Consider the following 72089-nt stretch of genomic DNA (forward strand, 5'->3'; position numbering starts at 1 on the left):
ATGTTTGGGCCAAATATAATAAAAAATTGCACACCAATTGATTCGCCAAGCCTTATTAAGTTTCTTACCCTCAAAAAGTAGGTGTTATTAGTAAAAAGTTGTAAATAAGATTATTTATTTAGTTTATATGTACCAACAACAATTGTTGTTGTTTGCGTATTGAGTCATTCAATTATGGGTCAATGAGAAATTTAAGAGCTTTAGAAGGCCACTTAGCACTAATTTATCTCATGTTTGTGAAGGGATGGTGTTGTTTAGGATTGTTGTTTGCGTATTGAGTCATTCAATTATGGGTCAATGAGAAATTGAAGATATGGGTCAATGAGAAATTGAAGAGCTCTAGGAGGCCACTTAGCACTAATTTATCTCATGTTAGTGAAGGGATGGTGTTGTTTAGGATTGTTGTTTGCGTATTGAGTCATTCAATTATGGGTCAATGAGAAATTGAAGAGCTCTAGAGGGCCACTTAGCACTAATTTATCTCATGTTAGTGAAGGGATGGTGAAGAAGAAGAATTAGTAGAAGAAGAAGAAGAAATTTTACCAATTGTAATACGTTAGGGAATGATTATTATTGAAATTGTGATAATAATGATTGAAATTTTGTATTGTAATATTGATGAAATTTTTAAATGTATAATATTGATGAAATTAAAGAATTTGAATCTTTTTATTGATGTGTTATGACTATTCTATAGTTATGGTAGCCTGTAGTTTATTATTTGTGAACACGGGTTGTTTGTTAGAAGTAGGACTACATTTATTTTGTTAGAATTTGGTACACGTATTTATGTTTTAGGTGTTTAACGATGAACAATAGTTGAATGAACATTAGGTATAAGTTATTGATTGAGTATAGAGATGGATTTTTCAAATTCTTAGACATTGCGAAATATCACGTCAATGAATACGGACGAATAAGGTGTCCATGCAAAAGATGTATGAACTCTAATTAAAACTCATTAGAAGGTGTGGAGAGACATTTATTAACCATTGGAATGTGCCCCTCCTACATAGAATGAGTGTATCATGGAGAGCCAGTGAACTTGTATCGAGGTATTGAAATATTTGATGAAGGAACTAGCACTGAACCTTTCCATGAAGAAACTTGCAGTGACCCCTTCCATAATGAAGGAACCAGTAGTAATTTATTTTCTGATAATAATGAAATGTTGGGAATGTTACACGATTTACAAGGTCTGATCGAACACAAAGAAGAAACAACAGAGGAAACAGGTTTGGAGAATGACATATCGTTCAATAATGTTATAGAAAAGGAGACAACGAATATATTTGAAGAGTTATTAAACCAAGCTCGTCATGAGCTATACCTCGGATGTTTGGAATTTTCATCCCTCAACTTTTTGGTTACGTTGATGCACGTCAAGGTTCTTATTGGTTGGAGTAACAAGTCGTTCGACATGTTATTACAATTGTTAAAATGTGCATTTCCAATGTGTAGTACTACTATCCTAGTTCTTTCCATGAAGTGAAATGAAAGTTACATGAGTTGGGCTTGAGATACAATACTATTCATGCATGTAAGTACGATTGTGTGTTGTATTGAAAGGAGTTTGTTGATTTGGCACATTGTCCAACTTATGGTGGGCTTAGTATAAGGTTAGTCCTATCAGAGGGAAAACAATCCTACAGAAGGTATTGGGGTACTTTCCATTTATACCGAGATACAGAGATTGTTTGTATCGCAAGATGACTCATTAGAAATGAGATGACATCAGGATAAACGAGTCGAAACGGAAAAAATGTTGAGACATCCAACTAATGCGGAGGGATGGAAACATGTTGATTCTGAATTTTTTGAGTTCGCTTCAAATCCACGGAACGTTGGTTTGGGATTAGTTTCTGATGGGTTCAATCCTCTTGGGAATATAAGCATTGTGTACAGTATGTGACTTGTGGTGTTAATTCCTTACAATTTGCCACCTCGGAAATGCATGAAGGAGTATAACTTCTTCATGTCAGTGTTAATACCCGGTCCAAGATCTCCCGGTAAGGAAATTGATGTTTACCTCCAATTATTGATTGAGGAATTGAAACAATTATGGAGTCTTGGTGTTCGTATGTATGCTTCTCTTATCGATCAATTTTTTTAGTTGTACATTGCTTTGTTATTAACTATTAATGACTTTCCGGTGTATAGTGACTTATTCGAATAGAGTACGAAAGGGTATCGGGCGTGTCCCATCTACATGGAAGATAAATCGTCATTTGGGATAGAAGGCAAAATAACTTTCATGGGACAGGGGCGTTATCTTCTTGATAATCATGTTTGGCGTAGAAGTAAGTTACATGATGGAAGTGTAGAGCGTAGGCCTCCTTCGGTTGTTCTAAATAGGCATGATATCTTGGAACAAGTAGATTTTCTTGAGTTTTTCAGTGATGAGTAAACATCCATCACTGAAAGATAAAAAAGAAAGAGACATCTGAACTGGACAAAAAGAAGTATCTTCTTCGATCTGCCTTAATGGCTAAGTCTACTAATATGTCATAAATTGAATGTAATACATATTGAAAATAACATTTGTGACAATTTGGTAAGTACACTGTTGAACATTGAAGGAAAAACAAAGAATACTACGAATGCTCGGTTGAACCTTCAGGATTTGAAAATAAGAAAAGATTTACACTTGATAGAAGTCGGTAACAGATTGGTAAAGCCTCATGCAAGTTACATGTTGACGAGCAGCGAACGAGTTGCATTTTGTAACTTCTTAAAATAAGTTAAGTTTTTCGATAAGTTTGTTTCTAATATTTCACGATGTGTGAATGAGAGAGATAGAAAAATATCAGGTCTTAAGACTTACAACTGTCACGTTTTGCTTCATCAGCTTCTACCTATTGTTATTTGTACACACTTACTGAAAAATTTGTACACCGCTGTTACTGAGCTTTGTAATTTTTTCGCGACATGTGCGTGAGGATGATAAGAGTAAGTGATTTAGACCGATTGCAAGTAGATATCATTATCATATTTTGCAAACTGGAAAATATTTCCACTTACTTTTTTTTTAGCATAATGGTACACCTTGTTCTTCACTTACCGTATGAAGCAAAGGTCACTTGTCTGGTTAATTACAGTTGGATATGTCCCATTGAGAGAAGCTTACGCATGCTGAAGCAATATGTCCGAAACAAAGCACGTCATGAAGGGTCCATCGTTGAAGCATATATCATGAATGAATCAAGTACCTTCTGTTCGAGATATTTAAGTGGGATTGAAACTCGATTTTCTTAGGAGGAACGAAAAGATGATAGCATTCCCAAGGACGAGATAGTTGGTGAGTTTGAAGTGTTTATGCAGAAGGTACGACCATTAGGCGTGGCAAGTTCAAGATCTCTATTACTTAAGTGGATGATGTTGAGGATCAATAACTAAATGTACCTGAAATGGTTGTCGGTCATCGTGTCGCAAATCACGTTAAGGACGACACCCTGTGCAGAGTGGACGTTGATCCTATAGTGGTGGAAAGACTGACTGTGTGTCATGTCGATGATGACTTTATAAACGATGATGATGAACAATTATATGTGCAAAGCGGATCAAGAAATGACGAAAAACAATAATTGACAAATCATGTATTCATAGTTTTTCATTTTTTTTAACATATTCAGTTTCACGTACTCTCATATGTTTAATTAATTTTGGTTTATATATTGGTACTATGTCTCAATCTCCTGTCGGTTTTGATGAGAGCGATGGTTTATTCGATTTTAATGTCGAGGAGTTCAATACCATTCCAGGCACGTCATCAGTTAGAGACACATCTGGTTAGTCATCGTTACATAAGCAATTATTTATGCATAAGTCTTTTTGTTATGTTTATGAAATTATTATGTTTTCTTAGATGCCTCCCAACCGCTGCTCCCACTCCTAAGAGACAATAACACTCTATGAATCTGAAGTTAGAGAGATATGTTGCACATAATGAAAAGATCCCCACATCTATCGCTCTAGGCCAAAACGAGCTTATCTCGTCACACGCCGTTTGCTTTAGCAATACCATCGACGTGTTAACACGAGATACTTTTCCAATTTGCTTTCTTAAGTGGGCTAATATGACACCATAGTACATCGAGCTCGTGAAAGGTGGTTTGTAGGTAAGTTTTAAATCACCCGTACATAAATGTTACCTATACGTATATACATATACTCAATCCTAATCTGTGTGTACTTTTCTTTTACAACAATGGTTCGTGTGAATTTCGTTGATCCAACACTTACTTAGTCTATTGAGCATCAAATGCTCAGCATTTGGAAAGAGTTTAGGGGATAGAACCACCGTTATTTCAAGAAGTTCGATGATCTCGAACAGGCTCGTGCCAACCCACTCCTCAGATTGAGCAATCAGGTGAAGGATTGACACTTTTTATGCGACAACTACCTAACTCAAAGGGGATTTGGTGCTTTTAATGTTCTCGAATGGTACTTTACTTGTTTTTTATGTAACATTTTGATTATTTGCATGTAGGATGAATCATCGATGGACAGGGCTGCTAAAGCGAGGCAACCCTACAACCAAAGCAACTACGTAAAGTCGTTTCTACAATGACAACATGAGCTCGCTAAACAGCGGGGTCATTCGATTGACCATATGGAGTTATTCAAGGAAACACACACTTGGGGTGGTCAGTTCGTTTCGCAGGCGGCTATGAATGCCCATGTAAGTTTATAATATGTTATTTGTCTTGTTTCATACAACAATTGATTTACCCGTTTTACTTAATTAACAAAAATTTTATTTGCAAAATCAAATGCTAGAACCCTAGTCCTAGCCTACTCTATAGGGTTCTCAACCACTCTCTGAGGACGAGATATGCGAGACCGTTTTAGGTAGACGGTCGGACTACTCAAAAGGTCTAGGGTGGGGCCCCAAGCCAAAGTCCTGACACGCTGCTGGTAGTTTTTCATCTCCATCTGTTGAGCGAGAGCTGGCCCACATCAAGGAGATTAATGACAAGCTAAAAACTCATCTTGAGGTAGTAGAAGAAGAGAGTAACAGAAAACACAAAATAAGTACTCGCCTGATAGCAACACAAGCTCACCATATGGAAGAACAAACGCGTTATATGCAAGAACAGGCTCGACAAATGGAAGAAATGAGAAAGATGATTGAAGACCTCTCCCGGGCTTTCAGAGGATCTTGCTTTCATTGAAGTACGAAATTTTTGACTTTTATGTTCTTTAATTTCATATTATTGGTGATATATATTTAAATTTAATTTCATGTTATTGTACGTTTGAAAGCATAGGGAACTTTCATTTCATAGGACACCAGCATAGATTATGTGTTTTGTTTTATGTTTTTAGGGTTTAGGTTTTTCGTTTTCATTATGTATGTAATTTCTAAACTATGAACGTGTATTTTTGAATTATTTTTAATATAAATTTCATTTGACATTTCATTATATTTACATTTATTGTTTTTAGTATTTGAATGAATTTAAATTGAATTTGATTTCAATTTTTTAAAAAAGATATTATAATAAGGATTTCGCACGCACATTATGCGTCGCAAATGGTCATTCTAATGACGCGGCGTCGGTAGATGGACTGTCGATGCCGTGTCGGTGTTTCATGTACACCGACGTACCTATCTGCGACGTTGCCACCAGATGTTGACAGTTCCTTAATGCCAACGTGTTGACCATGTTGGTGAACACTGCGTCAGCAGTAACCCTTTGTCAATGTCGGCCCGTTAGCACGTCGGAGAGCCTCTCACGACACTTTTCTCATTACGTTCTTGCCAACGTACGTTTCTGCATTGTCGTAGTCTCTCCTGATGCATTCCTGGCTTCGATTGATGCACCCCTACGTCGGTAGACCCCTTCTTCTTGTAGTGTATATAAGAGTAGTAAAATCTTCACCTCGAAGTGATGATCTTTTCTTCTTTGATATAGCAAAGATCTATTTTGTGAGAACCTCTATTGAGAGATACGGGGAAAGGAAGAACGAGAATTGTTAGATAACTTTCTTTATAAATTGGGATTTTTTGTAGAAAATCTCTGCATAATGTGTTAGATTTATTTTTAATATAATATTATTATTAGTGTGGTCTATGTACATTATATGTTATTTTATCTCTTTCGGACCTATTATTTTATTAGGTCTATTAGCTAAGAATATAATTCTTTAATTAAACACCATGATGAGTTGTGGATTGTGTCTATAAATAGAACTCTAAGGATTGGTGCTCTCACTATTTCATTCAAGTAGTTCACTCTTCCCATCAATAAACTTAATTAAGTTCTAAAGAAAGATCATCTCTTAGAAGACCATCCATGGATGCTTTAACTAACTTTAATTTGGGAAAATTATTAGTTCAAAAATCTTGACATTTATTGTTTATACAACATTAAAGTTTTATTACATAATCATGAAAATAAAACTAACGTAACGTTTATAGAAATTGTATCGTAGCGTGTGTTTAATTGTTCAAGGAGTCCTTTGTACAGGACTCTACTAGGCTACTCCAGCACTATTAGAGAATTATAATTATTCACTAATTTTAGATTTAGTAGAATTATAATTATGCATTTTAATATCTCATGTTAAAAAGATTTAAATATTTAAAACATATTTCAATATTTATCGATTCTTGGGTTGGTTTCAAATATACCAAATGAATCAAAATATTTATAAATATAGCAAAATGTAACTTTCTATTAATGATAGACTTCAATAAACTACAATATTTTGTTGTTTTTGTAAAGATTTTTAGCAATTTTGTCATTTAAAACAATTTTTTCTTAATTCTTACGTTATTTATTTAATTTGAAGCTCAATCAAATTAAACAATTTATTTATTTCATCCTCATTCAGAAAAAAAAAAGTCTCGTGTTATATAACTTTGAATTGCATTCAAATAAACTTTATAATATAATATATTTTAATTGTATCCAATCAAATTAAATAACTTTACAAAGAGAAACGATCTTGTATAAACTTCATTATACATTTATTACCGACCTTTTAGGTTACTTGAACATGAATCTTAGAGTTAATGCATTCTAAATGTCAAATAAAATAATTATTATTTTAATTAGATAAATAATACTATAAACTATGAGATATTCAAAATTCAGGGCACTAATTCCAACAACATTGATTTCATCGATTAACAAATTTATAAAAAAGGATCAATTATATTTATAGTCCTATCTATACAAACTCTTCATATGAGATACTATCACTTACGCAACTTCACATGAACACTTTAGATCAAACAATTTATAACTATTATAAATTGAGTTGTACCATGGTGTCATTGTGATAAGTCGCTTAACCTTATTCCTATAATTTATATATATATATTTAATGTTATTCCTTGAAAATGATCCAACTATATATCAACTATATAAGGTTATTTTGGATTTTTAATCAATAGTTAATATTTCATATTTAATAGTTAAATTAACCAAAAACTAATTATAAGGCCTTATGGCATAAATCCCAACTTAGGTAAATTAGATCTCCCAAGGTTAACATTAGCGCAATACCATCAACTTCCAAATCCTAAGCTTGGGATGCCACATTATAGAATGTTTCTCTTGAATGGATAACAAGTTGACCAACTCTAAGACTTGTACTATTAATCGATTCAGTTTTCCTACACAAAGTTAAGTTTAAAAATGAAAATCTGAAGTTCAATTTTTATTACTGAAAGTAAAGTTCAATTGTAATCACCACATATAGTGCAAGTGGCTTAATTCAATGTAGGCTAATTCTGAAGACTTTCATGTACACAAAAGTCAACTAAGCTTTAATCCTCGAACTATGTTCGATAATTTTGGAATTGATGGCACAAAGCGTAACATAAAATGATGTATCGAACTCAAGAAATCCAGAGAATCAATTTCTTTTTTATTCTAATTCATACCCAACTTTTCAAACTACTCAATAAGAAGAAACTAACTGGTAGAAACCATATAATTCAATATTGAAAATTGCCCCAGACTTGAGGGATCAATGTTTAATTATTTTCTTCTTTACCATTTTCCAGAATGCATATGAAGTATGAGTAATCTGTGTAGAAAACTTATCTAATCCTCAATTGAAGGGCGAGTTGAATTAGGCAGTCTCCGGCCACCAACAAATGAACTAAACAGATGCAATGCTCTAGATGGCTGCGCATAAGGTACCATATGAGCAGCACCCCTTACTGTCGCAAACGTCAACAGATTTCCATACTCGATCACCCAACCTCCAACCTGCCAAAGTGCACCCATGGCTTAAGATGGAATCAGAATTCAAAAGTTGAAAAGAAAAAGGAAAACGATTAGGATGCAAAAGGTACCTGGCCTTTGTGGAACCAAGTCCCATATGGGACCGTAATCTTGAACTTTAGATCATGTGCGAGTTCACGGACGAGCGTTCGAGATCCCAACAAGGGTACAACGGAATCTTGATCCCCACTACAACGGAAGTTAGGTTTACAAAGTCATGTCACGACTAATACATCAACGAACCAACTACACGATTCTTGCTTCAGTTGTGAAACAAAGATACCTGAATATCCAAACTGGGATTCGAAGTTCGATTATCCTTTTAAGCAACGGAAGTATGTTGATGTTACCATCAGTGTCGCTGTAATTTATAACACTGTCCATCAAGTTCACAAAATGTTAAGTTCCTGAAATGGATTTTGCAATGTATAGTGGTTGAACATAAGCAGCAAAGAATGAGTTCTTTTCCTAATTTGAAAACAATGAGTTTTCTTTTGTAAAAAAAGCTACTATTTTGGAGTATCATAAAGGTTAAAGTAACAAATACATCTACAAGTATCACTTACGGACTGCACATCGACCAACGGTAAGGTAATTTGGTACGGTTAGCATGAAGGGCTTTCTGAACCTCTGGAAGGTTGAAGTAGAATTTTCGTTCCATGGTCATGCAGACATCAACCCCCAAACTGATCTTCGAAGCCTGCAGAAAGTAGATGAAGACTTAGATAACAGCAATTGAAGTACTCAACTTGAACGGATTAGAAAATTAAAGTTTACAAAGATGTAGTCGATACCATTTTCCTCAACCGTAGTTCTTGCTCCACTATAGATGGATAGCACACGTCAAGTATGACATCGTAATTGTTTATGTAATTCCCAACAACTTGGTTTGCCATGGATATGGCTTCATTGCATGAATGTGACTCATTGTGAGGACTTGCAAAAGTATAATCCTCAAAATCACATTCGCTCATGATGGTAATGCCGATTTCATCTGAAATCATTCCATGCGACCAAAAATACTCATATGTTGCTGGAACATCTCTATCGAGTTTCAATAGAGGGTTCCCAATCTAAAAAGGTAAACCCATACGAACAGTAAATAAAAATTTGACTAAAAGAAACTGAATAATAAAATTACTATTCCTTACAGCAACTCCTTTGATGTTGAACTTGAAACCACTGGACTTCGCATTATGATCCAATAGAGCAATAGCCAACTGTGGTATGTAATGCCCTGTGTAATAAAAGCGAAACTATTAATGAAAATTGTCCAAACTACACTAGGAAAGAGATTCTCAATCTGAATTTAATTTTATCAAATTTTTTGAACGAACTATTGATTCCTTTAAATGACACTCAGTGAAGATTCATTTTCCATTACTTTTCTTCGAGTCAAATTAAGTTAATACGATAAGCTATCAGCTACCACACTTGCTTATCACTGAAAAAGATAATTTGATCTAGTTCACGTTTAACAAACCTGCATAACTTTCACCAGTAAGATACAGCGCGCTGCTTTTAAATGATGGAAACTTCTCATACCAATTCATGAAAAAAATATGCATATCCCTCGCTGCCATGAACAGATTATAGAAACTTAGAATTGGGTGACCGGCGTTTGAGTTTATGTTTATGATTTGTAAAAGTTAGTCTACAGTATCAAAAGTAGATTTCATAAGACTAAATAAATGCAATTCCAGCCTCCAGAATTTAACAACTCAAACCATAAAGTAAACAAACTCACAAGATATACACTCAACTTTGTAACTTGAGTGACACAAACACTTATGAACCAAACATCCTAAACTATCTAAACACACTTGAAATTGTGAAACCAACGATTTCCCTTACCAGTTGAGGCATCCCCACAGTTGTAATCTGAACTTGTGTTTGAGTATGACCATCCCACTCCAGCAGGAGATTCAACAAAGAGAAGATTTGAAGCTTCAAATAATTCAAAACAAAACTCAGTTGGTTCAAACTTCAAATTCAATTATACAGTTAAGAATCTATTCAACTGCAACCTCTCTTACCTTTATTCCAAGACATGGGATTCTTCCTGAGGCCCCTTCCATCCCCACTGGGATAAAAAGGACCCAACTCTGTAAAAGCACCTCCACCAATAGAAGAACAACCAGGACCTAACCACAGAATGATTCACTTTTTCAATCTCAAATTCTCTTCCTAATGACAATAATCCATCAAATAATCAACAAAAAATAGCATTACGTGATTTGAATAACTAAATAATCTTAGTTAAAATTCAAAATGTGATGAGATTTAAATATGGAAAGGTACTCATTGTCATAGAAAACCCAAAATTGAACACTCCCAACAAGAGGAAATTGACAGATGGAATGAAAATTTTGAACCATCTAAGCAACATAAACTGATTTGAAACGAACTTCAGATTAGAAATTTAGAGAGACATAGAGAATTGAGAAATTTAGAGACATAGAGAATTGAGAAATTTAGAGACAGAGAATTGAAGTTAAGAAACCTCCATTGAGCCACAGAGTGAGAGGTTTCTTCTCTGGGTGCTCCTCTGCTTCAACGAAATAATAGAACAAACTCCTCCCATTTTTCACATCTATGTCAACATACCCAGCATACTGTTTAAAGCTAACCGGCGGTTGACCTGGCAACCGCAGCACCAGATCTTCACTTGGAAACCCCTTAACTCCGCCGCTGAGTAACCAGAGAAAACCAAAAAGAAACAAAACCCCACTAGAACCCCACCAACCCATCTCAGAAAAACCACCAAAAAGCTTCCCCCAAAGACCAAAACTCAACAACCCCTTTTAATTCAAAAGCAATCAACGAACCCCCAAAGGAATTTATATTATAATCAGGAAAAAACCAAATTCTGTTCGAATGGGCACGTGAATCTGTGTCCACTTTTAAAGAAAAAGGGAGGTTATCAGTCACAAGATCTTCGTTGGGGAGATATGGCTTTGCGTGTAAGCTGAAGTGGGGGTGAGGTGAGGAGGTTCTGCTGCTAAATGCATGCGGGTCTTGAGATGGAAATGATGATTAGAGTGAGAAGAATGCATTGAAAAATGTGGAATGAATGAAGTGAGTGATGAAATTATCCAATACTACGGTACCTTTGTTTTGAACTATATGATGAAATTAGTAAACAAAGTGTAACCAAACCAAAAGGTGTTTCTTTTGGCGGATTTAGGCTCTAACTCTAGAATTGGGATTCGTAGAGCTGGGTGTAGGCTAAGAACAAAAGTAAGTCCGTTCAAGTTGAAATGAAAATGACGTAGAACAAGAAAATTTGACGTCATTGGGCTAAATAGAAAGGAAATAATTGAATATATTTATAGTGCAAATAATGTAGTGGCATAGTATGAACTTTGTGTTCAAATTTCATATTTTTAATCGGAATCTTCGTTTGGTTTAAGGAGGAGTTGGTTGTGACTTGTGAGAAAAGTCAAAAAGTAATTCCAATATTTTCACTCATATTTTGAGATGTTCGATAAAGTAAATTATTCATTAACTTTTTTTTTTTTTTTTACCATATTCTCTACTGGAATGTTTTTAGTTCACCACTATTTTATCATAATATCAATCAAATTCTGTTTGATTCAACAATCATTTAAATTAAAACAAAATTCCTGCAACTTAAATACCAACTATTTCTTTTTAAATCATCTTATAATCAAATATAATAACCAACTTTAATCATATAGTTGTAAGAAATAAAAATACATAATTTCCAATTTAAACTATAAAACTGATAAATAATTAACTGTGAATTTTTTATATTAAATATCAACGTTTAAATAATTTAAATAATATATTCCCTCTAATTTGGTTATTATAGTTCAGTCACATCTATAGTGTTTAAATTCACCAAACTTTTGTTTTCTTTTCTTTTTTTTTTTAATTTGATATTTACCCAACACTAATCAATTTCATATAACAATTAATTTTTGTAAAAACACATTTACTATCGGAGTGAATAAACTAAAGTCGGTTGGGGTCGGTTTTTTAAAGTTTCAAATCGAGATTTTCCAAAAATTATCTTTTAGTGTTAAACCGATTTGACGGTCAACCGACCGACTCGACAAAAACTGACCGACCCTTATTCATCAATGTCGAGATCCATTTGGCACTTTACTAAATCGACTATGGTTTGTTCAGGATCGGTTTTGTCAAAAAATTGACTTCGACCGACCAATAATCACCCTTAGTTACCACTAATTATTTTAAAAGTTATAATAATCTGAAACAGAGTCTAAGAATGTTGGAAGTAGTATATCGAGAGAAGATGTCCAAAAACCAACGTGTCTAATTGTACATGGAAAATGTTGTTTTAATTTTGTTAATAAAAATATTTTTCATTTAATTTTTAAAATTAAGCATGGCAATCACACCTAATTTTAATATATTAATTAATCAAACGGTAATATCATTTAATGTATTGATAAAAGTTAATGAATCTTTTCAAATATAATAAAAAGTCATAAAATATTTATACAAATGATAAAATAAAACCAGCAAAAATAATTTACAAAAAATATTGCTGGTAAATATCTTGCCATTTTTTTCCTTTCATTTTTGACAATTTTGATAACTTCATAGTTTTAAACTAGAGACGATTGCCTCATTTATGTTACACTTGTTTACTTCAATCTCTACCTCTACATTTTAATTTATGATGTTATAGTGGAAAAAAAGATATGAAAATATGAATGTATACTCTAATTTGGGGTTGGATCAATCCTAAGTCTTACGTGATATCACACCTTATTTGATAAACCACTAGAAGAGATTTGTGTGTGTGGATGCTTCCATCTTCACAAACATGTCAAATCCAATTTTCTATTTAAGGTCACATCACACTACCTAAAAATACACTTCAACCAAAGTCTAAGAATCACCTCGATGAAGACAACCACAACTCAACCAACAGAAGTTTGTATTATTTCGTAGGAAGAATTATTACCTCACGTTTGTCAAAATAATGATGATGATAATAAAAACAAGTCTAGTACGTACGAAAGGTTTTTAATCCTTCATTTTTATAAACAAGGGAATGATTAGAGATTTTCTTAATTTCTCTTTTATGAGTTGGTAGGCTCTTGAATTGTACAAGAGCTACCTCGTACATCTCTTCTCGGTTCAATCTAGTTATATCGGGACAACTTTTTCACACCCTTTAATTTCATTTCTCTCCTTAAAAAATCAGCTCCATTCCAATTCTCTAATTCAGCATATATGCTAGACAACAACAAATAAGATGAAGAATTTTGTGGTTTCAATTCCATTAATATGTTAGCTATACGCTTCCCATAACTTCATCTCCATATTTTCTACAAGCTCCTAACAAAGTAGACCATAGCATTGGAGCTGTTTTACATCCAAGCTTGTTAATGAACTCTTTTGCTTCATAGAGGAAACCCCATTTCCCAAGAATGTCCACCATACGACCCAAGTGATCCACTCTTAGCTGTAATTTTAATTAGAGATGTTTATTTAACCTGCAGGACCCGCCCCAAATGGGACGAAAAATTCTTGAATACACGGGGAATGGCGGAGGGAGTGGAGAAATTTTTTCCCCATCGGCAACAAGAGGCCGGGGACGGGGAATACATTCTCCGACCCAGACCTTGATCCGATCTACCGCCCCGCCCCGAACATAAATATACTTAATATAAATAAGCAAATATATATATATATATATATATATATATATAATGAAATATAAATATAGTATTTATTTATTTACATATTTAATAGTATGTAAAAGAGTAAAAAAACTATTTTGATGTTCTTCTTTCCCTTTTTTTTCTCTATTTTTTCCCTTAATTTCATTTCGATGTTGTGAACTTTTCTTAAAAAGTATATGTATATGTTTATGTTGTGCTTTGACTTGTGCTTTGTAAACTTTTATTTAAAAAATATGTTGTTATTTCTTAAAAAATATAATATAATTAGAGGCTTTTTTAGAATACTTATGGATTGATTTTTTATTTTTTTGTATGGAATTTTGAATTTTATGGATTGATTTCTAAATGTATCTTCGAATAGTTGAACTTTTATTTTTATCAACAATGAGAAGTTGACATTTTGAATTGTTTTAAATAAGAAAATTGATAATATTCTATAAAAAATAAAATAACATTGGATATGTATATACATTTCAAGTAAACGTGGATTGGAAAATGTGATTAAAAATAAAAAAAACGGGGAATATTTTTTCGCGGCGAACCCGATCCCCACGAAATCCCCACCTCGTTCCTTGCAGGAAAATTGGTAGGGGTGGGAAATGGGATAGAGGGTAGGGACGGGGATGGGGCATCCCCGGCCCCGCCCCGCCCCGTGGACATCTCTACTTGTAATCGTTAACCATCAAGTCGAATACCTTTCGAGCTTTAGATACTCGCTCGACATGGCTACAAGCAGAAAGAACACCAAGGAATGCCACTTAATCAGGTATGATGGATAGTTGCTCCATTTTCTTGAATGTTTCAAGTGCTTCTTCTGCATAGCCTTTCTAAACTAGCATACAGTTCCAAGATCTGACATTATTTCTATGTTTCATTTCATGAAAATTTTGAACAGAGCCTTTGACATCACCACATTTTACATACATGTCTATAAAAGAACTACAAGTTATTTCATCCATGTTAAAGCCAATATAGAAGATAAAGGAATGAATTTCTTGATCGTTTTGTAGAGAAGACATTCCAGCACATGCTCGAAGAACATTAACAAATGTTGCTTGGTCGGGTAAGATACACTACTACAAAAATTGGATTACTTGACGTTAATACAGTGTCAAGCAAATCTTTACTTGACGTTTTTAAAAGCGTCAAGTAATCGATTGTCACTAAAAAATCGTCAAGTATACCTTTACTTGACATTCAAAACACGTCAAGTATATCTTTACTTAACATTCAAAACACGCAAGTATACCTTTACTTGACACTAATAAATCGTCGAGTATACGTTTACTTGACACTGTATTAATGTCAAGTAATCTACCGTCAAAATCGCATACTTGACATTATTTACACGTCAAGTAAAATTTTATAGTTGACACTAAAAAACTGTCATGTAATTAACATTATGTATATTGTTTATTAATATATTAAATATACAAATTTTCTATTTTCTGTTTCCTGCATTAAGTACATTCCTTTCCAACCAGTAGTTACACAACAAAAAAATGACAAATAAACTAGTAAGCCAACAATAATTTCATTCTTCTTGGCAATGTTATCAACAATTACAGAATTCCAATCCAAATATAACCAACTAAAATTTCTTATATGTGGCCTATTCCAAAATCAACAATAATAATAGCTATCTTTTATAACAAAAAACATGTGTTGTATACCAAAACTAAATCTATCCCCTTGCATCTAGCCTCATGTATATAAGTATAATGACTATGAACAAAACATTTACACAAAAAAGGTTATGGACATTCTCATATTTTAGCCATTTACAAAATTAAGATCATATCTAGATGTCTATCATATGTACCGAGCTAAAAATTCAGCCTGCTCCACTCATATTTCATCCAATTCAAGCTTTGAGTATGAGTTTCTCGTATCAATATGTAGAACATAAAAAGTCAAGTAGACATTTTGTTAAAAAAAAAGTCACATATTAACTAAGAATTATATCCTTCAAATAGAAACAAAATGTAGGATCTCTATGAAGTATTGGAAGCTTACAAACATACTTTAAGAATTAGTAAATGGTTGCTCACATAGCTATCAAAAGAATAAGAGAGAACATATGGCATGTCATAGTAACTTAGATGCCTTCTTTAGGAAAAAAAAAGAGACTTTGTTTTAAACAAAATCAATAGCTTGTTTAAGAGAACATAGGCCAAAGCAAATGAAAAACCTAAAAGAGTGTCTTTATTAACTAATTTTCACATAAAAGTGCTTGTATCTTTGTTGGAACAAGTCCGAACCTACAATTTAGTTGAAATGCAATACAAATTTATAAAACAAGAAAGCTTTTTAATAGCTAAAGTACAGTCAAGGAATTATCATCATAATACAAGTTCAAAATTCAAAATCACGTACAGAGATTCAATTCAAGTAGAAAACTCAGAACTACAATGACATTGCGATTTCAAACAAAGAAACTGAATCTAGCATGATAACTAAGAAGTACAGTCAAGGAATTATCATCATAAGTATACGTTTTGTACGCCAAATGAAATCCACTTATGAATTCCTAATTGCTAAAGTATATCCAAGAATTGTCATGAAAAGGACAAAAAAACAAAAAAAAAAAAAAGATCAAAGATTTGTACAGAGCTTATGGAAGCTACATTAGCCTTAAATATTCAAGTAGTGAACTTAGGATCATAAGGACATTGACAATTACGAATAAAGAAACGAAACTTGATAAAATGTGATCTAGGATATGTAAATATAACTTTTGTTCAAACAAAATGAAATCAACATGCAAATGCTTAATTGATAAAATATAGTCTTAGGAATTATCATCTATATCAAAAAATTTTAAAAAGTATTCAGATCAAGTAGAAAACTTCAAAAATCTACATTAGCGTTTATGAAAATGAAATTCAAATCACAAACTCATAATTACAATGATAATCACAATTAAGAATAGAGAAATGAAACCTAACATAATAAACAAGAAGAACGAAAACCAAAAGATAACATTTCCAATGTAATGTGACTCACATCGTTGAATTGAGATAGACCGGACTGATGATAGTAAGCTATGCAAGACACCCAAAATATTTCAATGTATACACAGCCTTCAACCTTTTTAACTAAAGATGGAATAGGTTTAATTCAAGAAAGAATATTTATATTTTACCTGTTCAAGAACAGAGTTAATGTCCCTGCCTATTTCTACCGTATCACTTCTAATTCTATGAGCAAGCCTCACATCAGGAACTAAAACCAATGTAATACCAAAGATTAGGTGAAGTAGAATTTTAGGAACCCACATTGACTAGATAATTTTGGGGCAAATGAGAAAATAACAGTAGGATGAAATAGTAAACTTATCAAAGACAATAAGTTTAAAAGAAAATAATAGTAGGATGAAATATTATTACTAAGTGCAACTTCCATAAAAGAAATAATTGTAATCAGTGGCGTAGCTTTATTGTACTCTAATCAATTCTTAGGTCATTCCATAAAGGAATATGTGAAGGTCATCCTATAGAAGCTTCACTTAAAATGCCTACAACATCAAAAACATACAAAGAAACAACAAATATTATAAATAGCCTTATTCTAATCGATTCTTAGCTTTACTTTACTCTATTAAGGGAATACACATTAACCACAACTACAACTACACATTAACCACAATGAGAAAGAATTTGGGCTTTTTCTTCATGAAATGAACAAGGAAACAGAAGCAATATATTTCATAGTCTTATTAAGTCTACTCCTTTCATTTGAAAGGACACTAATACCAATCAAAGCTCAAAACCTACAAACAATCCATAATTTTCAAACAAGAAAAATCAATAAGCTCACCAATTGCAACATAGAGATTCTAAAATCTTTTTCAATCTAGAAATAATCAACCAATCTTTAGCTAATGAAAACACTTACCTAAAGCTCATTGAAATTGCAACGTTTACTGGATATATATTGTCTGATCATATAGATTGATAGAACTGCAAAGCCTTCTCATGGTGATTTTTTTTAGCATATCCTGAAATGAAAGCAGTCCATACAACTAAACCTTTTGATACTGAAGCTCAAAGAAGAGTGTTTCTAAGTCTGCAAATCTTTGGAGTTCATATACATGCAGAAAAGAGACACACACACCATTTCACTATTGGATAGAAAACCACACTTGATAACTTGACTGTGAATTTGTCTTCCAAGATTCAGCATAAATGCTCCATCACATCCATCTAAAAGACCTGTAAATGTGACCTTTGTAGGTTTAAATCCAACCATCTAGATCTCTTGAAATAGATGAATAGCTTCCTCTAAGTGGCTCATGGTGTAGCCAGTAATCAAAGCGTTTATGGAGACAACATTTCTAAAGGACATAGAATAAAAGGCATCATGAGCTGCCAAAACAACGACGCACTTCACATACATGTCAATGAGGGAACTTCTAGCACAAGTGCTTATATCTAAACCAACTTTAACTAAGAGACAGTGACATTGTTGGCGTCAGTTAAACTTCTAAACATTTGCACAAGCACTCATTATACTGGCCAAAGACACCTCATCTAGAAGAACCCCATTGGAAATCATTCTTTGAAACATAAAGAAAGCCTCGTCATTATACTCTTCTTTCACATACCCCATAATTATTGCATTCCATGAACTTTGTCATGAACTTTCATAAACTCTAATTGTTTTCTTGCTTCCTTTAAAGCCTCTGATTTAGCATACATGTCTACCAACGCATTTGCAACAAATAGATTAGATGCAAACTTGTTCCTGATCATAACAGTATGAAGTTGACTACCGAAATCGAGTTAGTGCAAGGAGGCACATGCACTAAAAGTACTAGTGAAAGTAAACTCATTAGAGTGAGGTCCATGTTGTTTCATGTATGAGAAAAATTACATCACTTTTTGGAAAAGTCCATTTTGTGCAAAACCTCCAAGCAGATCATTCCACAAGACGATATTTCTCTCAGTTAACGATGAAATGGATTCTCTTGAATCAAATAGAACTTGACACCTAGTTGACATAATTCATGGCTGTAAAGCAATAGGCTGTAAATGAGTTTTGAGGAAGAAACTAAAACCTGATGGACTAGTGTATAAGTATAAGGCAAGACACCAGCAAAAAGTTTTAGACAAAGAAAAAACACCTTTTTTTTTTACACTTTCTCCCTAGTGACTAGAATCACCTCAATTAAAGTGTCGATTTCTATAGCTACCTTGAACAATCTTTTAGTACATCAGATGGATGTTAAGAATGCCTTCCTAAGTGGTGATTTAGAAGAAGAGATCTATGTGGAACAACCTGAAGGTTTCATAGCCCATGGTCAAGAATCTAAAGTCTCTAAGTTAGATAAATCCCTCTATGGCCTAAAACAAGCTTCTAAGCAATGAAACAAAAAGTTTGCTAATCTAATCATTACCAAAAGTTTTCCACTATTCTAGAAGGTTACAACGATGCTGATTAGAACACCCTCGTGGATGACTCAAAGGCTACAAGTGGCTATATTTTTAATTGTTTAGTTTTATTCAAGTTATTAGTGAGAGTGTTGTTGCAAATCGCCCTAGAAGGAGTAGTATGTTGAGAAGCCTTAATACCTAGGCTAAACGTCTAGACAATTCGTGTGCTGATTCACCTAGTATCTTCCTTAGTAAATTGCGATAGTACTGCAACTATTGTAAAAGTTTAGAACACATACCATTAGAGAGTCTCTCACTACTAGTGTAGTAATAGTGGATCACGTATGGATTGATGATAACTTGGCTTGATCCTTTGACGAAAGGACTAGCTAGAGAGAAGGTTTTCCAAACCTAAAAAAGAATGGGAATCAAGCCTATAGAAAATTGAATCACATGTGAGGTAAACCTAACTTGAAAGGTTGGAGATCCTAAAAAACAAGTTGAATGGGTAATAACTGATAACAAGTAATATGAAGAGAATCATCCTAAAATACCTAGGAGTTCAATTCTTATGATACAATGATTAACATGACATGCTAAAGCGAATGAAAAGGCTAAACTTAGTTCTTAATGAATTATATACTTGATGTCAAGTAAGGTACTTAGTTATAGTAGTACTTTTGATAAATTCACCTTTGTGGATGTAGAAGTGAGGGTCGCTTCCTATGGAATTCTAGACAAATTCTCTAGAGCATCCACTAAACTGGGATATGCATGCAAGACCTTAAAGCATGACCATTTAGAACTTCACTCAAATAATACTCTGTGTGCAATATTGTTAAAGTTCAAAACCAATGGTTACTTTACAATATTCTTAATCATTGTCACTATGTAAAGGTTCAAACTAGTCACATTACGCTTTTAATTTCTAAATAGTTCTGTTTTGACTATTATAATATCCCAACCGTTGGACCATTTTTTTACCATTCCATCATAAATTTCTTATCGTTGCAAGGCTCCCTCATTCACTATATATATATGTGCCTTCCCTTCTCATTGGATAATCCATAAAAAACAAACAAGCTTTCCCATTCTCCCTTAAATCCTCCTTTTTATGTCTCCCTTACTCTAACCCATTCTATTTTTACTTTTTTGAGCAACTCTCTTATTTTTCATTTTAAGTTCTCTGAGCAACTAAGTATCTAGTGAGTGTTGGTATACCGATTGGTTCTAGTGCAGTTTCTATTGACAAATTAGAGGTTGTTTTATCCTAAAGACGATAGGGCACTTGACATCTATTTTCACATCTGAGCAGAGTCGTGAAACTCATCTTAAAGAGAGCCAGATCCGTGACTCAACCATTTTGTTAATGTGCTTTTATTTTGTAAGTTTTCGTACTATGACACTTAGCTCCACTGAAGTGAAATAACATGAAGAAGTTAGGGGCGGTCTTCCATACTAAGCTCTTATGGAGTTTGTGATCATATCTTGTAGTTGTTAGACTGACAAGGAGGCTACAACGATGGAATGTTGTGTCTGTTTTTCTGCAATGTAACTTTTTCTTTATCGTCAACTTTGGCAATAGAAGTTTGACTTGACTCAACAATTTCACAAGCCTTTATATGATCTTTTAAGAAAGTGATTTCATGATGTCGCTCATCGACAACTTTGATTAGGAGATTTATTTGCCTCTCCATCTCTACCATGGCTATCTCAACCGTTACATCTGTTATTATGACATATACTACTTCAAGGTGTGATTCTTTATCTAACATATCAAAAGTAGAAGTAGAGTTATCGTACAAAGAATTTTCTCTGATGACAATCTCGTGTTTAATAGATTTCATTAGTTGTTCTCAGTTTTTTTTTTGTGGGGATAGAGCCTTAGACCTCTTGCATGATCCTCTTTGAATGACTTTGGGTATCAGCCCTGTGTGTAAGCACTGGTTGCAACAATCTCCTTAGAAGCGACTTTCTTGGTGCCATTTGTTGATTTGTTAATTTAGATGGCTAGAGAGACATGGGAGGTAGAGAAGTTCTACTGGACATGCCAATTTGTTCGCACGAGGTTTCCAAAGAAATGTGTTTTGTGGAGTTCAACTTGTGTTGACTGTGTTTGTGTTGATTTGATGTGATGTGGTTTATTTTCTAGTTTTCACTACAAGAAAATAGGGATCTCCTGACGCACAAAAACATCGAGAGATATATGGTAAAGCGTCGAAAAAGGATTTCCTGACGCATAAATTCGAGTTAAGATTGAAGTCAAGAAAAACAAGTCGGGAAAGAATCTTCCGATGCACAAAATGTAGCATCGAGAAATCCTCTATTAAAAAAAAAGAATATTGCAACCTAGAAGAAACCCAGAATGGAAAACGAATGGAAATTAATTAGAAAAAATAAACTGCAACCAGAAGAAACTGAGACTAACACACATGTTTAATATTTTTTCTCAACCTTAAACCAAAATAAAAAAAATTAAAAACAAAGACTTATCGACGAGGGGTGGACGTGGCGACGGTGGAAGGGCAGCGGTGAATGGTGAAAACAAGGAAAAAAACACAAGAGAAGGTCTTGACAATCACAAAAACTTGAACAAAGAAAAAAAAAACAAACACTTACCACCGAGGGGCGGATGACAGCTCACAAGTGTGGATGGCGACGACAAGCAATGGACGGTGGACAACGAGCGGCGGTGGACCTTCTTCTTCCTCTTTCGACCTTCAAACCTTCATTCATCTCCCTTGTTTTTGGTTTTCCTTTCCTTCATTTTTGGCTAACATATATCTGTAAAATGGTATTTGAAGGGGAACGCCCGACACATGCATAACGACATCGAGAGAAGTTAAATATATTTAAAAAAGTTATAAACTTCTTTCGACGCCGTTATGCATGGCATCGAGAGAAGTTAAATATATTAAAAAAATTATAAACTTCTCCCAACGCCATGTAAAGGCATTGGGAGAATTTTGTAATTTTTTTTTATTAAATTACTTTATACCGACGTCACTTTATGTCACGTAAGAATTGTCAACCTTTCTCGACTGAACTTCTACGACGTCGGAAGAAGCTTTTTCTCCTGACTTCGTGTTATGCATCGGGAAATGCATATTTTCTTGTGGTGTTTTGATCCTTTGATTATCTCTTGGTTGAATGATACACTTGATGTATGAAAGCGGAGTGCTTGATATTATTGATGGTGGAGTCTTAAAAGAATATTTGTATCTCTAAAGAACTTGAGCTTCAAAGAGCAATTCAATCTACAGGAGCTATTGAGTCTTCTTGTTGTTGGGAGAATTTTCTCTAGGCTTCCTGGAGTATGAACCTCTACAAATGAAGAGAACTCTATTTGATAGTCCTTTGGTGGGGTTTATGGACTTGGACTTGGTTGGTCCATGGATCAAACCCATGGGCTCAACCATATGAATATGAGTCTTATTTAACATTTGAGCTAAATTAAGTCTAATTTTGGGTCAAATTCTCAATAAATAATATTTAGTTTGACCAAAATGTTAACTTGATTCAACAATCACTTTGAAAACACGTGACATCATAAAAATGACTTTTGTTGAAGATTTTGTCTAAAGGATATTATGAAATTATTCTTTTAAAAGATAAGATAATTAAAGGATAAAAAGATTTTGTCTAAAAGATATTATGAGATTATTCTTTTAAAAGATAAGATAATTAAAGGATAAAAAGATTCTCCTTTATTTTAGGAATCTTGCTAATTATCTTTAAGAAATAAGATTTATACATATAGATCTTATATGTATAAATAGGGCTTTCGAAGATAGGGTATATGTGCGAAAAAATATTAAAAAGATTATTTACGGCTGAAGGTTAACGAATAACTGATTGCAGAAACGAAAAGGCAGTATGATCTTATGTCTATAAGATCAACATGTTGATCTAAGTTGATATTGTTGATGAGTAATGAAAAGGACGAGACAGTGATTTGCATGATAACAGTAATCTTTAGAAGTATATAAAGATATCGTCGAAGACATTCCTTCATGCATTAGGGGGAGCCTAAAGTCTGAAGCTAATATGCATGTTATATAGTCATATAGTTAAACAGAGTACATATGCGGTATCGATGTATATTGACTATTATATATGTTATATATCACGTATATTACATGCTATTACAACTATTATTAGCTTTAGTATTAACCGAATTTTTAATTGATTATCTCACATTATTTTTTCATCTTTTAATTTGGGACACATATCAACATTCAATTAGTCCCAAATTCAATTATTTATATTTTCATCATTAATTTGGTAAATGACTTTGCAATGTGTGATTGGTCGAAAATTTCTCATTCAACAAACCTTCTCTTGTTGATCTAAATTTATATAAGGGAACGTAAGTTTCTTAGTTTCAAAGATTCTTGCTACCTTAATAGCTTCTAACGTTGGTCTTTCAATCACTATCTTTAATACATCTCCATAACTATATTGACTTTTATATTTTATATATGTTTAACATGTTTTTTTTAGGATTAATTTTGGTCCCATCTCATTGCACCCTAAATGCCACTCTATGGTTCCTTTTTTAAATTTAACAAATGTTTTGACTATTATTGATGAGCATGTTTTTATTATTTTACCATAACATAAATTAAATGCTTCTTTCAAAAGTTTCTAGAAAACTTCTATTTATGTAATGTCGTGGGGTTCTACAATTCAAAAAACACCACTAAAAAAAAGAAAAGCAAAATAATTAAAAGAAAGAAAAAAAGAAAAAGGAAAATTAATTGTAGCCCAGCATTGTACCTCTCAAAACACATTTTAAATTTCTCGATCTAATAAAATAAAATTTTAAGGAATAGGTTCATTATCCAAATTTATTATTTTTACAAAAATAACAAAAAAAAAAAAAAAAAGAAAAAGAAAAAGAAAAAAAAGTGTAATTCATGAAATGTAAAAAGAGGTGCAGACACATACTATACAAATTTGATTCACACGATATAATTAATCCACTTGAGTTGATATACTCCGAAATGGATCGTACAAACACTCTCTACATAACCTTTACATAATTTGCCACTCACGACGATTATCCATACATTTTTCTAATTCTTAGGTTTCAAAATCGTGAGTAATAAATCCTTATGTTTCATATATTTCCAGGTTCCAACTTTGATATTTCTTGAGGACATTAATACCACTTTTAAAACTCAAGTATATATAAAATAAAATACTGACGGTTTGCGTTTATGAAAAAAAAAAAATAATTAAGGATATTCTGAACCTCTATTGAAAGTATAAGGATTATATACTAAAGGTTCTTTTTTGATGAATATTTTTAGAATAAAGTAGGAATATTTAAAACTAATTAATTATGATAACAAAAAATATAAACTTGGAAATCACGTGGTAATGAAAGTATAATTCAAAAATGGTGGGAGGTTGATTTACCTTTTTTTTAGTCTACAAAAGTTGAGTTTCCACCAAAAATTTCAAATTCGTTTATAGATGCATCTAACTTTTATTACTTTCCAATTTAATCATACAAATAGAAAATCTAAAGAAGTAAAAATGAATAATGTTGTGTTTCTAGAAAAAAGAAAAATAATTTGTAGCCTAAAATTAATTTATGTGCTCACATTTATTTACTTCTCCAGTTTACATTATTATTCATTTAAAACGATTTTGTCAGCTTCATTCAACTTTCATCTACAGATTCTTTTTTACTTCCTTATTCAACTTCTCCGGATTTTTTTTATTTATTTATTAAGATATTTAATAACATCTTTTCTTTTATTATAAATATGGACAAAGGAAATGGAATTTGTTAGGGATTTCGTAATCCAAATCCAAAGGCCAACACAGAATCAATGGAAAACATGAAAGAAGACACAACAACAACAACAATAATGAAGCTAAAAGCCATTGAAGCAACGCCTGAGAGCTTCGCGGAGTACGGTCAAGTGATCGAAGCTACCGGCGACGGCGCTGAATTCGGTAGCCAAGACGCTCAATTGGATCTCACCAATGGAATCCCTAGGTAGTATCATTTTCACAAATTCTTCAATTCTTTTTACCCAAGTCTGGATCTATCCGTAGGGTTCTTAATCCAATACATCTGTGGAACACAGGTTTTACATCCTTCACATCGAGAATCGCCCATTTGAATTCTCCAAGATAACGCATCACGCGAGAGTAACGCAGTGCTTGGGATCGGTGGATCGGGAGGCTTGGTATCTCGGAGTGGCGAAGGCGTCGATTGTTGAGGGAGAGGAGATCAATGGAGGAGGAGGAGGAGGAGGAAGGAATTTGAGGTCGGAGAGGGGAGGACATTTGTATGTGGCGCCCAATGTGGATGAAATTCGGGCGTTTAGGATATCGGGAGCCAAGTTTGTGAAGCTGAATAAAGGGACATGGCATGCGGGTCCTCTGTTTAGAGAGAACGCCAGAGATTTCTACAACTTGGAATTGACTGATACTAATGTGAGTTCCTCTTCTTTCTTCTTCGTCCTTGGATTTTTCTTTCTGCCTTTTTGCTTTTCTTTCGTCCCAAACACTGTGCCTTTCGTTTGATTCTTTCTACTTTTTGACTAAATTTAAAAAAAGAATTAGGATCCATTATTTGTTGAACTGAGTCAAATGATTTTGTTGGTTCCTATCATTTACTATAATCATGTTACTTCAAGAGTTTTTGAATGGATGATTGTTGATGACCCAAAAAGTATAGTTTTAGAGATGTTCGTGTGTCGGCCTAATGCAATCTACGAAGAATATGGTCATCACTAGCGGGTTGGATTTTGGAAATCAACCATATATGCCCTTCTCATTAAGTTACCCCGTCAAAGAAACTTTCATTTTAGTAGGGGCGAAACGTACAAATGAACCGGATTCGACTATCATATGGATGTGTTAATAAACCCTTTTGTCCAATAATGATTGACCCTAAAAAGTTAGACTTATGGATTAACATTTGAACACCATGTTTATGTGAACCTTCAAAGCCAACATAGCAAAGAAAAAACTTTTGGCCCGTCTCTTTTTCCAAACACCAAACAGAAAATTGCACATGTTTAAAGAAAAGAAAGTAATGATGATTTGGATGAAAGTAGTTGTAATCTTTTAAGGAGATTTGAAGACTATTAAATTCACAATCCGAAAGCATGTTTGGTTTAAATTTCAAGGTCTCCCATTGACTTCTTTTTAACTCTGTGTTCTTTCTTAATTTGTAAATATGGTGGCGATTTGACAATTTCCTTCCAACCCATCAATCTCTTCTCTTCAAATAACATTTTTAGAGATTTCAAGTTTGTTAGGATTTTCAGGTATATTATAAATACAATAACTTGATATCACTTCAATGATTTCTTTTCTGTATCGTTGTAGATTGTTGATCATACTTGTTACAACATTGGAGAAGAAAATCGGGTAGTATTTCACATTGAGGATTAGATCCATTTGTTCTACACCAAGATTGTTATCCTTATGGAGATTAAAGATTATAGGTGGGAGTTATTGTGTGATATATTGAGATTATGTTGTTTTATTGTTGGACAAAATTGATGTAAAGATGAAGTTTGTCATGATTTTGTTTTGGGGTACATGGAGATTGAAGATTCTAGAATAAGTGAAAGTGATGTATTTATAATAGTTCTATTTTCTAATTGTAAAACATGTTTAATTTCAAATAATTTTAATGATTTGGGTTTCATAATTTACAAAATGGTTCTGATGATCCGTTGTTTTGAATGATTAATAATGTTTATTTTCAAGAGTGATATAGAATGATAACAACCGCTTAATTGAAATCTAAAACTTTTAAGAAGTGATGTAGAATGATGAAAATAGCAAAATAGCGCATCACATTTGAGAGAAGAAAACATATTTTAAAAGAGTGGGGAAGGAGTATTAGAAGGAGAAAAAAATATATATAAAGAGAGGAATTTAGGTAGAAGAGAAAAATTGATGAGCTAAAACATTTTGAGATGAATATTCTAGGATGAGAAAAATTTTAAAAAATAGAGGACAAAACCTTTGTAAGTTATATAAAAATGTACGTGTTAGAAGAAAGATATTAGGGTTAGTTGTATAATGAACAAAAATTTAAAATAATAGTATATATAACACAATGATAAAATAATTGCATATATTGCACAAAAAATAGTTACGTCCAACCACCATTTTAGGCGTTTCTTATCGAATTTTTTAAATTAAAAACTACCACTTATAACATCTATTACTATCATCGATAGTTTTCAATTTGAGAAATGATTATGCATTGATAGCTTTCAATTTGAAAAATGGTTATGCACCACCGTTCTCTTTAATTTCACTATGTTGTTGCTTTGTCTAAATAACTTAAAGAATTAAAGTATGAGAGCAAACTTGTGATTTTGTAATGACCCAAATTCTTATATTAAGCTGAGCTTATTGTCCAAAAGATAAATATTTTTTTGACACTTTCTTGAAAAGATAAAAATTAAATTCTTGTTAAAATAATATCAAATTTATTTTCATAAAACATAATGTTGGAAAAATCAATAAAAATATTGTGAAAATATGACCCATGAGTTCTAACAATTTTAAAGAAAAATAAAAATAAATAAATAAGATAAAACTTTAAATAAAACGTCTAAGATCAAAATACTGAAAACTAATGAAGAAAAGACGGAAGAAAAACGAGTTCTATCTTTTGCCTGAAATATTAAACATAGAAAAGAGTGAGTATCTATAAAAATAAAACAGTAAAAGACCTACTACTAGTCCCGCTAGGTGATCTGTTAACTTCTTGTTAGGAACGTAATATTAATCTCATGTGTCCAATAGAGCACACCTGGGCCAGTGAGACCGTATGAACACCCCTAGTCGTGCGAGTGATCCAGTAGGAACATTCTTAGTCGTGCGAGTGATCCAATAGGAACACCCCTAGTTGTGCGAGTGATCTTTAGGTACACACTTCTAAACATGTCTGTGATTTGTAGGTACACTCATAATCATACGAGTGATCTCCTCAGAACACCCCTAATCGTGAGTAACCCCATATGAACACAGTATAAATGATCTCTAACCGTGCATGTGATCGTAGGTCTAATTGTGCGAATGGTCTCGTAGGAATACCTCTAGTCGTGTAAATGACACCATAGGTAGGTACACAATACAAGTGAGATAAAAAGTCTAATAGCCAAAGTCAACAGACTCACCATAGTCTAAAAGCATGTAACACTCATAAGCTTGACATAAAACCAAACATATCAGTCCATAAGACATGTATAAATCATATCATATCAGATAGCAACTACACAACTTAACTATGCATTTTATGGCCATTAATAAGGCATACTCAGTAAATACATGTAATTTCTCAATCTAATATGAAGGTCTAGAGAGATTAGCTAACAGATATTTCTTAGGTGACAGAAAAAGTTTTCCAATGAAAAGATCCAAAGGGTAAAATTAGTAACGTATTTAATAAAACTAACAATTGCCTATTATCCCTAAATTCATCCAAGTTAACCCACCCAGAGTTGAGGTTGAAACCAATGCACCATTGATAGGAATAATTCACAATTAAATCTAAAACAATTTAGCCAATTGAACCTTCAAGAAAAAATTCCAAGTTAAATCCAAAATAAAATTGTTTTCGAGCCAAAATTAATGTTTGATGGGTATAACCAAAGCCCAATTAAAACTCACCCAAAATTGACGACAAATGGTTCAAACGGTTGCAAGAAAGGGGCTGGAAGCTAGTTGATGGCTCGACTAGAAGAGGAAGGTGCACTGAAAGGGAGGAGTCTGACTCGTGTATGTGGATTGGCTAGCTGGAAGAGTCGCGGGTTGGGGTGCAACGTTTCAGCTTGCTCGCGTCTCGATTGATTGGACGCAGAACGTAGGAAGCGACTCATAAGGTAACACACAAAGAGGAGCTTGGACAAAGGAGAAACTCGGGGGGGGGGGGGGGGGGTTCGCGCACAGTGGCTTCACTATGACGTGCGACTTGTTTGATGGAACGAGAAGCTAGCGGCTATGCAAACGAAAACTTGCGACGGATTTGTCTGAGTTGTGGACAATGAGCAGTACACGGTGTTACTTTAACTGTGACAATCTGTTAATAACTTATAGAAATATAAGTTATTATGGCCTTTTAGATAAAACAATGGAGGCAAAATGAGAGATAAATGATCAAAACACATGGCTTTTAATGCAAAAAATTATAATATCAAGAGAATGCACCTTACATAAGTCATCACACCTGAGTAATTATGGTTTCAAGTGTTTTTCCACGCTGGATGGTGAAAAGAAGAAATGAAGCGAGGATCACGTGTATTAACTTAGCGATAAGAAGCTGTCTGGCGAGTCGTAAGTCGAGATGCTATTACATCTTTACTCGAGATGATCTGTTAGATCATGATAAGAGTGGTAGTTGGAGATGATGTGACAAGTAACGACTACTTTTGCATTGAAATTTGTAGGCAAGGACAAGTGTGCAACATAACAAGGATGGATATGCAACATAGCATAATTAATATCCCGCCTAAAGTATGCCTATAGAAGAAGCCAACTCCACCAAGAAAAATATATAGAGGAGGTCATCCCTTAAGGAGGTTGGTGAAAGGACAAATTTTAGAGTCCTTCATCATTTATAGTAGTGTTCCTTCCTCCACCTCTTCTTTGGTCAATGCCTGAGTGAGATCTTAGAGAGTGACTAGAGAGAGAAGCTTCCCCCACCATTTCTGCTAACTTGTAAAAGAGCAAAAGAATGCAAACTAATGTATTCTGCGACTTGACACATTTCTTTACGTTCCATTTTTGTTTCTTTTGAATGTATTGTATGAATGTTATTAATCTTATGGCTGAGAGACCTACATTTATTAATTCAATGCATTTATTAATTCAATGCATTTATTAATTCAATGCATTTATTAATTCAATGCATATTCATCCACTATTTTTCTTTCATTTCTTTGCTATTCATTTTGTTGAAGTGTTATAAGTAGTTTAAATATGTATTATGCGCTTGATAAGAATTCTTTAAGTATAAGAGTCATTATGTTTAGCCTGAGCCTAACTCTTCGCTTGACCAACACTCGTCATCAACTACTCGAGAGAGTAAGTGGCAAAGACCTAGCTAAACACGAACAGAAGGGAGTTTGGAAATAAACTTCGTTCTTGCATTTTGTCTCCAATTATTTGTGTTTTGAAAGGAGAACAAGTATGGTGTTTAGACATCAAGAGGTTGCTTGTCTTAAATAGAGAGGTAAATGTGAAGCTTATAAGTAAGGAAGTCTAGAAATACATTGCTTGATTCATCTTTACCATTTGTGTCCCAGAAAGGAGAACAAGTGTAGTGTTTAGGTGTCGAGAGGTTGCTCGCCTTAAATATAAGATGGTCAAGTGATCGCATTTAAATCGCCTATAATGCAGAGACGCTCCTTCATTCTTCTTAATACAAGTTAGATCGCATTCCCCAATCATTCCATTCCTTTCCCCTCTACAGATTCTCTGTGTAAATAAGTAGATTATTATAGGTTTATACTTATACTATATAGAATTTATATCGCCTGGTTGAGAAGTAATCGTTATAACTAAGTTTTGATAGAAATTCCTTGTGTTCAATCCTAACTTACCAAGGAAACCCCTCGCTTCGCTTACACTTGGGTAAGTGTGAGAAAAACTTGTACTAAACCTTAATCATTATGCATAGGTGGGAGATGCGCCTTTCTCATAACTCTCATCTAGATGCCCATTTCATTAGTTTCATAATTAGAACCAAGCACAATACAATTACAATTGAGTTTTGCATAAGATGAACTAGTGCAAGCATTTGCTCATGCGGTGGCTAGGGTTTCGGAGAAGGGGAAGATGGAGAAGACGAATGCACGCACTTCGAGAATCCAATTTAAATCATCATCATCATCATCGTTATTGTTAATTTCTTTTTTTTCTTTTTAATTTATTCATTTACCAATAAATAAAGGGAAATTGCATCATATAACAAATTTTTTTAGAAAAGCAGCTCATAGAACTTCTTTTTTACATATTGAAAATATGACAAATATGAGAACTAATAGATATATATCAGAGGCTCTCCGCTATTAGATTGACTATTTTTACAATTTAGAAAATGTAGTGACATAATATGTAAAAGATTAAACATAATTTATTTTGATATTCTTCTTTTCCTTTTTTTCTCTATTCCATTTCTTTATTTTTTTCTCCTAATTCTTCCTTCTTTTCCCCTAATTCCATTTCCTATGTTGTGAATTTTCTTAAAACGTATAAGAATACTTTTTATATATGTTGTGCCTTGACGTGTGATTTTTAAACTTTTCTTAAAAAATATATTGATGTGTTTTAAAAAATATAATTAAAGGCTTTGTTAGAATACTTATGTTACTTTTTGTTTGAATTTTTGAATTTTATGGATGAATCTCTAAATGTATCTCCGAATAGTTGAATTATTTTTTTATAAACTATGAGAATTTGACATTTTAAATTGTTTTAAATATGAAAGTTGATAACATTTTATCGAAAATAAAACAACATTAGAAATGTATATATATTTCAAGTAAATGTATATACATTTCAAGTAAATGTAAATTGGAAAATGAGATTAAACTAAAAAAAGGGAATATTCCTCACGGGAGTGGGGAAGAGGACAAGGAGTGGCATCTCCGGCCTTGCCTCACCCCGTCCCATAGACATTTCTATGTGTTCATCTTTTTTCTTAATTAATTAGTTTATCATTTCTCATACATTTTACTCTCTCGTTTACTTTCTTTAGTTGGGAGTTCACAATATATTTTTTGAAATTTTAAGAACATTAAAGAGCTTGGGGTTTAGGACATAAAATTTTAAAGAGAATGAAACGTTTGTGTTTGGGATAGAGATCACCTTCAAGATTTTAATTAACCCTCATTGATAGTGGTATAACGTAGTGGTGCGTAATTGATACACTTTAGTAAGTTATGATAATGACATAATCGATCTTCATTATTTTTAAAATATAAAGAAAATAATATACCAACTCTTAGGACACTCATACAATAAAAATTCAACTAAATTTGATATTGCATGTTGATTAGTATTCATATATATATATATATATATATATATGTTCATATTTGGATTAATAAAGGTACTTTTATTTGGTTGTATAGGAGAGTCATCCCTTAATTTTATAATGTCATGTCTTTTGATTTTTGGACCGTATATATCAAAATATATCAACACAACCAAAATACATAATTTTCATTATCCTAAAAGTTAGGAAAATTACACAGTCCATACACCTCTTTTTTTTTATAACAAATATGATAAGTAATTAATCATATCATAAAGTTATTAGAGAGTTATCTGCTTTTAAATTTACTATTTTTGCAATTTAGAAAATGGAGTGACATGGTTACTATTATCATAAATGTTTTTGCTATTTTTGCAAATGCCCTTAAAAGTTAAGCATTAAACTTTTACAAGTGCTAAAATTGAAACCTCAAACTTATAAAAATTGTAGAAAACAAATTCCTTGATCGATTAAAATCGTACCCATAAAAAACACTGATTGGATTTAAGTTTGAGGATATAGATCGAAGTTACAATTTGACCTAAATTTTAGTAAAGTAAATGCACAATCAACTAATTAAATTTTAAAGTTTCATAAGTTTCTTTCTAATGCTAAAACTCCGAACTTAAATCCCCCAAATAAATATTTAACAAACCCCTAATTCAATTAAGTAAAAGTCAGCATGAGAATTAAGAATGGGAGAAGAAGACATTGAAGAATATGATGGTATAGAGTAAATGTGGAAAAAAAAAAAAAGCTTTAAAACTTAGAAAGTTAATACAATCAATTTAATTAAACTTTTAACTCCCATTCCATATGTTTCTCAAATTAATCTCATTTGACTATTACTAAAATGTACTCCTAATTAGCAAAAACTAAAAATTTAAAAGTCTTAAAACTTAATATCTTAATTAAATACACTAAACAAAACTCCTATTCAATGAGGAGTTAAAATCAGTACAATATAAATTGGAAACAACAAATCATAAGCTTCCTCTCATATACTTTATATTTCTTCTTCTCTACTTAAACCACCAAAGATTACGAAGATAAAAAATCATAGTAGAGAGATTAAAGAATATAATGGTGGTTCATAACAATTTCAACCATAATCAAACCTCTTATTCAAACCTTCAAAGCCTAAAAAATGGGAAACAAAAAACAATCCTCCACTCGTGTTTAAACCAAGTTTGGATATTCCCTTGCCTATTTACATTGCTCATCGCCATTGCTTGTATCTACACACTCATCTTCCCAAACATCCACAGAATCCTCCAAATCTACAACTTCACCACAACATCCGAAACCCTAGAAGCCAGTCCATCCGCTAAATTCACGGATTGCGACGTGTTCGACGGACGATGGGTGGAAGATGACTCCAGGTACCCAATCTACAACTCGACAGATTGTCCATTTGCCGAGAGAGGTTTTAGTTGCTTTGAAAATGGGAGAAAGGACAAGGAGTACTTGAGATGGCAATGGAAGCCAAAGAAGTGTGAGATTCCGAGGTTCGACGCCGAAAAAGCGTTGGAGATGTTGAGGGGGAAGCGTGTCGTGTTTGTGGGGGATTCGTTGAGTCGAACGCAATGGGAATCATGGATATGCATGTTGATGGAGGGAGTGAAGAAGAAGGAAAGTGTATACGAAATCAATGGGAGTCAAATAACAAAAACTATTAGACATTTGGGAGTGAAGTTTATGGATCATAATATCACTGTGGATTTCTATAGATCGGTGTTTTTGATGAACAAGACTTATAACGTACCTGCGGGTGCACCTAAAAACGTTAGGATGACCGTTCGATTGGATTTGGTGGATGATATTAGTGATCAATGGATTGATTCAGATTTGTTGGTTTTTAATACCGGAGGTTGGTGGACTCAAAATCGTCTTTTCAATGAGATGTAAGTTATAAATTCTTTCTTAATTTACATTTCTCTATTTATTTATTAAAACCTAAGACATTTTCAAATACACCAAAATGAACAATAACGATATAACATAAGAGAGTATAGATATATATAAGAATGTAATTCTATGGTCTAATTACTATGATGTATTTTACAAATAAACAGGAGATGTTTCTTCCAAATAGGGAACTCATTGGAATTCGGAATATCGGTGATTGATGGGTACAAGATGGCATTAAATACTTGGGCTGATTGGGCAGAAGCTAATATCAACCCCAATAGAACTACCGTTTTCTTTCGCACTATTGAGTCTACTCATTGGAGGTATGTTCTTTTCTCCTCTTTACTATTCCATTTATATATATATCTACATCACCTATCCAATTACAAACTTTCATAAAAATCATACCATTTCTAAGAATCTATGGTTTTAAAAGGATTTTAAAACACTTGTGAACATTCCAATATCAACCTACCTGTCATCCAACTTAAACTATATACAAATTTTGTTTATTTCTAAGTACAACAATAATTATATATATATATATATACGTATCTTATCTATTAAGCTAGCTATAGGTACTTGAAAATTTTGAGTAATTATTTTGATGAATGTTGGGGTGCAGAGGTCCTAATCAATGTGATGTGAGTGAAAAACCATTAAATGAAACAAAAGGGAAAGAGAAGAGTGAAAAATCAGACATAATAATGGAGGTTTTGGAGAAGAAGATGAAGAGAGTTCCGGTGAAAATTATGCATTTAACACCAATGGGATCTTATAGAAGTGATGCTCATGTGGGAAATTGGGGAGACAATCCTTCTCTCCAAGATTGTGGCCATTGGTGTCTTCCTGGCTTTCCTGATATTTGGAATGAAATTATCATATCTTATTTTCTTCCTAAAATATCATCTTTTACTTCATACCAAAATTAATTATTCATAAACTTCATGTACCCTTTTTCTCTTTTAACATTTCTTGTATTTTCTGGGGGCAAAGTCGTTCTTTTATTTTTTTTTAATTTTTTTAAAACCACTATGTGAGTTCATTTGATCATCAATTAAGTTATTTATTTTGTTGTAGAATTGAATATTGAGTTTGAATAAGTGTTATCCTCGTAAACTATAAAAATGTCTATCAATTGAACTCACTTATAATTCAAACAAGATCTTGTTTTTGATCTTTGTAATATACATATTAAATCTTGTATGTTATTTATTAACAATATATTTGGATCATTTTAGCTTTCTAATCCAATTTTACAATATATATTTTTTTTCTTTCAATTTTAATCCAATAACACGTGGATGAAGAAAAAAGAATTTGATTTTTTTTCTTTTTTAAACACACATGTTTTTATTTAAAACTCATGCTATATATATATATTAATCGTACGTTGACTACTAACACAGAATATCCAATTATATTCTATTACTAATAACTTAAATAAAAGTATGATATCTTAGACTTTTTAGAATAAGAAAGGATTTTCTTTTCTTTATGGTGAATGTGTTAGTGTAAAGTTTATTCTTTTCTCTTGAATATAAAAAGAATTAAATTTCGAAAAGACTGCCAACTACATTGTAAAATAACTCACTTTTCTTATGTAACAAAGAATAAGTATGATAGTTGTGTATTTTCTTAGGTTGAAAACAATAAAAATGAGAGTATGTGTATATTCCTCTAATATATTAAATATTACTATTACTTTTTTAAAAATACTATAACAGAATAATAAGGTATCCTAAGAATTGAGTTTTAGCTATGTACTTAAAAAAAAAAAAAAGCCTACTTAGTGTATTTAATTAAATTGTTCTAAAATGACTAGAAGTTGGATAATATTTTCAATTTAGTAGATATTATATATAAATTGGGGATACATTAATAGACATTTATGAGTCTTTGTCAATTATAGATGATAATAGTTCATCATTGTAGGCTTATCACTATCTATCATTGATGAACAACATTTGACCATATTTATGAATATTTTAGTTCATTTTGCCTATATTTAAAAACAATTATAAAAACTTTTATATTAACTTAGGAAACCATCACAATCGTTACGTAGCACATGAGATGCATGAACATAGTATCCATAGTTTAGATCATAACATTAAATGATAGAGGTTTCCACTTTAATATGAACGTCACAAGAGTGACATATGCATTTGGCCATTGTTATAAAGTGAGAGCGAGAGATAAATGTAGCTTTGAGGTTATAAATTGTTGTTTGCTATTATGCTATTTTTGTTTTATCCTTTTATTCAAAATATTTATGCATATTTAGAAATTGTCCAATAGGATCATTTTATAAGAAACATAATTATTTAGCATATTTATTAAATTCTTTTTAGTCAAAAAAAAAAAAAAAAAGAAGCGTAACATAATCGGTATAGTATTTTTAATATCAATTTTGTGAAGTCAAAAATTCGATTCTCTCACCTCATATATTGTCGAAAAAAATATCATTTACCGTTAGTTGGAATATAGCTTAATGGTAATTTACCTCTATTATTTCTTTTGAAATCTTGTTATTCCTGTTACTGAGCTGAGATCATTACTGTTTAAAGAAAAATAATTTTTTTTTTAAAATTAAATTGGGAGGTGAAGTAAAAGTTCATGATCAAAACTTCAAATACTCATTTAAAATCATAAATAAATAACGTAAGTAGAACTAAATCTAAAAGTATGTTCCTAGATCGAGTCTTATCTAGTTTTAAAAGAGTAAAATAAATAAAAGTGCATAAATACTAAAATCAAATTGAATAACATAAGGCAGAAGCAAAAGTGGTCCCCTATGGCATGCCACAGTTACTTATTGTCATTCGCCAGCTTTCCTCTGCTCTTACCACTACCTTTGCTTGAAAAATTAAACATAAGAGAGTGAGCATAAAAATATACTTAGTAAGGGACCTACTACTAGTCCCGCTAGGTGGCTGTTAACTTCCTACTAGAGTTCTGTAAAGTGATACCCCTAATTGACACGTTCCCGAACACGTGCAATCTGTGATCCCATAGGAATACCTCTGGTCTTCGATGAACTCGAAAGAACACCTAGGATAAACTGGTCTTTAGTGAATCTCAAAGGAAACACTAAGACAATCGAACTGTAAGTGACCCCGTCGAGCCACTCGTAAACATATCATCTCATACTGGACTGGTGATCCCGTCGGACTACACAGTCATAAAAAGGTGGTGATCCCAAGGGACATTATGTGGGTACGACTGTAATAGAAAAAGCTAACAGTACACCCTTTCCATAGCATGTAGCATAACATAACATCATCATAAACATGACATGAGTATTGATCGAAACGTTCTTAATCATGAGAATAATACTTCATGCATAAGCATCAACGTCATCAAATATCATCATTATCATAAACATAACTCAGTTGGATCTATCAGTCATCATAACCTAGACTAGTCATGACTAGGAATTATCACAAACATAAACACATTATGCATCTTAGCTACATCAGTGCATAATGAAAAAGTTACATGCAAGATCTGACTTCAATTTGTAGGTCTAGTAGGAGAATCTCTTACCTGAAGATTAGCTAAATCCAAAGAAATAAAATCCCGACAGTTAGGCCAATCTTCCCAAGAAAGATCCTAAACATTAAGGGTAAAATGCTAAGAAAATAACTCAATTTGTAGTTAATTTCGGACGCAAAAATCTAGTTAATTCAACTTACCCAAAGTTTATGTCGGATCCAACTCAACCTTAATTTAGGACAACGTTCTACAACTTACTTCCAATCCTTTAAGAAAAATAATTCAATTTAATCCAAAATTAAATTATTTAGGGTCCAACTAACTCATTCTTGGGCAAAAACCAAAACCCAAATCAAACTTACCAAAAAAATATAGGTGAAAAGGCCAAATTAGGCTTGACGGCTAAAAAATGGCTGGGTGGCTAAAAAATGGCTAGTGGCTCAGCTCGGGCTGTCGGGGGACGCGACTCGCACACACACGCACGGCTCAGATGAAGACATGAGTGGCAGTGGCTCGCTCGCGCGGTTCGGACGTTGAGGGTTCGGCTAAGGCGCGACTCGTGGAGAGTTGGGCTGGTGGCTTGGTTCACACAAAGAACGGCTCAGGCGTGAGACGACTCGAGCGATTGCAAATTCGACGACCCGTGATGGGTGAAGCTCGTCAACGACTGTTGGCGGAGTGACGCGGCGAAAGGCGAAAGTGACGCGGAGGAGAGCGCGGTTGAAAGATGGCTGTCGACTTGGTTCACATAGACGAACGATGAAACATGATGGAGATACTGACGGCAGACGACTCGGCTACGGACGACTCGGGTGAACGACTGGCGAAGAGGCATTGGCAGAAAACGAACGAAGGCGAGACAACTCGATTGACAGTACGACGAAGAAGACGGCGACTTGCGGATGACGACGACACTTTGCGGCGGAGGGAGGTGGCAGTGGCGAAGGCGGCTAGGGTCCTTTTTTTTCTTTTTGATATTAGGGTTTGTGTAGAAGATGATGAATATCCACGCATCCCAAAGCCCTAAATAAAGAAAATTAAGAATAATATAAAATTATTATTTTTTCCTTTATTCTTTTCCCAAAAAATCTCCTACTCTCTCTTCATTAAAAACCCATAAAATCTATTTTTTAAACTCAAATCTCTCTCTCTCTCTCCAATCAATTCACTTTTATCTTTCCCAAAATAAATATCCTTACATATCTATATTATCTACATAATATAATTATTTCAACTTAACAATTAGATATTTTCCAAAATATCCAATAAATTCCAATCTCCACAAATCAAATATTTCAACACTTGAAAGAAAATTACACCAAAAATTTCCAAAATTAAACTTAAGATAATTACAAATAAATTACCTTAATTTGAGGCGTTACAATTCCTGTTTGTTTACACTATATTTATAAAAATGAAGCGTTAGAACAAATCGAGAACCGGAAAGAGAAAATGTTTTTTTTTTCATTAAATAAAGATTTTTTTTCAAGTTTGAATAAATAAAGATAAATCCAAATTAAATGCATAAAATATTTTCAATTTTTTAGTACAAATGGATATGGAAGGTTTTGAACCAATCTCAATGTATATAAATGTCAGACGAGCTAAGCTCTTGTTGGTGGCATCAATTATACTTCAACAAATATTATATATAATAGTGATATAAAGGCTTCAAATTAAAAATCATTTATATATCATGGTCATAGTGAATATTGTGTGCAATAATGCTTGGCTCATGGTATCTTTGTCAAGTTTTGTGATGGGTGACCCATTTATTAATGATCGGTCCTTCACAAGCATTAAAGTTCATGCATTCTGAAAGATCCATAAAAGGAATAATCTTGAATGTTAAGACTGTTCAAGTCGAGTTGAATCTACATTACATGAAAGGGGAAAGAAGAATCAACAAACTCATTAACTCGACATCGACATTGTCTCCACTAACACTCTAATGCTAATACGTAGGTTCAGAGAGAGACAGAGAAGCCATATAAATTAGAGAATCCCACCACCAATATAAAAAGTCATAATTGTATGCTTGGTCATATATACATGCCATCCACTTTCGCTATATACTAACTTGGATACAAAATGTATTAGAGGTCAGATAACATATTTGTTGACCACTACTTTCAGACTGATGCCAAGGCTTGATTTATTAGAGCTAACCAAATCAGTTACCATTTAGTTAGTTTTGTTGTTGTTACACTGTTATTTTTTGTTACTAAACAACTGTATTTAGTGGCTATTTACTAAACGAATTTGGTATTAGTTGAGTTTTAATTCCTTCTCTCAATCATCACCAGGCTGAGTCCAACCCTAATCTTCAACCTTCTTCCTCCAGCATCCCAGAAAATTCCTCTTCAAACATCAATCCCACTCCAACTCCACCTTCCGTCATTGCCCTATATGAAAACTCATGCTACCTTCATCACTCTAACAACACCAATCTAATCCTTGTATCTGATCTCCTCATCGAATCAAACTATACTTCTTGGAATTGTGCCTTCCTTCTTGGCCTCACCGTGAAAATTAAAGTTTACTTCATTGATGTAACTCTAACATGCCCCATAGATGCCCTTCGAAGTTCTTGGATCATTTGCAACAGTATCGTCACCACCTGGATTTTGAACTCAGTTTCAAAGCTATCTCTACATTGCCTCGAGTAAACAATAAATTATCAGATTTTGACTAATAAAAACCATGTGATGATAGTGCTGATGCAAATTTTACAAACCATTGCCTTGAAACCTGTTTTGGACTATATATTGATCTACTTAGTTTGCAAGCTAATTTCTTTCATTTTCTTGGTACTTTGAAGGTTTTGAAACCCAATGGTAAGGACATGTGTACATCTTCAAATAAGTCTCCATTTAGGAAGGCATTGTTTATGTTCATTTGAGCAAGGGGCCAGTTGTAGGATGTCACAAGGGCTAGGAATACTTTGACTGTGACTATTTTGGCAACTAGTGAGAAGGTATCGGTATTCTACAAGCTCCTGCCATATGGTTGTTACTTTGACATAGTATACTTCTACTGAGAGATTTCCCTGTATAGTTGTTACAAGATCCTTTTGTTACTGGTAGATGTGTAGGCCATTTGACTGTCGATATCTTTCTTTGAGTTCATCCCATATTTCTTTGACATATTCATTGTAGACAAGGTTGCCTGCAATTTCTTTAGAGATTGAACTTATGATCCAAGAAGCTATTATGTCGTTGTTGCATTTCCAGGCTGAGAGCTGATTTTCTTTTGTGGGTTTATTAATCATCTCGGTGACAAAACCTATCTTGTTATTTCTTGAGAGTGTATGTATCATAGCTCGACTCCATGAGAAATAATTGGTTGATCTTGCGAGGGGTGTAGAGACAAGGTTCGAGGTTGGTATAATGGAATGATGGAGGATATATGGGTTAAGTTGGATATCGAGTTTTGGTGAGAAAATGGAAGAGGATGATGGGTTATCTCGAGGCGTCGAGTTTTTTGGTGTTGTCATGGCAAAGGCTGGCTGAAGAAAACCTCAGATGATGACTGTACGAGAAGGGAGAACGTCAGAAAAAAAAGTAGAGCCTTATTTCTCTCATACCATATCAAGATTTAGGTAAGGAAATTATTTTTTATTGAATCATGAATACAAAACTCAAACCTCATTATATAGAGAGCTTGGGAGTTAGTTTACAATTGACTGCTTTTAACTATTTTGTAACAAATTTACTAATTCTTATTTAATTAATACAATGCAAAACCCACAAAACTTGTTACGAATTCCTACACTAAATCAGAGAACATAGCGACAAACTAACCATAACACAATAGCCAGATAACCACAAAGTAAGTAATAAAAGAATAAACGACACAAAGATATATAGTGGTTCGACCAATTCGGTCTACATCAAATTTGAGAACTAGCTTGGAGGGTTTTATTAAGAACAATATCAATATACAAATTATAGATATCAACAAATTAATATGCAATCTATAATTTTACCGTAGAACCCGACTTTATTGTCGACCAAACACTAAGAAACTGAGAGAGCCACGTGCAGGATGTAGCCTCTGATACCGAGACCTAAAACCACCAAAAACTGCCTTCTTTGACCGGAGACCCACATGTCGAATACCCACTGCAACAACTGAATAACCCATAGCTAAACCACGTGAACAAAACTATGACTAAGTAAGATGAAATCCGCTGTTGAATGCCATTAAGACTGATCAGAAACCCCGATAGAAAATCACCATGTTGAATACTACTGCGATTCACCGTCTCTTCGTCGAGAACTTCTACAGCCCAAACGCTCAAGACCCAAACGATACAGACCGCCGTGGACGCCGACCTGTAGTGCGCCATCAATGTCTCTCTTTCTTTCTGTCGGGTTCACCTTTTGTGGGTAAGAAAATGATTTCTATCTTTTCTTTCTCTGTGAATTGCGACTGCCCTCTCTCTTTTTCAATCTTCTTCTTTTGTTTTAATAACCTAGAGGAAGAAGATAAGATTAATTTCAAAAATTCCATTGAGCATTACAAGAAGTGGGGCGACTCCCGATGCATAAATATGTCGACGTAAGTGTTAATAACGTCAGGAACTGAATTCTCGATGTAAAATGCAACGTTAGGAAGACCGTCGAAAGAAATATGTCGGGAGAGAGATTCTCGATGCGTCACCAATAAGGCATTTAGAATACACTTCTCCCGACGTCATCGTTACCGACGGCTACTGTGCGTTAGCGACAACGCATCCTCGATGTCCACAATTCGAACGTCAGCTATGCATCAGAAATAACTATTTCGACGTTTCTATATTTAACGTCATCCATGTGTCGACAATAACCATCCCCGACATGACATTTGCATCATATTTCCGACGTATGTTCTACCTTCGAAAATATTTTAAAGATGTAATTTCTTAATTTTTTTTCTAAAAATTTTCCTGTAAGATTAATCTTCTTGAAATATTCTCATTTGTTTTCAATTCAATTAAAGAAAATTCAAAATAAATTAGTAAATTAGTAAATTACAAGATACAAACATAAATTCAACAAAAAATTAAATGTTCATAATACAAAGAAATTCAAAAAATGTAACAAAGTCCATAAGAGAAATAAAAAACATTCCTTGTTAAAAAAAAGTGCAAAGAAAGCCGTATGCTTCCTAATGAGCCTTGTACGCCATTCTATACCACGGGTCCTACAATGATACCAAATTGGCTAAGTTTAGTACATAATGCATATCATCACTGGATACTGTCATTTCAAGAACTTAAGAATAGTGGAACCATATATACGTACCGCAAAGCTAGGGATCATGTGGTGATCCTTGATGTGCCTGACTCATGTCTTCTATGAACTTTCACATTCGTTCCACTTCTGAAGCTAACGCATCGTGATTTCTTTTCTGTTCTTCAATCCGTAGCATAACTTCATCAAGCACAACCCGTAATTTGAGCTCTACCATGGACTGCGAACATGAGGTCGTGGCATTACTCGCATTGGCCGTCCTGCGAGCCTTGGGCTTGGGTTTCCAACCAAGGCCTTTTGAGTAGCTCGGTCGTCTACACAAAACCGTCTTGCATATCTCGTCCCCAGAGAGTGGTTGAGTACCCTCTAGGGTAGGTTGGGACTGGAGTTCTAGCATTTGATTTTACAAAAAATTTAGAAACTATCTTAGTAAGTAAAAAATATATTATATATTAAAGAGGACAAATAAGAGCAGAAGTGTTACTTGGATAACTTACATGCGCATCCTCTGTGGCGTGTAACACGAACGTCCCGTCTCGAATGTGTGTTTATCGAAATAATTCCACACATTCGATTGACTCCCCTATTTGCTCAGTAAACTCATGCTGTCGTTGTAGAAACGACTTCGACCCATTGCTATGATTGTAAGGCTGCTTTTGTCTAGGAGCCTTATTCGTCCGTGCAGTACAAGAAATCGAAATTTTTCCGACATACTAAAAGACGTCGGCATAAAAAATGTCAGGAATAATGGGCTATCTCGATGATGTGGATGAACACTTGTCACATGGAAGTGACGACGACGAATTATAGTGACAAACCACGTACTCACATATTTATGTAGTTTATATTTTTGATTCTATTGTTCGTATTTGTTTATTCAATGTTTGTTTTCTATGTCCACAGGCATTATGTTATCGTCATATCCACGTCATAATTTTCTGGAAACAGACACTATGTTCCTCGAGTTTGAGGACGAGTTAGATAACTTTGCGGGAGGGTCGTCCTCCACGGCGACAATGCGGGTGAGTACAAAAATTTCTTTCATTTTAACTTACGATTATTTCATGTTTTTTTCTCTAACATTATATTAAGCAGGGTCGTCTTCTCAATAACCTGGGACTTCGACTTCTTAGAGACGTGCGCAGTCTCGACTCTTAGAGTTGGAGCGCCATGTTGCAGTACATTGGCGTATTCCGATGACGATCGCCCCTGGTGCGAAGAAACCTATTTTCCCATAAGCCGTTCGCTTCAACCAGGCGATAGGCGTGTGCGTACGAAAGACATTTTCCATCCACTGCCCTAAGTGGGTGGACGTTGGCAGAGAATACATTGAGGTTGTCAAGGGCGACCTCCAAGTAATTAAGTCCATTACACATTTATGATTTCATTTGAAACATATTTAAGTTAACCAATCTAATGTGTTATTTTTGTAATGTGTAGCGGTTTTTTGTGCTTGATTTTAATGATCAAACAATGAAATAGATTTGTTGAGCATCAGATGCTCACCACCTTTAAAGAGTTCTGGGCCGACTGTCACAGACACATAAAAAAATATAGCTACCCCAAGGAGGCTCATGCCAACCCACCAAACATATTGGTTGGATGTCATGAGGATTGACACTTTCTCTACGATCACTACATGAGCCATGCATTCTAGGTATTTATCATACTTAATTATGATTTCAATTTTTAATATGTATAAGAAATAAACAATATAATTGATTTCATGCAGAAGCAATCACGGACGAACAAGGTTGCTAGACAGAAGCAACCTTACAATCGTAACAGTGGGTCAAAGTCGTTTTTACAATGACAGCACGAGCTCGCTGAGAAGAAAGGAGAGTCGGTCGACCGTGTGGAGTTGTTTCGAAAAACACACGTTTGAGCCGGGACGTTCGTGTCGCAGGCCGCAGAGGATGAGCATGTAAGTTATTGAACCAACACTTATGCCTTTATTAATTATATCCTATTTCTTTATATTTTTGTGTTACCTAACTTAGTTTTTAAAATTGTTGCAGAATCAAATGCTGGAACTCCAATCCTAGCCTACCCTAGAGGGTAGTCAGCCACTCTCTGAGGATGAGATATGCGATCAGGTGTTGGATAGACGACCAGGCTACTCAAAAGGTCTTGGTTGGGGACCCAAGCCGAAGGCTCGCAAGACAACGAGTGCAAGCAGTTCCACGACCTTTTGTTCGTCGTCTGTCGCGACGTGATCGCGACGCGGAGCGGCCGACATCCCCCACTCATTTAATCTTTAATATTTAAATGGAGTCGCCACCAATCATATTAAGGTGTGATTGGTCACTACAAAAAAAAATTTGGTCTACGTAAATTCAGATTTAAGGTTCAGGGGTCAGTTGTGTGTAGGGAAGGTATTAGCATCCTACAACACCCATAAAAATGATTACCAAAATTTATCTTTTAAACTAAATTAATGAAGTTCACAAAACAAAATTCTTTGTTTGATATTTTTTAAATGTCCCATGGTTATCAATTCATAACTAAAAAAACTAAGTCTGAATTGATGATTATATGGGTGGCATGAAAGCCATTAGAAAAATAGAATTTAATTTTTATTTAAAAAGATTTTTTTATTTACCTCAAGAATATTAAAATATCAAACTTCGATATTTTGATCTCCATCATAGGCCTTTAATGGAAAATTTCATGTATCTAAAGAATTAATGAATTCTAAAGAATTAATGAATTCTAAAGAAAACACTACTCAGTCCCATTCTAAAATATAAAGTTGTTTAGATATACTTTGTTTAAAAATAATTTTATTAACTTTTAAAATTTGAGAAATTTCATGTATTTATGGAATTTTAACCATAAAATCCATAAATAAACATTACTCTTTTCCATAAATAATACAGTATAAAATAGTTGGCAAATATGACAAATAATAAAACCAACAATATATGTTGCAAAATAATACAAGTTGGAGATAATATCTACATATTAAAAAATACAATATTGGAAATAATATACTACATTAGAAATATATAATGTTTGAGAAATAATATTTGGAAAGTAAATAATATACCGTGCTGAAATAAGTACTCTGCCATTCAACCAATCTAATCAATCAATATCAAACATACTTAATAAACAGTAAAAACAACCAAATTAAACCCTACATTTAACAAATTTTAATCAAATGGCTTACTTTAAATCAAATTTAAAGCATAGGTAACTTGATGTAACAATTTTCAAATGACCTAAACCTAACAAAATTAAAGCACACAAGCAGATTTGATGTGATAGTATTCTTAATAAAATTAAACACAATGACAAATTTGATGTAACACTATTCTATTGGTATTCAATTGGTTTAACCTAAAGAGCAATAATTTAAAGAAAAATAGATTCGATTGGTCTAAACTTAACAAAACTAAAACACCCTATACCTAAAAAAAATTAAACACAGTACAACCTAGGCAAAATTTGATGCAACAATATCGAATTGGTTTAACCCAACAAAATTAGAATACAAAACAGAGGCTAATTAAAAATGGACTCAATTGGTCTAAACCTAACAAAATCAAAATACTCTAACCATAAAAAAAATTAAACACAATCTAGATAAAATTTGATGAAGGAACAAAATCAATTTAACGAATTAAAAACAAATTAAATTTGAAGAATGGAAGAACAATCTAAAAAAAACTTACATTGGCTAAATAGTTTTTTTGCTTTTCCCATTTTAACTGATCTCTCCTTCTAGTAATAAAGAAATCTCCCATTCTCTCTTTCTTTCTCTGTTTTTTATAGGGCACTGAGATGGTAGCTTTTTTTTTTTTTTTTTAAGATTGCAAGATCATGAAGATCGTGTTTGTGATAGTGGGAAAGTGGGAAGAATCGTGGAGAGGGAGGATCGTGGAGAGGGAGAATCGTGGAGAGGGAGGATCGTGGAGAGGGAGAATCGTGGAGAGGGAGAATTGTGGAGAGGGAGGGGGAAAATCGTAGGATTGGAAGTGGTTGAGAGAAAACAGGGAAAAGATATGAAATTTAATTACTGTTTTCTTTTCCATTTTTTTTAAAATAAATTCAAATTAAAATCAACTTAATTTAATAAAAAATAAATAAATAAAATAAAGTAATAAAGTAAAGTAAATGTAAAAAAAATGGCCAAAATATGGTATTTACAGTTTCCCCCCTTTGTCCATCCTGAAAATATTTAAAGGTGGACAAAAAAAATAGATAAAGTATTTGGGCCAAAATTTATATTTTAGAGAGGGAACCAAAAAGATTATCAACCCTAACTCTAGGGCCAGGTCTGAAAAATAAAGGACCAGATAGACAGGCTTCGGCCTCAACTTCAGATCTGGACTCGATTTAACCAAATTCAAAATGACATCAACCTTAGCTCTAGGACTAGGTTTGATAAATAAAGGACCTGATAGACAGGCTTCGGCCTCAGCTTCAGATCTGGACTTGATTTAACCAAATTCGAAAAGACATCAACCTTAGCTCTAGGACTAGGTTTGATAAATAAAGGACCTGATAGATAAGCTTCGGCCTCAGCTTCAGATCTGGGCTCGATTTAACCAAATTCAAAAAGACATCAACCTTAGCTCTAGAACTAGGTTTGATAAATAAAGGACTTGATAGACAGGCTTCGACCTCAGTTTCAGATCTGGGCTTGATTTAACCAAATTCAAAAAGACATCAACCTTAATTCCAGGACTAGGTTTGATAAATAAAGGACCTGATAGACAGGCTTCGGCCTCAGCTTCAGATCTGGACTTGATTTAACCAAATTCGAAAAGACATCAACCTTAGCTCTAGGACTAGGTTTGATAAATAAAGGACCTGATAGATAAGCTTCGGCCTCAGCTTCAGATCTGGGCTCGATTTAACCAAATTCAAAAAGACATCAACCTTAGCTCTAGAACTAGGTTTGATAAATAAAGGACTTGATAGACAGGCTTCGACCTCAGTTTCAGATCTGGGCTTGATTTAACCAAATTCAAAAAGACATCAACCTTAATTCCAGGACTAGGTTTGATAAATAAAGGACCTGATAGACAGGTTTCGACCTCAGCTTCAGATCTGGGCTCGATTTAACCAAATTCGAAAAGACATCAACTTTAGCTCTAGGACTAGGTTTGATAAATAAAGGACCTGATAGACAGGCTTCGACTTCAGCTTCAGATCTAGGCTCGATTTAACCAAATTCGAAAAGACATCAACCTTAGCTCTAGGACTAGGTTTGATAAATAAAGGACCTGATAGACAGGCTTCGGCCTCAACTTTAGATCTGGGCTCGATTTAACCAAATTCGAAAAGACATCAACCTTAGCTCTAGGACTAGGTTTGAAAAATAAAGAACCTAATAGTCAGGCTTGAACCTCAGCTTTAGATCTGGGCTCGATTTAACCAACTCCAAAAAGACATCAACCTTAGCTCTAGGACTAGGTTTGATAAAAAATAGACTCGTCCTACTTTGGACTTGGTAAAGATTTAATTTGAAAATAAAATATTGTCATTTTCAAAGAAATAAATAGCTCATTGCTCCATTCATCAATCCTATTAACAATTCAGTATGGCCACCGGATAGAATAAAACACATATATCATGAAAGCTTTTTAAGTTGTCAAATTTGCCACTCTTTGAATCAAAACTGCGAATGATTGCACTATGTTGTAAAGATCCAATATTGTTTAGTCCTTGGAAATCACAAAACGTTCCTTTAAGATGTAGACTTCCAATTACGATAACTCCCATCATAGCAAAATTTGTCTGGACTTGTAGACACCTATGTTTCCTTAAATCTTATCAAAAGAAAATCATAGCTTTTACTTGGTTTGCAAATACAATAAGTTGTACTGGATCCTTGCTAATTAAAAAAATGTAGAATAATGGACTAATGAATCATGAATGTTTACTATGTTTTAGAAAGGATAAAAGAAAATATTGACAAATAAACATAGGTTCAAAAAATATAATAAGAAATGGGAAAAAAAATGTGACAACAATGCTTGGAATAGGAGTACGAAGAGAGGGGTGAGAGAAAGTCTACACATCTGGAAATAACATTCTAAGAACTAAATGTAAGTTTCCTAGAAATACCCCTGACTTCTTTCAACATTACGAAACCCTCTAAGAAAAGGCCCCATGCATAATATCTTCGAACATAATCTGAATTCACAGGATTTTTTAACTCAACGCCATCCATATTAGTCAAAAGTAGAGCTCCTCCTGAAAAAGCTTTTTTCACTACAAATGGACCTTCATAATTAGGAGTCCATTTTCCTCGATAATCCTTTTGAAACGGAAGTATTCTTTTTAATACCAAATCTCCCTCTCGAAAGCTTCGAGGATGCACTTTCTTATTGTATGCTCGCATTAGTCTTCTTTGGTAAAGTTGCCCATGATTTAATGCTGCCAACCGTTTTTCTTCAACAAAATTCAACTGCTCATAACGACCTCGTATCCATTCGGCTTCATCTAACTTAGCTTCCATGAGAACTCTCAATGAAGGTATCTCAACTTCTAAAGGTAAAATAGCTTCCATACCATAAACTAAAGAAAATGGTGTTGCCCCTGTTGAAGTACGAACTGACGTGCGATATCCATGCAGAGAAAATGGTAGCATTTCATGCCAATCTTTGTATGTTATTGTCATTTTCTCAATGATTCTTTTAATATTTTTGTTAGCTGCCTCAACTGCCCCATTCATCTTTGGGCGATATGGAGTCGAATTTCGGTGATTGATCTTGAACTGCTCACAAAGTTCGTCCATCATTTTGTTATTAAGGTTCTTGGCATTATCCGTAATAATACCCTCTGGGAGACCATAACGACATATAAGCTCTTTCTTGATAAACTTGAGCACTACTCCCCTTGTAACATTGCAATAAGATGCATCATCTATCCATTTAGTGAAGTAATCAATGGCCATAAGAATAAAACGATGGCCATTTGAGGCTTTAGGATCAATGGGTCCAATAACATCCATTCCCCATAAAGAAAATGGCCATGGTGCTGACAAGATATGCAATGGAGATGCTGCTACATGGATCTTATCCATATAAATTTGACACTTTTTACATTCCCTTACATATTTTATGCAGTCTGATTCCATCATTGTCCAATAATAACCAGATCTAAGTATTTGTCTAGGCATCATATGTCCATTAGCATGTGTTCCACATATTCCTTCATGAATGTCTATCATAATTTGTTTTGCTTCCTCTTCATCAACATACCGAAGGAGCACCATATCGTGGTTTCTTTTATAAAGAACTTCACCACTTAAGAAAAAGTTCATGGCCAACCTCCTTATTGTGCGTTTGTCATTCTCTGAAGCTTCATATGGATATTCTCTACACTTTATGTATTGCTTAATGTCAAAATACCATGGCTTGTTATCATTTCCAACATTCATGCAATATGCTGGCACATCTCGCTTTGTAATTTGGATTGGATGAAGTTCAAATTCAAGATTAAGATCAAACATCACTGCCAGAGTGGCTAATGCATCCACCATTCGATTGTCTTCCCTAGGAACGTGGTCAAATGAAATCTTCTCAAAATTTTGAGACAATTTTGTAACGTATTGGCTGTAAGGCACCAATTTAGCATCTCTTGTTTCCCATTCTTCCTTGACTTGATGTATCACTAACATCGAGTCACCTAAAAGTTTCAACTTTTTAATACTCATATCGCATGCTACTTGAAGTCCCATAATGCAAGCTTCATATTCAGCGATATTATGAGTGCATTCAAAACATAACTTGGCCGTTAGGGGAAAAACCTTTCCTTCTGAAGAAATTAGCACAACTCCAATCCCATGTCTCAACTCATTTGAGGCACCATCGAAAAGCATAGTCCATGTCTCATGATCTCTAGCATTCTTTTCAACTAGAAATATGTTTTCATCCGGAAAATCAATCCTCATAGGTTCGTAATCTGCTATTGGTTGAGCAGCTAAATGATCAGCAACTGCGCTTCCCTTTATTGCTTTTTTAGTAACATAAACAATATCGTACTCTGACAACAAAACTTGCCATTTTGCACTCCTTCCAGATAATGACGGTTTCTCAAAAATGTATTTTATTGGATCCATTTTTGAAATATGACATGTCGTGTGGTATAACATATATTGCCTCAAACGATGAGTGGTCCATACCAAAGCACAACAAGTTCGCTCTAACATTAAGTATCTAGATTCATAATCGGTAAACTTTTTGTCCAAATAATAAATGGCATGCTCCTTCTTCCTTGATGAATCATGTTATCCTAGAACACCATCCATGGAACTTTCTAATACTGTTAAATACAAGATTAACAAGATTAACAGTCGCCCTGAAGCTGGAGGTATCAGTATTGGTAGGCTCTGCAAATACTGCTTAATTTTGTTGAAAACTTCTTCACAATTCTCATTCCATTTTCCTGGGTTGTTTTTACGTAAGAGCTTGAAGATTGGTTCGCATGTTGGTGTTAAATGTGAGATAAATCTGGATATGTAGTTCAATCTTCGCAGAAAACCTCGAATTTCTTTTTCTGTTTTAGGGGATGGCATTGCCATGATAGCCCTTACTTTATCTGGGTCCACTTTGATCCCTTCTTTGCTGACGATGAATCCCAATAGCTTTCCCGAAGTTGCCCCAAATGTGCATTTGGATGGATTTAATTTCAATTGATATTTTCTCAACTGATTAAATAATTTTTGGAGTGTGGTTGTATGATCTTCATCTCCTTGGATTTTGCGATCATATCATCAACATATACCTCTATTTCTTTATGCATCATATCATGAAAAAGTGTAACCATTGCTCGCTGATACGTTGCCCCAACATTTTTCAAACCAAAAGGCATTACTTTGTAGCATAATGTTCCCCAAAGGGTAATGAATGTCGTTTTTTCTCTATCTTCTTCAGCCACTTTGATCTGATTATATCCTGAAAAACCATCCATAAAGGAGAAAGTTGAGTATCCTGCAGTGTTATCCACCAACATATCGATATGAGGTAAAGGGAAGTTATCTTTTGGACTGAATCGATTTAAATCTCTATAATCCACACACATTCTCACTTTTCCGTCTTTTTTGGGCACTGGAACAATGTTTGCCACCCATTCAGGATATTTGGAGACTGTGAGGAATCTTGCTTCAATTTGCTTCTGTACTTCCTCCTTTATTTTAATCAGTACATCAGGTTTCATTTTACGTAGATTTTGTCTCACCGGGTTTCATTCTGGTTTTAAAGGAACTCGGTGTACTACAATATCCGTACTTAATCCTGGCATATCCTGATAACTCCAAGCAAAAATATCTGAATACTCACGTAACAAATTGATCAGTTTTTTCCGTGATTCACTTGTCAATGATGTGCCAATTTTTACCTCTTTTGACTCCTCTTGAGAACCCAAATTGATTGCTTCAACTAGTTCTTGGTGAGGACCAAGAACCTCATCTTCTTCTTTTACCATTCTTAACAATTCTGAGGATATTCCCACATCATCTTCATCGTCGCTTTCCTTGTCAGATTCCATAGTGTATATTAAGGCATCAAGGGTAGAACTGGAATTACTAACATCTTCATTCTTATGAATATTGTCTATGAAAGGGTTTAGACTTTTGTGTTTAATTTGCAAATGTAGGAAAGAAAGTAGAGAGAAGAAAAAATTAGAATGAATAAAATGAAAATGTGGAAATTTCATTAAATAACAAGAAAGCAGTACATTAATGTTGTAAAGCAAATAAATACTATGGCCTTGGATAGAGCCAATCGAAAAATAAAAAATTTAAACAAATAAAAGCTTAATCATTACTCTTGAAAATCTCTTAAAATGTAAGTAGATCTACATTATTCCAATTGTTAAGCTCAAAATCAGGCGGAGATGCATAAACTGTGTTGCCTTCAAATGATGCTTCTTGTGCCACTGCTGCAACTGATAAACTTTCCATCTTCGTTAACAAATCATCCTTCAAATCAGAGTTGTGTGATGAATAACTTATACTGGCACTCTTGAAAATATCATATAATTCTAGTATAAGTTTTATACTTGGATCAAACTCCCCCATCTCTAGATTTGCCAAATGCGTTTTCTTCTTTTCCTCATAAAGCCTAATCTTGTCATATATGGATGGCTTATAGCCCAAACCAAACCTCCCATCATTGCTTGGTGTTTTAGAGGTGTCTCTAAGTTTTTATTCAAAGAATATCCTCCACCTCCCATTATCCTAGTGGTCATAACTTCAACTTTAGACTTGTGTGGCTTTATCACTTCATCTACAGTTGCTTCCATCATAGTTGCATGAGGAATTTCAAAAGAGCGAAAAGAACACTTTAATGCTTCTTCCGTCGCTTCAACATATGGGGTTGAGACTGGCTTTGTTATTAAGAAATCTTCCTCTCCCATCACGCAAATCAACTTACTCCCAAAAATAAATTTCAGTTTTTGATGCAATGTGGATGGCACCACTCCTGCGGAGTGAACCCAAGGACGTCCTAATAAAAAACTGTACGTGGGTGTTATCTCCATGACTTGAAAGACTATGTTGAAAATACATGAGCCAATTTTAACTAGTAGTTCAATGTCACCCATTACTTCTCTGCGTGACCCATCAGAAGCTTTCACAACCATAGTACTTGATTTTATGTGTGACATATCCACGGTAAGCTTCAATAGTGTAGATTTAGGCATTATATTGAGAGCTGATCCGTTATCCACTAAAACTCTTGCAATGACGTAGTCTTTGCACTTCACTTGAATATGCAGTGCTTTTGTATGGCCTAAGCCTTCAGGAGGAAATTCGTCATCTGTGAAGACTATGGAATTTGAAGATGTAATGTTTCCTATAATTCCACTAAACTTTTCTACTGAAATGTCATGTCCAACATGTGCCTTGTTCAAAATATCTAATAACACTTTGCGATGAGGCTCTGAATTCAAAACAACGATAATAAAGAAATTCGAGTTGGAGTATGATGCATTTGCTCTATGATCTTATACTCACTTTGTTTTACTATTTTCAAGAATTCATTTGCTTCCTCATCCGTGACAAGTTTTTTGTATTCTATATCTTTTGCAATGACAGACATCTCCACATCTTGGTCTTTGCAATGCTCTTTCACATTTCTTTTCTCATTTTTCCTACCTTGCTCCAGTATTAGACCATCAGAAGGGATTGTTAAGTTATCTGGTTTGTAGCGTCTTTCACTTCGGTTATCCCGCTGATTCCTGTAATGTTATCAACTGAAGGACCTGTTATGATCTGACAATCATACCGCCATGGCACTACTTTTAGATCCTTAAATTTGAAAGGACTCGACACTTTAAGTTATCAACTAAAGTGTTATCAACTGAAGGGACTGTTAAGTTATCTGCTTTTAGAAGGTTGACTCATTATGACTTTCTTGATAAAAAACTGTCAAAGGTCTTGGTAAAAAGGAATCTTCCTTTTCTGAAACTTCATCCATTAAAGCACATATTTTACTGTCTTTCATCTCGTCTTTTCCTTGTCCTTATATACCGTAAGTATCTTTGAATCCATAAGTTGTTGTACTTTGGATCTAAATTTTTGGCATTGTTGGACAACGTGGTCTGCAACTCCTTGATGGAATATACAATGTCTGCTTTCATCATACCCTTCATATCTTATGTTGGGGTCTAGATATTCATGACTAACATATCCTGCTTCAAAAAGACTTTCAAAAAGTGCTTCCATAGGCATCACTATCTCATGGACTTCATTTTTGCACTTCTCAACAAGGCTATCCACAGCGTTCACTTTTGGATTTTCATGATTAGGCAGTGGATTTTCATTGACATTCGGCTTCTCGCCAGATTTTTTGAAGCTCAACCATCCAGCATTAATTAGAGATTGCGCCTTTCTTTTCAAAGCCAAACAATTTTCAGTTGAGTGTCCTACTCCTCCAGTGTGATAATCAAATCGAGCATTTGAATCATACCATTTTAGGTAAAGGAGGTTGTATAGGAATCATTGGAATAGGAGCTAACTGTCGATTTTGAATTAGTTGAGGTAAAAGCTCTGTATAAGTCATGGGAATCGGATCAAACCGCCATGTATCTGAATTGGTTTTGCTACCTTGACCCTGTACAAATGGTCGAGGAGAATTTGAGTTAACGGGTTTTGGAGTTTCAGAGACGGTATGGACTGGTACATAGCTATTATAAGGGATATGAGAGACATTGCTTATATATGACGGGAAGTTTTGCTCATATTTTCTCTGATCAAAATTTGGTTTGTGCTTCCCTAAATTAGGAAAACCAATTGCATGAACCTCTCCTTCTTTCTTCTTGGATATTGTTCCTTTCTTTATTCCACCATATTCAGTTGTAGCCTCTGCTAACCTCCCGTGTTTTATCCCATATTCAATTCTTTCGTCAATAACGATAATATCAGAAATTTTTTTTGATGCATTACCAATCATTCGCTCATAGAATGGAGCCCGCAAGGTATTCATAAACATAGATGTCATTTCTTTGTCTATTAACGGTGGTTGAACCTCGGCAGCCATATCTCTCCATCGTTGAGCATATTCTTTGAAGCTTTTCGAACTCTTCTTCTCCATCCGTTACAAGTCTAAACGGTCTGGGGCCATATCAATGTTATGTTTGTATTGCTTTAGAAATGCATCAGCTAAGTCCTTCCAAACGTGAATGTGTGCATTATCTAATTGAATATACCATCGACTAGCTGGACCAGTCAAGCTATCCTGGAAGTAATGGACTAGCAATTTATCATTATTAATATGCGCCGCCATCTTTCTACAGTACATTATAAGATGACTCCTTGGACATGTTGATCCATCATATTTATCGAATTCAGGAACTTTAAACTTTGCTGGAATGATCAAGCCTGGCACCAAGCACAATTGTGTTACATCTATATTTCCATAGACATCAGTCCCTTCAATTGCTCGTAACCTTTCTTCCAAAACATCTAACTTTTGCTTAGCCGGATTGTTCTCGTTTTGTCCCATGTCTTGAATTTTAGCCTGAGCTTCCAAATGTTCTATACCTGGGACAATGGGTGGAACAACATACAGCGGATTTGTAGGAACATAGTGTTGAGTGGTTTGAGACTGCGGAACATTCATGTGGTATGGAGTGAATCCTGGAGGAAAAATGGGATCATTTGTGTCTTGAATTGGATTGCTTGATTGTGTTGTATCTATAGCGATTTTTCCTTTCCCCATTGAAAGCAATTCCAGTATTTTTGAAACTTGTTCCCCAAGATTATTAATCTCTTGTCTCATTTTGTCCATGTCCTTATCTTTTTCTTCCATGATTCAGCTTTTATACCTAGTATTGTAAGGATGACGAATTGGAGTAGGACGAGCTATATTTTCCTTTTCTTTTTAAAATAAAATAGAATAAAAATAAAAAATAAAAAATTGAAGTAAAAGAGAAGAGGGGAAATATAGAGAGAGAGAGAGAAGAAAATCTTAGTATATATAAAATTCAAACAACAATAATAAAATCAATCAAACAAACATAATGTAAGTTTGACAAAATAAAGGAAATCAAACTGAAACTAGAAACAAACAAAACGTAATGAACATCGCTCCTATTGTCAATAGCAAAAAGAACAATTAATGAAAATGCCCAAAATGTCCAGTTCTCTGCATATCATCTTCAAGAATTTATTTAAATCATCTGCATGAGGTTGCATTGAGAAAAAATTAACTCTCAAATCAGCTGCCCATTCTGCAAAACCATTTGCTCTTTTGGACACCATTATGAGAAATTCGATTGTCTGATCTACACGTTCCACTAGCACTTGGAAATCTCTCGTTTGCAGATCATAATCAACCTTCATTTGCACGTAATCTGTATTCAATGACTCATATTCTTGTGTTACCCTCTTACTTAAATTTTGAAGTGCAGTAAGTTGATAGTGTAAGGAATCGACATAATTTTTCAGTATCTCATACTCTTTAGAGCCTCGGCCATCTTCAGATGTAGGCTATCAACAGTTTGACGCAAAGAATGATTTTGTGCTTCCAAATCCATTATTTGTGTTTCTCGTTTTCCAATTGATGTATTCAAATCATTGACAAGCTCGAGAAAATATTCCTTCCCATTTTCTAAATCTTTAATATATTCATCTTGCGACCCCACTGTTGCTTATAATGTCGTCTTCTCATTTTTCAAGCTCCTATTTGCTTTATTCATTCGCCTCATCTCCTTATCTAAAGTCTCAAGATCCTTTTCTAACTTATCTTGATTTTTTATGAAACTCTTAGTCTTTTCGAGTTCATTCTGCAAATAAGTCGCATGATCCATCCATTGACTTGTCTCTTTACGAATTTTCTCATTCTCTTGCTCTAACAGTCGATTTTTCTCTTCTAGTTCTATGCTATTCTCAATCCACTGATTTGGTTGTTCGAAGCTTGTCTCTTTTTCCTTTTCAACTACCTCCCTTGAGATATCTATTATATTCTTCCTTCTGATTGCCTGCCAGGCCTCGTACCCACTAGTAACTCCTTCGTAATGTCCTTTGTCTTTTATCTTTCTTATAGATTTCCATGTGCATACTGCTTGACGTTTTTTTTCCTTGACAATCTTCAGGATCGTATGAAAAATCAGACTCTTGCAGATTATGAGTTGGTGGTATAAACTGTTTGAGCCACACCTGACGCAAAACTAACAATGGTGTATAGTTAACACCTCCCCATGGTCCTAACAAAGGCACACTATGAAAATCTCCGCATCTATATATCACCGCCTTTAAAGGCATCCATTGAGCCTTCCATATGACATTTTCAGAAGTAAGTTTTGCAAAGAAAGACAACCAAGCCTCCTTTCTTGGATATGTTGGATCCCAAACTGCCATACCAAACTCACTGATTGTGTTGCGCATTAAATTCCATGGGCTACTGAAATCTAACCTTGGACACCTAAACTCTGCGGGAAATTTGATATGGCTGTGTATCCAAATATATAATAAAGGAACACAACAATTCAATTTTCCTTCCCCTTTATTTCTACGATAGTTAAGAGATCGAAAAGTTTCAGCCAGTATAGGTATAATAGGATTGACTCCTCGTTCCATTTCAAAAAACAATCCCATCAACATAACCCTCTGCTTTAGGAAAAATCACCGCTCCGTAAATGCACAATGCCAAGAGTGTAAGACCTTTGTTTTCATTAATGTATGTTTGCGTCATCTTTACTAGATAATCAAAGGGCACATTCTCTTCTCCACCCTTAACTTTTATATACTTTTGAATTTCTGTGGCATGGATGGTTTCTAAAAATTTTGACAAGGTCCTTTTTGTTGTTTGCTTAGGGTTAAAGAAATAAAAAAATTCTCTTTCTTTTTCAGGCATGCTAAGCATAGCTTGATATTCTTCTATGATTGGCAGTAAATCACATGACCCAAACGTGAAACAACCATATGCTGGATCCCAAAAATTAATTATGGCTCTTAAGGAAAAATAATTCACCGGTATATACATCCTGCTATATGTCCATACTTCTTCGAGAACATGAATCTACGCTGAGGTGTCAATGCTTCCCAGACATCTTTAGGTTCGCTAAATCATTTTGTGTAAAAGAGAGTTGGCACCTGGATAGTATTGATATTTGGAAGAATTGTTTATACCGTCCCCAAATTTTTGTTGCATCTCTTCAGCCCATTTAAGAACATCACTTGGCTCATCAAACTTAGACTCAAAAGATGAATGCATCGACATATTGGACATCTTGGTATTTCAAGACTGTTTATTTTTTGCACAATTATGACAAAGGAAAAAACAAAAAAGAAAAAAGAAAAAAATTGTCACTTCACTTTGCACAAAATAAAATAGGACATAATAAAACAAAAACAAAAACAAAAAAAATAAAAATAAAACTACTAAAACTAATAAAATAAAAATTAAATTAAATTAAAAATTAAAAAGTAAAATGTAAAAAGTAAAAAGTAATAATAATAATAATAAAAAGAAAAAAAGAAAAAAAAGAAATAAGAAAAAGTAAATAAGGTTTCCATGCACTTTAATGTCGTAATGAAAGTAAACACTACTCTCCTTATTATTATTTTTTGATAAAAAAATTATTTAATTTTAGAAAATGTAACAGTTTTCATGTACCTTTACAAGGTAAACACTACTCTCCTTTAAAGGATGTATAATAAATAATTATTTAAATCAAGCTTTTCCTAATAAATCAATTTTGTGATTGGACCTTTCTTTCTTTTTTTTTTTAAACAAAGAAATATGTATGATTTAAAAATTTTAGAAAAATGCAAAACTTTGTTTAGAAAAAATAAAAATAACTTGGACAATTTAACTTTTAGATAAAAATATGTCAAAATATAATGTCATGGTGTTGGTATTTCAAGAAATAACAAAAAAATTAATCTGAGTGAGGACTTTTCATGTGACTGTACGGGAGTCGAAACCCCTCGAAGGTCAACACTACTCCATCCTCAATTCTAATCCTAAAAGGTTGTAGCCCGGGTAGAGGGCTTGTGAGTTTATGTAAAATGCATGATGACTAATTTAAAATAAATGTACCAATAAAAATAGTACAAATATTTCATACAAAAAAAAAAAAATAAATAATTAAGTGAACCAATGAATTATAATAGAATAGGAATAAGAGATAAAAAATGTAACGGCTTGACTCTCTTACACATTATTCCAAATTCCCCAGTGGAGTCGCCAAGCTGTCGCAACGTGATCGCGACGCGGAGCGGCCGACATCCCCCACTTATTTAATCTTTAATATTTAAATGGAGTCGCCAACAATCATATTAAGGTGTGATTGGTCAACACAAAAAAAAATTGGTCTACGTAAATTCAGATTTAAGGTGCGGGAGTCAGTTGTGTGTAGGGAAGGTATTAGCACCCTACAACACCCATAAAAATGATTACCAAAATTTATCTTTTAAACTAAATTAACGAGGTTCACAAAAGAGCCATAATTTAAATTTGATACTAAATTGGTATTCAATTGGTTTAACCTAAAGAGCCATAATTTAAAGAAAAATAGATTCGATTGGTCTAACCTTAACAAAATTAAAACACCCTAAACCTAAAAAAAATTAAACACAGTACAACCTAGGCAAAATTTGATGCAACAATATCGAATTGGTTTAACCCAACAAAATTAGAATACAAAACAGAGGCTAATTAGAAATAGACTCAATTGGTCTAAACCTAACAAAATCAAAATACCCTAACCCTAAAAAAAATTAAACACAATCTAGATAAAATTTGATGAAGGAACAAAATCAATTTAACGAATTAAAAACAAATTAAATTTGAAGAATGGAAGAACAATCTAAAAAAAACTTACCTTGGCTGAATAGTTTTTTTTTTGCTTTTCCCATTTGAACTGATCTCTCCTTCTAGTAATAATGAAATTTCCCATTCTCTATTTTTTTCTCTATTTTTTATAGGGCACTGAGATGGTAGTTTTTATTTAAGATTGCAAGATCATGAAGATCGTGTTTGTGATAGTGGGAAAGAGGGAGGATCGTGGAGAGGGAGAATCGTGGAGAGGGAAAATCGTGGAGAGGGAGGGGGAAAATCGTAGGACTGGAAGTGGTTGAGAGAAAACAGGGAAAAGATATGAAATTTAATAACTATTTTCTTTTCCTTTTTTTTTAAAAATAAATTCAAATTCAAATCAACTTAATTTAATAAAAATAAATAAATAAAATAAAGTAAAGTAAATGTAAAAAATAAATGTCCAAAATATGGTATCTACATCGTCCACACAAAAAGATTGAATTACAATCTAAACTTAATGAAGCTTTGAACGAATTGAAGTGCAAGATAGAAATCACGCAGCATTAGCTTCACAAGTGGAACAAATGCAAAAGTTGATAGAAGACTTGACTCGGACACAACAAGGACCACCCCATGATCCCTAGCTTTGTGGTACGTATATATGTCTCCATTATTCTTAAATTTTTGCAATGATAGCATACAATGAACATATGAATATATGTACTAAACTTACTTACTTTTGTATCATTGTAGGACCCAAGGTGTAGAATGGCGCGTACGAGCCTCGTTAGGAGACGTACGACTTTGTTTGCAGTTTTTTGTATTATGAGAACCATATTTTTTGTATTATGAACAATAATGTTTTTTTAACTTATTAATTATCATTTTCTAATTTTGTGTTTGTATTTCTTAAGGTATTAATTTATATTGAATTTGTAATTTTAATTTAATCCAAAACGTTGAAAAAATATTTGAGAAATCCGAATGTTGTTATTTCACAAAAAAATAAAGAACTTCTTTGAGCAAAATATTTAAGGGAAAAAAATTAAAATTACATATTTTTTTTAAAAAAATATATATAAAAAGGAATTTTTGACGCAACAAAATGTCAGGAATATGATGCACAAAAACGTCGGAGGATATCATTCTCGACGCTACAATATGAGTCGACAAAAAAGACGTCAGGAGAGGCATTCCCGACGCTGTCGACGACGTCAGGAAACACAATGTCGGGATAGGCATTCCCGACGTCGTGTTGTTCACGCATTGGGAGTGCCATTTTTGACTCAGTTTTTTTGACGTACAACCTGACTCCGCAAAAAAACATCGACATATCCTTTTTCGACGGCACTTTTCCCACCATTTTTGTGCGTCGGGAGTATCCCATCTCTTGTAGTGGTGATTACTCTTGCATGAAAACAACTATATTGTTTAGTTCTTATACATATTAAAAGTTGAAATCATAATTAACCATGACAAAGGGTTCAGTTGCTCACCTGGAATGCATGGCTCATGTAGTGGTCACAGGGTAGTGTCAATCCTCATCACGTCCCATCAATAGGTGTGGTGGGTTGGTATGAGCCTCCTCAGGGTTACTGTACTTTTTGAAGTACCAGTGACAGTCGTCTCGAAACTCTTTAAAGGTGTTAACCATTGATGCTCAACAAACCTATTCATTGCTTGATAATTGAAATCGAGCAAAAAAAAAACCGCTACACATTACAAAAACCTTTCACCCTAAAAGGCTTTTGAAAAGTTTAGTACATAAGACAACATGCATCTTACCTTCTCTAAAATTGTTCTATTATACCTTTCAACAAGGTCGTTTTGTTGTGATATTTTCGAAACAGTTAAATGTCTATTAATAGCACGTTCTTCACACAAATCAACAATCTTTTTGTTCAAATATTCAAGATCATTATCTGTTCTCAGGATTTTAACTTTCTTTTCTGAAAAACTTTCATTCAAAATTTTCCATTCAACAAAATTTTCAAACACGTTATTCTTTGATTTTAACAAAAAAGTCCACAATTTTCTTGAGAAATCGCCTATAGTGGTATGGAAATATCGAACACCCTCGTAACTTTGTACCTTGAAAGTCCCTAAAGATCCTTGTGCACATACTAAAAACCTTCAGATGTCTTACTAACAGTGTTGGAAATACGCTATCTTATTTCACTTATTTCGAACTCGTTTCTACATTTTACGTTTTTTTATTAACTATTTTATAGGTTTCGAGTTATTCAGACGTAGAATTTGGAGTGAATGTTAATTTTGAGCTAAATTGGGTAATTACTTGATTAAATACCATTAACCGAGGTAAGCAGGCAAGAAAAAGAAGCCATTTGGCTTCTATGTTGTAGCACCACGGTGCCCAGTCAACGTCACTGTAAGGTAGAGGGCTACTATCCAATTTTTTCACACGACGTCGTCAAGAGTGCCTCGGCACATCGAAAATTCTTGTGTGGGTTAAGTTTGTCAGCGTCGTAACTCTGCTTCGTTATATGTATAATGTTTTCCGCCACTAGGTCTCTTCATCTCGGATTCTTTCCATTTCTCATCAGTTTTCTCTCTATTTTTTGAGCTCCTTTTGTTGGTTTATGTTTTTGAACACTTTCTCATTATTCAACATGTAGATAAGAGGCTAAGGTAACTCGTTCTAGCTTGGGTTTGTAGAAATCTTCCTTTATGTCTTTGAACTTGTGAGAGTTTAAACTTTTTTCTATTGTAGATTTTGTTTAAATTCTACGATTGAATGATTATTTATTATATGTTTGGATGCATGGGGAATGTATGTGATGGAAAAAACACTGGAGATATGCTGCAGCGGAAGATAAAGATCATGCTTTACTCTATATGCATCTAAACGATTTAGAAGCTAACATGCAGATGCTATGCGATGGTCATAAGCGAGGAGCCTAAAAGGTAAACTATCAACTTACCTTTTTATAGTTCTGAGCTTCCTCTTTGAATTCTTTTCCTTCTCTGCCTGAATATCACGAACAAGGATAACCACCAAGCTGACCTACTATGCTTAGGACCAAGAACTGAGTTGTGAAACTCGGTTTTTGTAAAGTAAAATATAGAAAGAGATAGGGAGCGTATCGTTTAGGTGTTTTTCCAAAAGAACATCTCTATTCTCATTCTGTAATGAGAAATGTTTTATATGAAATCTCCATGCAAAATACATGCAGATTATTTCATATAAGTTCAACACCTCATTAATCCATTAATTATCAATGGAATTAATGGCTTCAAATTCACAATTATTTGTCACATTTTCCATTAACCGTTAATTAATAGAATAATTAGTCAAAGGGGCATTTTTTGATTTGACCAATTAAGTCAAAAGTCAAACTTTGACTTTTCTTAGTCAAAAGTCAACTTTTTAACTTTTTACTATTTTTCCCGCCTTAACTAATTCTAACCTCTCGAGCATGAATCCGCATTCATTTTTCTAAAATTCAAATCATGTTTGAATATAAATCCGATCAAAGTTCAAAGTTAAAAATCAACATGTTGACTTTTACAACTTTGATCGTTTCTAAACTTTTCAAGCTTTTAAATATGAATATATATTCATATTTATTTAAATCATATTTAAACACAAAACTTAAAGTTTATTTCTACCGACTTATATCCTATATATTTGTTGGTTTTTCTCTCTTATCTGTATTCGAACAATTACTTCAACATACTTGTTCTTAGTTGAATCCCTATGAGCTAGTAGGGGAACCTAATGGACCTATAGATCATGGGCTCCAACGATTCGAGATTAACTGGCTAAACTCTTTTAGACCAAGCTTAATCAACATTCGCTAACTAAAGAGTCATTCCACTAAAGACTCTTAGTTGCACTCCCCTCACTATAGATATATTTCTGTTCACCTGATATAACCATAATGGGTAAGTCGATCCTTCACAGGTTGTTCCTAATCTTGGCTGGGTCAAAATACCGTTTTACCCCCGAGATTACATCTTGCTCCTTAAAACCCACTGATCCACTATTGAACAATTGGTTTAAGGTCCAACCTTTAAACTAGAATCTTTCTCGGGCCAATGAGAAGGTGGGGCCCCTTATTCAAGACTTGGATTCAGTCCTTTAAGGAACAATCTATCTACTATCCCAGAATTGGGTAGGAGTGAATTCCATCTTGCACCCTATGTCCCTAGCTATTCACTTTGTCTTACCCCTGAAATGGGAGACTTATTGGGCCAGCGATGTTGAGCTGCCCTCACCTATGTAGATCTAAGGATACTACTGAATGAACATAAGTTCATAGTTAGCTTAGGATTAAGATCAAGTTACCTAGGTCATCATAAATGAAATAGTCAGTTTATAGTTTACGGTGTCATAACTAAAAGTGACTATTTCGTGGTTCCAGTCTTATGTAGACCATTTACATAGGACGCCCCCACTCCCATGTCTCTACATGAACGATTTAGGATTACCTCGTTTGTACTAACTATGGAGCGGGCCGTATCCATAGTGTTTATCCAAAATAAGGCGCCCAACCTTATTCATACACTATAGACTATTTGGGCTATTAACTTGAACTTAATCCATGTTTATGTCTCTACATAAAGTTCAAGTGTATCTGACAAACTCATTAAAATAGCCTCGGGATCTAAATTTATTGGTTTTAAGATTATAACATTCAGTAATAAAATTTATTGAATCAAATAACAAAGTACAAGTTTTAGGACATAAATTCCAAAAGTATGACTTCCGCTTTCAATTGAATCTTTGACTCATGACAATTTTAATAAGTTTTAGACGTTAGGTTAGATTGTTATTCTCTTTGATGATGTAACAACCCAACTCCTTATGCTGAGCCGAAGTTATTACTAGAGGTAAACACATGATTTAAACCATAAAATTTAGGTAAAACGAATCAAGTTCAGAATTTTATTTACGAAAATCAAATCAGCATAATATGGAAAACGTAAAAATGTTAAAATCCTACTCGGGCCCTATCTACTTTTAAACAATGAAATAGTGAATAGGAAAGAAAATAAAACTCAAGTACAAAAGTTCTAAAACGGGGTAAGCGGAAGCAGAAATCCCTATGGCTCGCCACGATCACTTCTGGTCGCTCGCCAGCTTGCCTTTGCCCCTACCTCGGCCTTTACCTGAAAAACATGACATGAAGAGAATGAGTATAAAATACTCAGTAAGGGACCCGCTACTAGTCCCACTAGGTGCCTGTTAGCTTCCTATTAGAGTCCTGTAAATGGTACCCAATCGCTGGCACGTTCCCGAACACGTGCAACATGCGCTCCCGTAGGAACGAAAATCTGGTCTTCGGTGTCTCGGGGGAGCACCTAGGACATGCTGGTAGTGAACCCGGGGGTAACACTAAGACAATCGAGATGCGAGGACTCTGTCAAGTCACTCGAGTCATATCTATATCCATGCTAGACTGGCGCCCCGTCGGACCACACAGTCTTAAATAGGTGGTGATCCTGAAGGACACCCATGCAGGTACGACTCTAATAGGCTAAGCTAACAAGTACCCTAACCATAACATACATGCACATAGCATCATCATGTAATTATAACAGACTAATCATCATCTCACTTTTCACCTCAACAACCAACGTACAATCATAACAATTCACGTCATCACAATATCATGCCATCATGTAACCATATCAACAATCGCATCATGCTTTCATTATTTACACGTGTCATACAGTCTAGTCCTTAACATGCACAACTGAAGGTGTATGTGGTCTCATAGTTCTAATCATAGAGCTAGTAGTAGAAATCTCTTACCTGGAGATTTACTTGACGAGTCCTAACCGCAAGACAAGTGTGTTTTCCAAGCAACGAGGTCCTAACTGTTTAATAACGCCAAAATTCATAATTAAGTCACCAACGACTAGAGGCCCAAAAACTCAGTTGAGATAACTTACCCTAGGTCGAGGTTGCAATGCTTGAGCCCCTACTGAAGAATCCAACGCTCCAAGTCAAATCGTCCAAGGTGGTCCTTAAAAGAGTTAATTTAATTTAGTCCAAATTAAATTATTTAGTGTCCAAAAAATGGGTCTTGTTGGGTAAGCCAAAACAAATAATCAATTTACCAAAAATTAGGTGAAAAAGGAGCCAAACTAGGCTTGGCGGCTCGGCTGTAGGAGCAGGAACTGGCTCGGCTTGGGCTTGCGGCAGAAGGGAGGCGCGGCTCGGCTCGGTACAGAAGCTGCGTGCGTGCGAATCTGATACCAACTGTAACAACTCAAATCCTTATACTGAGCCGAAGTTATTACTAGAGGTAAAACACATGATTTAAACCATAAAATTTAGATAAAACGAATCAAGTTCAGAATTTTATTTACGAAAATCAAATCAGCATAATATGGAAAATGTAAAAATGTTAAAATCCTACTCGGGCCCTATGTACTTTTAAAAAATGAAATAATGAATAGGAAAGAAAATAAAACTCAAGTACAAAAGTTCTAAAACGGGGTAGGCGGAAGCAGAAATCCCTATGGCTCGCCACGGTCACTTCTGGTCGCTCGCCAGCTTGCCTTTGCCCCTACCTCGGCCTTTACTTGAAAAACATGACATGAAGAGAATGAGTATAAAATACTCAGTAAGGGACCCGCTACTAGTCCCACTAGGTGCCTGTTAGCTTCCTATTAGAGTCTTGTAAATGGTACCCAATCTCTGGCACGTTCCCGAACACGTGCAACATGCGCTCCCGTAGGAACGAAAATCTGGTCTTCGGTGTCCCGGGGGAGCACCTAGGACATGCTGGTCTGTAGTGAACCCGGGGGTAACACTAAGACAATCGGGATGCGAGGACCCCGTCGAGTCACTCGATTCATATCTATATCCATGCTAGACTGGCGCCCCGTCAGACCACACAGTCCTAAATAGGTGGTGATCCTGAAGGACACCCATGCAGGTACGACTCTAATAGGCTAAGCTAACAAGTACCCTAACCATAACATACATGCACGTATGTTATTATTATTATTATTATTATTATTATTATTATTATTAGCAAAACAATGTGAAATATGACAAATATAGGTTGGAAAATAATACAGTTTGACAAATGATTTGGCAAATAATACAGTAAATAATATAGTTGACAAATTATACAAGTTGAGAAATAATATAATATACAGGTTGAGAAATACTATATTGGAAATAATATACAAATTGAGAATAAATATATTGGAAATAATATAAAACACTATATCGGATAAAATACTATATCTAATATAATATAAAGTACTATATCTAATATAACATACAAGTTGAGAAATAATACAAGTTTGTGAAATAAATATTAAACCTACAAACTATTCTGTCTTTTTTATAAGTCTAATCAATTAATAAACAATAAAAAAAATAACAATAGCCAAATTAAATCAATTGACTTAAACATAACAAATTTAAAGAATATAGAATAAAATGGCCTAAATCTAACAAATTTGAATCAATTGGCCTAAATCTACTCAATTTGAAGCAACCATAAATTCAATTGACCTAAACCTAACAAAATTAAAAGCTCAAATGACCTAAATCTAACAAATTCGAAGCACATTGAAATTAATTGACCTAAACAACAATAAATTCAATTGACCTAAATTTGAACTAACAATAAAATCATACTAAACCCAATTGGCCTAAATTTGAAATAACAACAGTAAATCCAATTGGGCCTAACATGCCTAACTCTAACAAAATTAAAGTCACCTTAAAATTAATTAGCAAAATTACAACAAAAACAAATTTGAAAAACTACATCCTTATAATTGATCACACTCTCAAAAGGGAAGGGAAAGGGAGGAAATTAAAAAAATGTAACATTTGAAGACCAATTTGATAGTTTTCTTTAGCTTTTTTTTTTTCAATCCTCAAAAGGGAAGGAAAGGAGAGGAAATTAAAAAACAAAAGTTACCTTTGACAGAATAGTTTCCTTAGCTTTTTTTCGACCCCAATTGTTCTCAAACGTACCCTCCAAAAAAAATCCTCCTTTGTTTTTTATAGTCGAGAAGGTGGCGTGAGAGAGAAAATTGGGTTAGTTGAGGAAAAAGGTGGGAGTGGGAGAGAAAATTGGGTGAGTTGAGGGAAAATAAGGAAGAGACTGATATTCATTTTTTTTTTGTTTTTAAAAAGAAAAATTCAAATTCAAATTCAAATACAACTTTCAAAATAAAATAAAAATAAATAAAAATAAAGTAAATAAATAAAAATAATAATAAATAAATGTCAAAATGTTGTATCTACAACTTCTAGAAGATTACCCCTCCATTGGATCAAAAAATATTTCTTGTAGACAAAGATAATCAATTGAATTTTGCACTTTAATTTTCTAAACGAAATGCATCTTGCATACTAATTAAAAAATCAAGAGCAAATTAAAAGATTGTTTCATAGAGATCACATGGAATTGAATTCGTTCTTGAAGAAAAATTAAAGAATCAACATGTAACACCCAATAAATTTAAGGAACTTATTATGGGTATTACATTAAGTGGACTTCAAAGTTAAGGAATATATTCGGTTGTTTCGTGTTGGATTAATTAAATATATATACATGCGTGTGTATATTTAATTAAAGATTTTGGAATTTGGTAGAAATTGTTATTAATTAAGACGTGAGAGTCAAGTATCCCAAGTTGTTCAAAGATTAGAACTTTCGAGGACGAAAGTTGTTAAAGGAGGGAAGATTGTAACGCCCCAAAAATTAAGATAATTTATTGGGCGTCATTTTGAATCCATTTAATGAGAATTATTTGATTTAGGTGGGAATTGAAATTAATTAAATATTTCTTGGATGAATATTTAATTAATTAGAGGTTTTGGCATGGGGTGTTTGTTGAGTTTTTGATTAAATAGTAAGTTAAGAGAATTAAGTAAAGTTGTGGATTTTTAGTGTTGTTGAAGTTGAATTTAATTAAATAATTATGGATGTTATTTAATTAAATTGTGGGGTGGAAAGTTTGTTGGAGATTTAATAATTATATGTATATGTGGAAATATATATATATATATATAATTATCCAAAATCCAAAATCGATTCATCATATCAGCCACGAGACTGTTGAAGGTCATTTGGTTGAGAGATTACTCTTTAAGGTTAAGTTAATTATTTTATTAAAATAATTTTTCAATAATTTCATTTCTTGTCTTACTAAAATGTACAAATACGCAAATATAATGTGTTCTTGCACTTCGGTTTTCAACACACAACTCGTCTGGATCCGACAAATAGTAGTTAAGAAAACAAGACAGCAATTGAACCACAACAATACAGATTGATATAGGAATAGAAACTGCAAAACAAAAACTAGATTAATAGACGACTGAGTCGTGGAACACGCTCTCTTTAAGAAGTTACGCAACTCTGCTCTAGATTGTGCAAACAAATTGTCACTCCATCGTCCTCAGGATAAAACAGCCTCACCCTTTAGTTGATTTTGAATGGAAACTAATTGGTAGACAAACAATTGCTCGGAATAGCAAAAGAGAAACAAAAGGCAGGGAAGAATAAACTTTTTGTTGTGTGATCGAATGAAAGAGGAACGAGATATTTATATAGGTATAGAAGGGGATGGCTCAACGGTCACAAAACTGTAAAGAATTTATTAAGGAGAAAATCGTGGGATTAATGTAGAAAAAATTAAATTCTTAATGGTAAAAGGTTTCACAATTCTTAAAAAAAAACATTTTAGAAAATTAAAAGAAAATTTTAGTAAAAGTATATATATATATATATATTTATCTCTCCTCGCCATGTCCGACGGATAACGGAGGTGGCGTGTGCGTGGAGATATATGCATGTTCTCACTTACCTATCACTTCCCTCCATCAAAAATTTAGGTGTCCTAAGGGCCTAAACCCATTGATTAGTCAATAGGTATATGAAGGAGACTCCACATTCTAAAATAATCAATGTGGGAATGCTTTAGAGAATAAAATAATATATTTTTTCTTTTTACTAATTTTTCATCCAATAATCCCCCACTTGAAATGTTTTTACTATCAATTCCCCACTTGAAAATTTTTGAAAACATTTTCATCGAGAAGTGTCTGTCTCTATAGTGATGTGCTTAAGTAAAGGTGTCTGATGACTTAAACCTTTATGTAGTGACAATAGTTTAGAGTATTGTAAAGTAACTCGTAGTTTTAGAACTTTACTCAAATAAAGTAACACATAACATTATTTGAGTAAAGTTCTAAAATATTCTGTGTTTTATGGCCTTGCACGTATATCCCAGTTTAGTGAACGCTCTATGAATCTGCTCAAAATTCCATAGGAAGCGGCTCTCACTTCCACAATAAAAAAAGGCGAATCTATTAAGAGTATTCCTGTGGTTTGGTACCCTACTTGATATCAAGCATAGATTTCATTAAGAACAAAGTTCAACCTCATCATACACTTCAGGATATCATGCTAATCACTAAATCATAAGAATGGAACTTCTAATTATGTAGCATGATTTTCGTCATATCACTTATGATCAGTTATTACCCATTGAACTTATTTTTTGGGATCTTCAGTCTTTCAAGTTGGGTTTACCTTACAATAATTCAAGTTTTAATAGGCTTGAGTCCCATTCTTTCTGAGGTTTTAAAAACCTTCTCTCTAACGAGTTCTTTCGTCAAAGGATCAACCAAGTTATCGTCAGACCGTACATTGTCTCTAATGGTACTGTGCTTATGATGCATCTATTGTCTCTTACCATTACAACAATGGTTCTGAACTTTTGTGATAGCTGCAGTACTATTACAATGGATTAGAATGGCTGGTATCGATCTTTCCCATGTGGGAATTTGTAACGCCCCAAAAATTAAGATAATTTTGGAGTTAATTATCTTAATTTTGTTTAATTAGATTTAATTTAGTGGACATTATTTTGAATTCATTTAATAAAAAGTATTTGATTTTGTGGGAATTGAAATTAATAAAATATTTGTTGGATGAATATTTAATTAATTTAAAGGTTTTAGCATCTGCTGTTTGTTGAGATTTTGATTAAATGGTAGGTTCAGAGGATTAAGTAATGTTGTGGATTTTTAGTGTTGTTGAAGTTGAATTTAATTAAATAATCATGGATGTTATTTAATTAAATTGTGGGGTGAAAAGTTTGTTGGAGATTTGATAATTATATGTATATATGAAAATATATATATAATTATTATGTTGAAGAAAAAGATAATTATATTTGTTGAAATATAATTATTTAAGGAAAGGATAAATAATAATTAATTATTGTGGAAGATAATTAATTATTCTGCAGAAAGATAAATTTTGATTATGGAGTGGAGTTGTTATGGTTGGGTTAAGATAATTCATGTTGGAAGTTATTAGTGATTTATTGGAAAAGATTTGATTGATTAAATTAATTGAGAATTTAAGTTAATTTGAGATTTTGGAGAGAAAAGTTAGTTTTGGTGGAATTGGATTTAATTGAGTATATATATGTGTGGATATATATATATATATATATATATATATATATAATTAATAATTTGGAAAAGTGAAGTTAATTATATGATGAATATAATTATATTTGTTTGGAAAAGAAGATAATCCATGAGGAGAGATATGGTTGATTTGATTGGACGAAAAAAAAAATATTTATTTAAAAGAGAGGATGATGGTTTAAATAAATATATATGTTTATTGTAGATTTTGGTGAGAGAAAAATAATAATAATAAAGAAGTATTATTATTATTATTAATGGTTATAAATACCTAAGATTTTGTGCATTTAAGACATTTATTTAGGAAAGATATTGGAAATAAAGATATATATATATATATATATATATATATATATATATATATATATATATATATATATATATATATATATATTCTAAAAGGAAAAGAAAATAATAATAATAAATGTTATTGTTATTAT

General features: G+C 33.6%; 4 protein-coding genes across 6 annotated transcripts; 2 read left to right on the plus strand and 2 right to left on the minus strand.

Moving 5' to 3' along the window:
* Positions 1-7860: 7860 nt before the first annotated feature.
* On the minus strand, positions 7861-11497 carry LOC103500078 (serine carboxypeptidase-like 42). 3 transcript variants are annotated; one of them, XM_008463273.3, is made up of 10 exons: positions 10747-11497; positions 10280-10387; positions 10098-10190; positions 9727-9819; positions 9395-9480; positions 9038-9316; positions 8810-8943; positions 8527-8619; positions 8315-8432; positions 7861-8228 (listed from the first exon to the last, which is right to left on the minus strand). In XM_008463273.3, the coding sequence occupies exons 1-10, from the start codon at positions 10991-10993 to the stop codon at positions 8061-8063; spliced, it is 1419 nt and encodes a 472-aa protein (XP_008461495.1). In that variant the 5' UTR covers positions 10994-11497; the 3' UTR covers positions 7861-8060. The 3 variants fall into 3 exon arrangements, with proteins under 3 accessions (XP_008461495.1, XP_050942062.1, XP_008461496.1); XM_051086105.1 differs by having other exon boundaries at positions 7861-8248; positions 10747-11460; XM_008463274.3 differs by lacking the exon at positions 9727-9819 and having other exon boundaries at positions 10747-11457.
* A 13493-nt stretch (positions 11498-24990) lies between these two features.
* On the plus strand, positions 24991-26995 carry LOC103500077 (uncharacterized). The gene is made up of 3 exons (XM_008463272.3): positions 24991-25315; positions 25407-25758; positions 26659-26995. Exons 1-3 carry the CDS (start codon positions 25146-25148, stop codon positions 26722-26724), a joined length of 588 nt encoding a protein of 195 aa, XP_008461494.1. The 5' UTR covers positions 24991-25145; the 3' UTR covers positions 26725-26995.
* Positions 26996-33027: 6032 nt separating this feature from the next.
* Positions 33028-40410, plus strand: LOC103500109 (protein trichome berefringence-like 7). Its single transcript, XM_017047209.2, has 5 exons — positions 33028-33065; positions 33601-34236; positions 34408-34566; positions 34869-35037; positions 40048-40410. Exons 1-5 carry the CDS (start codon positions 33028-33030, stop codon positions 40408-40410), a joined length of 1365 nt encoding a protein of 454 aa, XP_016902698.2.
* Positions 40411-49024: 8614 nt separating this feature from the next.
* LOC103490561 (uncharacterized) lies at positions 49025-56246 on the minus strand. The gene is given in 6 exon segments (XM_051086835.1): positions 49025-51687; positions 51690-52547; positions 53100-53888; positions 53891-54174; positions 54582-54823; positions 54906-56246. Coding segments are annotated over 6 exon segments (6177 nt in total).
* Between the last annotated feature and the right edge of the window lie 15843 nt (positions 56247-72089).

The sequence above is a fragment of the Cucumis melo genome, chromosome 1, assembly GCF_025177605.1.
Source record: "Cucumis melo cultivar AY chromosome 1, USDA_Cmelo_AY_1.0, whole genome shotgun sequence".
In the NCBI taxonomy this organism is placed as follows: domain Eukaryota; kingdom Viridiplantae; phylum Streptophyta; class Magnoliopsida; order Cucurbitales; family Cucurbitaceae; genus Cucumis; species Cucumis melo.

Coding starts and splice junctions, on each gene's coding strand:
- LOC103500109 (XM_017047209.2), top strand. CDS start 33,028: ATGGGAGAAGAAGACATTGAAGAATATGATGGTATAGA. Junction 34,567..34,868: donor ATTGAGTCTACTCATTGGAG/GTATGTTCTTTT, acceptor GTTGGGGTGCAG/AGGTCCTAATCAATGTGATG. Junction 35,038..40,047: donor CTTATAGAAGTGATGCTCAT/GTGGGAAATTGG, acceptor AATCATCACCAG/GCTGAGTCCAACCCTAATCT.
- LOC103500077 (XM_008463272.3), top strand. CDS start 25,146: ATGGAAAACATGAAAGAAGACACAACAACAACAACAATAATGAAGCTA. Junction 25,316..25,406: donor CTCACCAATGGAATCCCTAG/GTAGTATCATTT, acceptor TGTGGAACACAG/GTTTTACATCCTTCACATCG. Junction 25,759..26,658: donor TGGAATTGACTGATACTAAT/GTGAGTTCCTCT, acceptor GTATCGTTGTAG/ATTGTTGATCATACTTGTTA.
- LOC103500078 (XM_008463273.3), bottom strand. CDS start 10,993: ATGGGTTGGTGGGGTTCTAGTGGGGTTTTGTTTCTTTTTGGTTTTCTC. Junction 10,388..10,746: donor CACTCTGTGGCTCAATGGAG/GTTTCTTAACTT, acceptor TTCTGTGGTTAG/GTCCTGGTTGTTCTTCTATT. Junction 8,620..8,809: donor CGTTGGTCGATGTGCAGTCC/GTAAGTGATACT, acceptor CTTGATGGACAG/TGTTATAAATTACAGCGACA.